The sequence below is a fragment of the Balaenoptera acutorostrata genome, chromosome 7 (assembly GCF_949987535.1).
Source record: "Balaenoptera acutorostrata chromosome 7, mBalAcu1.1, whole genome shotgun sequence".
NCBI lineage: Eukaryota > Metazoa > Chordata > Mammalia > Artiodactyla > Balaenopteridae > Balaenoptera > Balaenoptera acutorostrata.
The window spans coordinates 62,596,487-62,668,575 of NC_080070.1; the positions used below are offsets into that span (position 1 = coordinate 62,596,487).

Consider the following 72,089-nt stretch of genomic DNA (forward strand, 5'->3'; position numbering starts at 1 on the left):
TAAGGTCTAGAATAAATAAATAACTCCTACAAGTTCATAAGAACCACCCCACCCACCCTCCCAGGAATTATCTAGGAAAGTTTTAGATGCACAAATTCTATGGTCTAGAATGTCCATTCTTAGGCATTTACCCTAGAAAAACTCATGCATATCTATCGTCAGAAGGATGAATAAAGAATTATAGAATATTTATTCAACAGAATACTATATAATAGTTAAAATGGCTAAATCTCAAAACACAATGTTGAGAAAAAAATGTTGAGAGTATGTTGAAAATGAAAGAAATGTTGACACAGTATATACCCTTTTATTAAAATTTTAAAATATGCAAAACAGTATCATGTATTGTACGTAAATACTTGCATATGTCATAAAATAGAACAACTTAGTAGCAATGATAAACACAAAATTCAAGATGTTGATTACCTCTGGAGATGGGCCTCCACAGTATGTGTATTGGGTTATTTCTTAAGCTGAGCGATGCATACATAAGTGGTCATTAGCCTCTTAATCCCTTTCTGTATGTCTGAAATATTTCATGATTAATTTAATTAAAGGTAAAGAATTTTTTTTTTCAGGGAGTACTTAACATAGAGTGCTGTGAGCAGGGCAGGCCTTCTGATGAAAAGACTTCTTTAAAGACTTAGATAAGGCCCCAACTCCCTCCCAGGGCACACTCCGAACCCAGTATGGAATCCCCCCTAGTTGCGAGCATGCTCCTATCTTCCATCACAATGTTGACCCCTTTGACATAGAGCCCTGCTCCTGCTTCCTCACATCTGCCCTCAGATAAACACCCCTCTCAGTGCCCCATGCCCCCGGCCCCTACTCAGCCACTCCCAGCCCACGGCATCTTCTCATCTGGGCTGGCCTCTGCCAAAAGAAGCCCCAGACAACCCCCTCTGACTGTTCCCACTTTTCTCTGGTACATCTCAGTCTCATGGATGCTTCAAGAGCCATTTTTAAAAGCATTTCTGAAACGACCAGTAACATGGCATTAATAAAACATTCCCAGCACAGGCATTTACTGAATGTTCTCATTACTGAACCTCAGACGGTGTCTGTAGAGCAGCTTTCTTGACTCCCTGTTCATGTACACAGCTGGCTTTCCCATTTGATATTCTGCTTAAATATCTACAACTCTTTATTTAATAGTTAAGTGCAAAAATGCTCCAAGTTTTATTGCCACCATTGGAACTGCTTTCCCGTAGTCTCTGTGTACAATACCCAAAGCTGAAATAGCATTTGGTGAAGTGATGCCACAATACATCATCTTTAGATGCTTTTTGCTGCAAAATGCTCCACTCTTACTGCTGAAGGATGTTTTGGCTTTGGAAAAGTATAAATTTCCCGAATATTGTGAAGGACATTTTACAGGGAAATTTTGGATCCTAGCCCAAACTAGGTGATGTTGACACACACAATGTGCGCAGAGAAAGACAGTGTAACACAAAACTACAAATAATAATAATAATTTTAAATACTAAAAATAAAATGTTAGTGGAGAAAAATAATTCAAAATGAAGTTTAACAACTGAGAGTAACTAATCAAAGTGTTGGGACCCTGAGGAGTTAATGAACAAACCAGGTTTGGTGTCAGCAGCCCTCCCACTCTGACCTCACACTCACTTCCCTTTTCTCATCCCCAGTAAGTCCCCATCTCTCTGTGTCCCTGTGTCCTCATTCTGCCTCCTGCTGAAATGAATTAGCACAGCTGTGCCCTCCTGGCCTAGCTCTTACTGAGCAGATCTTATTACCCCAAACTGGTCCTTCCTTCTATGCTGCCATCAAAACCTACCTGTTCTGTGTCTCAGCCACAAGGGCTCTTTCCGTTTTCACAATGGAAACTTGTCTTCTCTTAAGTACTAATGGAAGGTTATGGCTCCCCATTGTCCCTTCCATGGACATATACATGAGCTCTAATCCACATAAATGAATCCTTGATGCTGAAATTTTACATGCCATAAATGGCAGCTAGAAGAGACATTTGCGGTGCTAAAGGTGCTTTTTCGGTTTCCCTAAATCACAGCCCCTGAGTAACTCTTCCCCAAAGCTGTGTAGTGGGTTGACCTTCCAGGGGCAGGCAGAGCCCTGCTTCTTTGTCTTTTTTTGTGGTTGTCATCCCAAGAAAATCCAGACTGTGGATTGTGCCATGGTCCTAAAGGACAATATGGGACATGCAGATGGAGTTGGTGTCAACACTCTGCCTTTAACTCAGATGCAGGAGAGCCAGCTCCCAGGACAGACAGCTGCAGGCACTCAGGTTTCCTGAACTCTGACCCCCTCATCAGAGGCCATACTGCATCTCACCTCCAGGTCTGCCCCTGCAGTCTACCAGCTCTGCACTTCTTGTCTGGTTTTCTCTTTGAGACGTGGTTGTCTTTGAGACACTTTGGGTCTGGTGTTCTGCTCTCCATCTCATCCACTTACACTGTATCTTGCTGCTCTGGGTGTCTATCCCACTCACATCAGCTTGTCCAGCTGATGCTTCCCACTGGCCTTCCCAAGCCCTGAAGGTAAATCTCAGCTCCCACATCAGTTCTTCTGCCTGTGTTTAGTGGTCAGGGTGAGCAAAGCCAGCCCCAGACATGGTGCAGGAAATGGTTACCTGTGATTGCATGTGTGGTATAATTTGAGGGGCCATTTTACAGAAAAGTGGTTAGGAGTCCAAACCCTAGAGTCAGACTACTTGGGTTCAAATCCCACATCCATTAGCTATTAGCTGTTTAACACTGAGAAACTTCCTTAACCTCTCCAAGCCTCACTTTGTGGGAATGATCGTGGCACCTTACCTCATAAGCTGAGAGTTAAAATTAAGTGAGACATACAAATACTGTGCCTAGCATAGTAACCGGCATGTAGAGCTAGTGCTGTAATCATTACTACAACCAGACGTTACACGACCTGTGCTTCTACTATTAGAGGTTCAGTCCTTTATCATCCCCTCCTCTGACCCATTCCACTAATGCACAGTGGACTTTTGGCGACAGCCAGAGAACTTTATTCTTGACAAGAAGGCAGTGAACTCAAGGAAACCTAAGGGTAGAAGTGGGAAAAAGCAAGAGGTATAGACAGAGAAAAAAGCCCTGAAGATGAACTTCACCTAATTCGCCTGGGATTGACCCTCCTGACTAGTGGGGGCCGGGGTCTGTTCCTGGGGATGAAAGGGAAGATCGTATATTGGATAGGTAGGTAACCATCATGGTACTTCTGTGTGGAACAGTTCCAGGAGCGTATGCACAGGGGCATTGAGCCAGGGTTGCCATTAAGTAAGACACCACGTGAAGGTGCCCTCTGGAGTCGTGTGTCAGGGTGGCCCTGAACTGACAATGTTTGCCACCCTCCTCAACATCCGTTCCACACCACTCCCCACCCCATTGTGCAAAACCCTGCTCCAGGGTGAGGAATGATTGATCGATCTAAGCCAGGGGTTCTCAATCAGGAACAATTTTGGCACCCAGGGGACACTTAGTTTTCACAACGGTGCAGGCGAAGATTGTTATTGTCACCTCATGAGCAGAGGTCAGGGATGTCGCTGAGCATCTGACAATGCACAGGACATCCCCCACGGCAAAGAATTATCCAGCCCAAAGTATCAGTAGAGCCAGGATTGAGGAACTCTCGTCTAAGTCAGCCACGGCAATCATTTCTCCTTGCCAGTGGTAAGTTCAGGGGCTCAGACCTTCTTTTGTCAAGAATGCTTAATGCACAGGGGGTAGAAAGTGGAGAAAGGGCAGAGTTTCATGTGAGAGTGGACTTGGTGAGGATCCACACTCCATAGATGGAGTGACCTTAGGATTATTAATTAGCCCCATCCCTACACCTGACTTTGGGAATTCACAGAAAACTGAAGTTCTATATCCATTTCACCTATGTCTTGAGCGGTAGGGAAACCCCTAGCTGAGATTTAAGTCACATTTCTATATATTTTAAAAGTATATTTTATTTCTAGAAAAATATATCCGTAGATAGCTCCTTATCAATTAAAAAAACAAAAAGTAACATTCCCTTTTCCTGAAGCCTGTGTAGACATAATCTTGGGATATGTTCGGTTTCAGTCTCTTTCTGCTGACTTTCCTGGGACTTGCCTCTAGTCAAGACCTCATCCCTCCACCCCTCGAAGCACTGGACTAGACCACGAGCCCCTTCATGGAGATCCTCATCTTTCCTACTTTTTTATTCCCTGTACCTAAAACTTGTACACAATGAGCATGCAATAACAATCTGTCGAATGACTGAATGGGTGAACATACAAATGAATATAATCTGCAATTTTGTTGCCAATTTATTTTGCTGTTTTTCTCCTAAGAATTCCTAAGCATCTTCACCATTTTTATACATCTACTGGTACCTGATATCAAACATTCCTCCAAAGTATCCATTTCATTTTGTTTCACCTGTCTCCTCATATTTCTATTTAGCGTTATTGTCTGACTCTTGTCCACGATAATCTTCTCAGCCTCATGAAATTCAGCAAAGCCCTTGCCAGCTTTCCATCATCTTTGTGCTAAAGCCCTAGTCTCTCCCCCCAGTGCTGGGGCTGCTTCACGCTGTCCCAGGAAGAAGAGCCTCTCCCAGAGCCGACCCCAGCCCCAGGCAGAGCGTTTGCCTATGGTGACTCCAGACACGTCTTCCCGCCCCTGCTGGGCTGCACACTGGCTTCCCATCCACAGTCATCACCAGGCTTGATCCCCCCGCAAATCCTAGGAATACTTCTCTCTCTAGTTTTTTTCTTGGATGATTTCCTCCAGCTTGTCTAGAAGCCCTTCATCCTCTCTAACAAAAGGAGAGAAAGGTGTTCTCTGCACATGCTATTTTTTTCCCCTATTGTGGATTCTCTTACAAACCTACAGAAGAAAATGGTGCCCTGTGTCCTCTCTGCTTACTTCCTGTTAAGGTCACCTTCTATCTCCTCAATATTCCATGAATAGTATTGTTTGGGGCCAGATTTACTGCTTAGCCTAAAACTGAGAGCTCATTTTAAAACTGCTTAATCAGATTTGGGTTAATAAATATGATTTTATTTTAACTTTACTTGAACATACTAAGTGCTAAAAAATCTAAGCATCAAAAACCATGTAAGTCGGACTTCCCTGGTGGCGCAGTGGTTAAGAATCAGCCTGACAATGCAGGGGACACGGGTTTAAGCCCTGGTCCAGGAAGATCCCACATGCCACGGAGCAACTAAGCCTGTGCACCACAACTACTGAGCCTGAGCTCTAGAGCCCACAAGCCACAACTACTGAGCCTACGCTCTACAGCCCACGCGCCACAACTACTGAAGCCTATGTGCCTAGAGCCCATGCTCCGCAGCAAGAGAAGCCGCGGCAATGAGAAGCCCGCGCACTGTAAGGAAGAGTAGCCGCCACTCGCCACAACTAGAGAAAGCCCGCGCACAGCAGTGAAGACCCAACACAGCCAAAAAAATAATAATTAAAAAAAAAAACAAGTAAGCGTTGAATTTAGAGAAAGTTTAATACAGTACATGATGTCACAAATAAGTAGAGAAAATGAGCCCAAGTTAAAGAAGTCATTATTTGATGCACTCTGTACATCAGGTGTGAATGGAATTTTTAAGTGTAGGTGTCTTTGTAAAAACAGTGACTTGTTCCTTATTCTCTCCTTATCTAAGGGCGGTGGGGAGAGCTTGCTCTGATAGAAGCAGAGAACTCACATAGTACAATAGAGTCTGATTTCATTTTTTTAAATATTTGCTGACAACTTCTAAGCCTCTTCCCCTTGTGCCCCACATCTGGACAGGCTTATAAGAAACCCTGGGTGCTCTTTCCTTTGGCTGTACTGAAAAATTAAACTACACAAGCTCCTGCCTGCATGTGGGAACCCTCACCCTGACCCCACTCCCTAATCTCAATAAAGACCCCAAGCCAGTCTCCTTTCTTTGCCTCTCAAGCCCTGCTCTGCCCAGAAAGCCTCATCACATAAGTGAAAAACCTTCCACACCTGTGTGCCTGTGGGCAGTGATAAATGGGACACAGATGTTGTCAATATCCTCTGATTTAAAGAAAAAACAACTTTAAAAAACACATTTCATTTTCCCTCTGAAATGCTTTACGAGCAATGCATTAGATAGTATACTAAACGCACTGAAGAAATGTTTTCCCTTCTCTTCTTTCTTTATCAAGTTTTATTATTCTTATTTCCTCTGCATCTTAGAAGCCAAGAACGGAGCAGCTCTGAAAGATGGCACTTCAGGAAATTATTTCTGTGTTTTGTAATTTCACAAGCCGTTTTGTATATGATATTCATTTCCTGCTGGTGACTAAATGGATGTCTTTAACGTCTCATTACAAATGAGAGCCCAGAGGATAAGTAGGCAAAAACTTTATCACTGATCACCGTCAGCCAGAGATTACTGAGTATTATCCATCTATGATCATGGCAAGAGATAGACGACAGGAAACAGGGGTGGATTAATTTAGAAAGTGTTATACCCCCTGCAGAGCCAGAACTTGCCTTCTGGAACAGCAACATTTATAAGAGTAGAGATAAGAGTATTTTTTTAATTATTTAATTAATTAATTAATTAATTATTTAATTTTTTTTGTCTGCGTTGAGTCTTCACTGCTGCACATGGGCTTTCTCTAGTTGCGGCGAGCAGGGGCTACTCTTCGCTGCGGTGCACCGGCTTCTCATTGTGGTGTCTTCTCTTGTTGCCGAGAAGGGGCTCTAGGTACGCGGGCTTCAGTAGTTCTGGCACATGCGCTCAGTAGTTGTGGCTTGCAGGCTCTAGAGCTCAGGCTCAGTAGTTGTGGCACACAGGCTTAGTTGCTCCACAGCATGTGAGATCTTCCCGGACCAGGGATTGAACCCTTGTCCCCTGCTTTGGCAGGTGGATTCTTAACCACTGCACCACCAGGGAAGTCCCAAGGTAAGAGTATTTGAGTAATTTTTTTAACTTATGTTAATAAGCAGTAGCTACTCTGTCTCATTCACCCCAGCATTAATATACTATACTATGTAGCACATAGTAGACACATAATAAATGCAAAAGAAAATGAATGAGTGCATTAGAACCATTAGGTATTTTTGCTGAGCATCAGTTTATTTTATATTAATATACGCTGGTGAATTAAATATTGAGATAGCTAAATCATTCTAATTTAAAGTTTTGTATGACCTGCATGATCTAAATTATGCTAACTGAACAATGCTTAGTGAAATAAAACCATAAAGAACCCTTGCATACATCTCCCTGGATACCTTGGTAAGAGTGTCTCTAGGATACATTCTCAGCATTGGATGTACTTGGTCAGGGGGTTTTCTTTAACTTTATTAGGTATTGCCAGTTTGTTCTCTGAAATGGCCATACTAATTCAAACTTCCTCAAGCTGGGTACAAAGGGTTTTCATCAATCCACATCTTTGCTAGCACTTGGGCTCATCACGGTTTTTTAATTTTTACAGTATGATGGAGTAGTTATTGTGGTTTTTATTTGTATGTTTCCTGATTTGTAGTGAGATGGAGCATCTTTTAATGTTTTATTGGTTATTCAGGTTTACTCTTCCGATCTTCTGTAAATTATCCCATACCTTCCCCCCCCCTTTTTTCAGTCGAGTTTATTATCTTCTTCCTATTGATTTGAAGGAGTTCTTATGCATCCTAGTACTAACCCTCTGTTGGGGATATGCACTGGAAATATATTCAGTGGCTTGTCTTTTCCACTTCCTTAAGATGTTTTTGATGAAGTGTTTATTTTAATAAGGTTGAGTTCATTGATCTTTTCTTTTCTTTTATTTTTTTTTTGATCCTTTCTTTTACAATCACAACAACATTGTTTATAATAATGGAAAAATGGAAACATCCTAATAATATATCACCAGGAAAATGGGAAAATGGATAAATAAATTAATATGTATTCAAACAATGAAATGCTATGCAACAGTGAAGGGATTGGAGCTACACATATTGGCATAGATCAGCCTCACAGGTGAAATGTTGAGTGAGACACACAAGTTAAAGAAGACAATAAGCAATATAAATATATATAATTTTAAAAACATTTAAAATGATTTAACATTAAAGCATAAAGAAATCTATGAGAAGACAAATTCCCAAGTCAGGTTTATCAGATAGTTCTTTGTATGTTTTTATATTTTTATACTTTGAAATAATAAGATCATGGAATGCAGTGGCTCTGATGTCTATGTCTTCCTCTAAGGAGCCAGATCAATCCTCCCCAGAAATCATGTTGAAGAAACGCAGTTGGCACTGATCTCATGCCATATTCCTAAGATTTCTAAGGGTGTGTCCTCCAGGATGAGAAGGTTGAGATTACCGACAATGCTCAGGGAAAGAGGATCATCCAAGCTATTTCACTTTTTCAGACACATGATTGATAACAGATAATGCAAATAGTTAAGTTACAATGAACCCCACAACATGATTTTTGGTGCCAAATGTACAATTGAACTTAGATTTGATTGCTCAATTCTCCAGTAAAACAAGCAGACCAAAAATCTAGGTGGAGTATGAGGAGGAGATTATGTGTCTGAAGTTTGATTTGAAGAAGATGAACAAAATTGCAGGGGATTACTTTGGCCAGCTGGCACATTGCCACAGTAGATCTTTCATGATTCCCAACCCCAGGGCACAAACACTTCTAGAAATATTATTGGTCTCAGTATTGTCAATGATCCAAGTGCCACTGCCACAACTTAAGAGCTTGAACAGGGTAGTTGCTGTCAAATGAAATGTATTGATCTTTGACACAAGATGTAGTATTGTTTTGTGTATTAATCATCCCTTTTGAAGAAGAAATATTTGACGTTTAGGGACTAGAGAGATGTCTTTGGGTGCAGAACACTTCCTTAACCAGTGGTCAACCATTTCAATGTCAAGTTCAAGGGAAACATAAGAAGGACATTAGTGAGAACAAGAAGTCTAGCTGGTGCTTCTCTGATATTTGTGAACATTTTAAACATAATCTTTCAACATCTTGAACAAGACTTAGATTAATTCCATTTACATCTACTTTACCCGTGTTCATTTTGGTAAATAAATGCTGGCATGTTTTGTGGCATGCTGGACCATGCGGTGAAAGCCCTTCATGAAGTCAATGAAGACACATCACAGGTCCATGACCATGTTGGTGGTGGCTCTGCCACATCCCCAAGATTCAGAAGTTCCTTCAGGACTTCCTCAAGGGTCAAAATTTCAAATGGGCCATAAACACTGATGACATCATTGCTTATGGCACAGATGTCCAGAAAATCATCTTAGTTGGAGAAAAATCTGACCATGTCTAGAATTTGCTCTTCATTGTGACTCTTGCTGTTCCTTGGTATTATAACTACTGATACCATCATTCTGCCAAGTAGACACAAACTGTCATTACCTACTTAAAAGCATCAGCCTGGTGCTCTCGTTCAGGTCTATGAAGTTGAATGTGCAGTAGCCAAGTATAACACCGTGCCAAGCAAGTTTGAGCTCACAGATGTTTTGCAGATTAAAGAAACATTTAATATAGATATCTCGGGCTCCCCTGGTGGCGCAGTGGTTGAGAATCCGCCTGCCAATGCAGGGTTCCAGGTTCAAGCCCTGGTCCAGGAAGATCCCACATGCCGCGGAGCAAGTAAGCCCGTGCGCCACAACTACCGAGCCCGCGAACCACAACTACTGAGCCCACGTGCCACAACTACTGAAGCCCGTGCCTAGAGCCCATGCTCCGCAACAAGAGAAACCACCACAATGAGAAGCCCACGCACCGCAACAAAGAGTAGCCCCTGCTCGCCGCAACTAGAGAAAACCTGCACGCAGTAACAAAGACACAATGCAGCCAAAAATAAATAAATAAATTTATATTAAAAAAATATATAGATGTCTCCAGCATCCTCAATATTTCTGCTGTACATAAGAACATATAAAAACAGGACAAAATTATGACAAAGGCCATTTGAGCAAGGAATATATTGAAGAGATAGTCCAGAAAGTCGAAAAACACAAAGCTGAAAGATAAGAAGCAATGAGACAGGTCATTCTCCCAAGAACTTCTTCAAACCCTTGCATTCACCATGAAAACCTTCACGGAAGTTAAAGAACATGAAGGCAAGATCAATAATGATGACAAACAGATAATTCTTGACTAGTGCAATGGAAACATCAATTAGCTAGACAAGAATCAGACTGCTGAGAAGGAAGAATAAGTACATCAAAAAAAAGAGATGGAGAAGGTCTGAAACCCCAACATTCTCAACTGTGCCAGAATGTAGGCAGCCTACTGGGAGGAATGTCTGGAAGTATCCTCAGGGTGGAGCTCCTCATCTACAGGATGATTATAGATTCCAGTTTTCCCTGGACGCTCTTGGTTTATGCCTGTTATCCTGAGATAAATATTAATAGTGCCACCTTCACATCAAAAGAGTCCCAGTTTGGAGGATAATTTATGTGGTCACTACTAATCCTGACGCACCATTAGAGAGGCTAGCCAGACCAGAGAGCAGAGAGCATATTCCACATCATCCAAAATTTGTAGGGCTTAAGTTTGTAATCAGAAATCCTGTGGCAGTGTTTTAAAAATAATGTGTGTACTTCAGTATAAATGCATGAGTGGGCATTCTGAATACTTGAATGTGGGCACACAGGAAAAGAGAATATATTGCACTTGATGGTTCTGAAAAGAAGTAGAAAATGCAGTTCACGTCCTGAAGAATGTTTTTTTTTTAATAGGCAACATATAAAATAGAAATATTTTATCATAAATGTTTTATAAAGAAGAGAAAAACAACTAAATGAAATACAACACAATGCTAACAGCAGTTGTCCTTGGAGTGGAAGATTAGAAGTGCTTGGTTTTTTCTTCTTTATACTTTCTGTAGTTCCCATTTGTTTCACAGTAAGCACATATTACTTTTATGATCAGAAAAAGATGTTTTTAAATGTTCAGAGTGACTCCAAAAAAACAAACATAACTGCAGAATACAAGATATAAAATAATTCCAAAGACTGAAAATAAAAGGATGAGCAAAAGTATACTAGGAAAGTGCAAACCAAAACTTGGGATCTAGATGTCTGGCAATGTAGACTTCAGCCCAAAAGGCATTGAACAAGACAAAGAAGGACAAGTTTTAATGCTAAAGGCCACAGTTTACAAAAAGCCATAATAAGTCTATGTACCCAAATCACGTAACAACAACCTTCAAAATTCAGAAACTACAAAGAGAAGCAAGAATAAACAAAAACTTACATAACATCATGTTATTTTGCAAGTGAACATGAAACAGTCTTAAAAATTGACCATAGGAAACCTTAATGTCTTATCAAGTAAGGATAATCAAAAATATTATCTATTAACAATGCAATAAACCAGAAGTTCATAATAAAATTTTTAAAAGCCCTTCTACTTGGAAATTTTAAAACTCAGTATTATACACTTATTGGGTCAAAGTAGAAGTACAAACTGAAATTGCTGAATTTCTAAAAAATATTGATGAAAGTGTTACATATCGGAATCTATGGGGTACAAGTAAAGCAGTGATCACAGGGAAATTGATAACATTCAATGTCAATAAAATGAAATAATAAAAATTAATCATCCAACTCAAAAAAATAGAAAAAGAACAAGAAAGTACCCTCAGGAATAAATTAATAACAGCATAAGTTAATGCTAGTAAAAAGAACAATTTAAAATGAAAAAATAAGGTTATTTCAAAAGTTTTAAAAAATAGGCAAACTGGGCTTCCCTGGTGGCGCAGTGGTTGAGAATCTGCCTGCTAATGCAGGGGACACGGGTTCGAGCCCTGGTCTGGGAAGATCCCACATGCCGCGGAGCAGCTGGGCCCGTGAGCCACAATTGCTGAGCCTGCGTGTCTGGAGCCTGTGCCCCGCAGCGGGAGGGGCCGTGATAGAGAGAGGCCCGCGCACCGTGATGAAGAGCAGTCCCCGCACCGCGATGAAGAGTGGCCCCCGCTTGCCGCAGCTGGGGAAAGCCCTCGCACGAACCGAGGACCCAACACAGCCAAAAATAAAAAATAAAAAATAAAAAAAAAAAATAGGCAAACAATTAGCTAACCTCATCAAGGACTTTAGAAACATACACCCAAAATAAGAAATTGCAAGTAGGAAGTAACAACCAAAACAGGGGAAATTTAAAATCTTAGAGATTTACTTCACAACTGTATGCCAAACAGAGAACAAATACACTGAAAACCTCGATGAAATGGATAATTTTCCAGGAAAACATAATTTAGGAAAATTAATACCAGCAAAGATTTTTTGAAAGTATATTTAACCATGTCATTCTTCTAGAAGAAATAGCAAAATAATTGGAGAATTACCCTGTCCCCATGTAAGCACTAGATCTATAAGCCATCCCAGGTGATACCTCCCAACTATTAAAGAATTGATAATGTCGATCTATTCAGAGTGCTCTAAGTAAAACTCCTCGATTCCTTTACTGAAGTGCTCACAACACTGATACCAAAACCAGATGAGGATCACACACACACACACACACACACACACACACACACACACACACACACAGAGAGAAAACCATGGACCACTCCCACTTATAGTAATGCAAAAGTCTTAAATAGGATATTAGCAAACAACATCCAACAGCAACCTTTTAAAAATATATCATGACTAAGTGAAGTTTATTCAAGAAATTAGAGGAAAGATTAATATTGAAAAATCCATTAATATAAAATTCATTATATTAAGAGATCAAGGGAGAAAAACTATAATTCTAAAGATCCCAAAGAAACTTTACTCTTTTTTTTTTTAATTCATCCCACCCCACCGCACCCCCACTTTCCCCCAGGTGTTCATACATTTGTTCTCTATAAACTCTACTCTTAAATGCAGCCTCCTGCATTTGTTGTTGTTGTTGTTGACAGTATACATAAGTGACACATGCTCATAAATTTGTTTTTCTGTCTTTTATTACAAAGGGTCTCAACCAAGAACTTGGAAGTGTAGAAGAAAAATTATTTTTCCTCCCTTACACTATTAATTCTGTTAAAATGTAAAAAAAAAAAAAACCAAAATTCATCTGTTAAAGATGCATAATGAAGTATTTAGAGGTTGTTAAAGCATATTATATTTTAAGAGTTTGAGCAAAAATTGACTGGAATCAGGCAAAGCCAAATCAAAAGTTGTTAGGAGCACTCCACAAACAGATCGGGGAGATTTTATAGAGAAAAGATGGAAGCAAAGTAAGGAAATTATTGATTGGCTACAGCTTAAAGCCTCATTGCTGCTGGTGATTGGTTGTCCTTAGGTTTCAATTTGGTAGCCTTGAGGCAATCACAGACTTAGACTTTGGTTTCCTTATGTAGACCTCCATGGCATTAGAGCCACCTCAGTCTACTGGCCTCCTTGTTTAATTAACTTAACAAGGTGAAATAATATGATGTCTGGGATTTGTTTTTAAAACTTAAGAGAGGAAGGTGGGAGATGAAAAACCCCACTCCAGGGTTTTTTTGTTTTGTTTTGTTTGCATTCTTCAGTTACCATTAACTGACCTGGCCAGTCCTCTTGGTGTTACTTGCTTCAGGATCTCTGAAGAGTAAGTGTAATTGACTCAGCCAAGCTGTAGGTCACTGGCTTAGGTGCAAAGTTTAGCTCTCCTTGGGTTTACTCTCCATTCACCCTGAATCCAAAGGGCTGGGAGCATTGATTTATAAGGCAGAAAATCTGACCACCAGGGCCTGCCCCTTGGGGACGGGGGCAGGTTTTGAAGACTAGGGCACTTCCAGAGAAGAGAAGCAGCTGAAGGGGAGCTGACACACTAATTAGCATCTTCAGTGCTGGCTTCCTGAGAGTGAGAGGAGCCGATCTTTGAAGGACCAGCTTTGCGTACTCCAATTCAATTTCGAAAATAACAATAACATCTTTTGACACATAAACTTGTCCTACGTTTCACATCTGTTTGACTACCATCTTCTTTGACTGCTCATTGTGACAAGGAGTGAATGGGGATCAGGAGTTACCATCATTCCTTTATAGCTGAGGCAAGTGGCAAAGTGATTTACGCAAGGCATAAAGCAGTTGGTTATGGGAGAAATAAGTAAGTTGTTGATTTCTGTGAATCAACTAGACTGCATCTTTGGGGAATGGTATTACATTGGAGGCAATTTTCAAGATAACTAATAATGATTTTTTAAGACCATCCCCCATTTTTAAAATTTCTTTTAAGGCTCTCCTATGGAAAATCTACACTGCCAGCACAAGTGGGTGTTGGAATAGGAAGAAATAGGTTGGAGAGTCAGAGAATATCCTCCTTACAAAAGGCCTTAAGAAGCAGTCTAAGGAGTTTAGTATGGGTGGCTTTGCTGAAATGGGGGACCAAGGAGGTAAATTTCATGAAAGAGCAGGGTGAATTAAGAAGAGAGAGACTGATGAAAGTTGAGGCATCAGCTGGGAAGTTCAGGAATAAAGGCCTGATCTTCAAAAGCAGCAGTGAAAAGGTAGAGGAGGCATAATGGCTGGCAGATACTCCAAAGTGAGGAATTATTTATTTTGATGACCCTGGCGTTAGGGGATGGAGGAGAATAAAAAAAACAAAGATGGCCTGGAAGTTTCTGATTTAGAAGACTGAACTGTAATGATGCTGTGTACAGATATGGAATAAGAAGGGGAACCACAGTGGAGGGAAGACAGCCACTCAGTCTCTGATTAGTGAGAGTAAGAAAGACACCTTGAAGGCAAAACTCTGTACATATCCTCTCTATGTGCAAAATTCTCTAATTCCTTTCTAAACATGTATTGAATTTTGGAAAAGGTAGAATTCAGGAAATTCAGACACTTTTTCACTCTTTTAAGAGGATAATTCTGGGCCCAGAAAATTAATATTGAAATGAATTTATTAATACCACAGAGAGACAGTGGGTGGGCTGAGAGTTTAAGATCTCTATAAGGTTATTTAATCATTCTTGCATTTCCTTCACATCACTGATTCTGAAAGATTTACCAGCTGTCTAAGAATCTGAGCCATAGGAAATTTAATAAAATTTATTTTACTTTAAATTATGTTTACTGTGAAATGTTTTAATTACCCATGGATAAAATTCAGCTGCTAATGGGAGGTTTGGAATACACAAATTTGACAGTCAAGTGATTACCATAGTCGACGCTATTGCTTTCAGAGAAAACAGCAATGTCATTTCATCTGGAAGCCGATGCATCATATCCCAGTGTCAGTATCTTCAACCAGTGATCATCCAAGCCAATTGTATGCTATTTCCCAAGAGAAATGGCTCTAAAGGTACACCTAGCTCTCTAATTTTGTAAACGCATATATCTTGTTGCCATTTGACCATTATGTAAAAGTTAACCCCTTAAAATTGAGGATGTATCTCTCTCTCTAACCCAGTAGTTTTCGATCTTGGCTGTACATTGGAATCACATGAAGAATTTTTAAACAAAAATCATATTGATCTCTAGCACCCACCCACTCCCTCATGCTAATTGGTCTGGAGTACGGTCTGAAGAACAAGTTTTAGATGCTCCCCAGGTGATTCTAATGTGCAGACACATTTGAAAACATCTGCTGTTTTCCTAATGATTCCTTGAAAGATAAGATTTCTTTACACTTTTTAAACAACTTCCTGAAAGTATGAAAACCTTATTAGAATATACCACTGATGTAAGGAAAAAAATGCCAGAGGGAATAAAAAGCCCAATGATACAAGGATCAATAAAGGTAGTTTTTCTAGGAAATAGGAGGGCACTCTAGGGAGAAAATTGTTATTTGGGGAAATTGTTTAAAGGCTTTTAGATGGACAAAGTCAGAACCAATGACTACTGTGTGTGGGAAATGTTGAGTATAAAAAGTGTTGGAATTGTTTGTATGGTAAAAAGATGCCTCCCTTTGGCAGAGAAGCTATTTCCCATTGGTTCTATAATCTGCTTTGTTGGCCACCAGGTTTGGTTTTCTTAAAATAAGCATTGTGTTGATTCTTCTGGCCACTGAAAAACGGTTGATTGGTTGGTTGGTTGGTTGGTTGGTTGGTTGGTTGGTTGGTTGGTTGATTTGGGGAGGAGCAAAAGAAGAAATTGGGAGATGGCCTTAGAATGCCCTTCTTATGATGCCAGTAGGCCAGATCCTAGAATCTGGAGAGAAGTAACCAGTGAGCAGCTTCTCGGGTAGGGTTTGATTGCTGGAGCTTTGAAGCAGCAATGTCAAGTATCTTTCTTTTCCATGTTGGAATTCCCCCCTTGATTGTCTGCCTAGATCTTCTGTAATGCTTTGCTAATAATTACAACTACTAGTTGTCTATCTTGTATTAGTGTGGTCTTAAAGAATGAAGAAAGAGAGCTGTGTTCATAGTGAAATGGAACAACCTGCAGTGGCAGAAATGAAACATCAAGTTAGGAAAAAAACTGTTGGATGACAGGTGACAAGCAGAAATCCTATAGGGACTTCATTGCAATTTTTTGCAATTATACAGGAAGAAATACTGAGATGTTTTATTTAGAGATGAAAGGAGTAAACAACTTCAGAAAGCTTAAGAGATTGAGAAATATATGGCTTCATATAAGACAACCTAGCTCCAGATAATTCTAAATTTATTGCATTAGAGAATTCTGGAACTGCTCAATATCCACGTTTTTCCTCCTCTTCTTGAGAACACCCCTAAACAATATTTCCTGCCCTCCTTAATATTAGGTTGGGCCATGTAATTGAGCTCCAGCTAATGGAAAGTGAGTAGAAGCAATTAAAGCACTTCCAGGCCTGACTTCTTAAACTTCTCATGTGATCTTCCATGTTCTTTCTCTTTACTCACTAAGCAGCTGAATGCAGAGCTTCCAGCATAGAAATTTGAGAATACCCTAGAGCATGACAGAGCCACCAAATAAAGGAGTCTAGGTGCCTGAATCGTCACAGGAAAAGGTGTCCATCATACACTCTTTGGACTATGAAAAAAATCAAAACATTTATTTTGTTAAGACACAGGAATTTGGGGGTTGTATGCTAGAGCAGCTAGCACCTAGTTTTACTTAACTTGAAAACATACTAAGTGACTATCCAAATCCAAAGAATCCCATTCTGTACAGTCATCCACCAAAACAAACAAACACATCCTCAATACATTTAAAAGAATTCAACTCATACAAAGTATGTTTTCTGACCACAATGGAATTAAATTAGGATATCAATAACAGAAAGAAATCTGGAGAATCACCAAATATTTGAAAACTAACTAACACTCATCTAAGAAACCCATGGGTCAAAGAAGAAATCAAAAGGCAAATTCAAAAGTATTTTGGGGCTTCCCTGGTGGCGCAGTGGTTAAGAATCAGCCTGCCGATGCAGGGGACATGGGTTCAAGCCCTGGTCCGGGAAGATCCCACATGCTGCAGAGCAACTAAACCCATGCACCACAACTATTGAGCCTGCAACCCAGAGCTGGCGAGCCACAACTACTGAAGCCCGCACGCCTAGAGCCCGTGCTCCACAACAAGAGAAGCCACCGCAATGAGAAGCCCACAACAAAGACCCAAAGCAGCCAAAAATAAATTAATTAAATAAATAATTTTTTTAAAGTATTTTGAACAGAATGAAAATGAAGACACAATATTTCCAAATTTGTGTATTAATATTAAAGCAATACTTAGGGAAATTTATGGTATATTATAGTTATTTCTTTAGTAGATCTATATCCCATCCTTTCGGTTCTGTTCCTTTCTTCCTCATTATTTTCTTTCTGTCCACGTGAGGATGGAAACTATGATTTCATCTTCTTTGTCTTATTACAATTACCATAATTTACCTACTAAATAAACATGTATCAAGAGACTACTGTTGACCTATAATACTGGCTCAGAGTAGCAGTTTGATAAATGTCTACTGAATAAATAATGAGGAAATTTTGTCTCGTTAGTATAGAGAGAGGGAAACAAAGGAAACGAAGAGACTTGGCAGCTCTATTGTCTAGATAGCTATGCTAAATCAAAACATTTCATATTCAGATTCATCCCACTTACAATCTTTTTTTTTTTTCCACTTATAATCTTGATCCTCACTTTCCTCTCTTTTAAAAGAACAAGTCATAGAATTACAAATCTAATCTGGTCACATCTAATGCACAGATCTCCAGCATCTCCAACAAGATCGTGTCCAGCCTCCTCTGAATACCTCCAGTAACCTATTCAATATACCTGTAAATTTTCTGTATTCATGATAGTACAATGCTTTGGATTTTCCTTTCTAAACTGATTTGTAATTCTGATGAAAATAGGAATGTGAACATTAGCACTGAGTCTGACTTGAAGTCCTTCCAGCTCAGGTGGTCTAATTTCTAAAACGAAGAGTAGTTTATAGAAAGGCAGAGTTATCTTCATTCAATTAGTTTAGACTTAGAAGAGCAAGGATGTATTCCCCCAAACTTCCATGTTCTTCCCTTTATAAGTTATTAGCAAACAACATATTTGGGTATATCGCCTTGAACATGTTTGTGTTTCTATCTTCTACACACTCTTGATACACAGGCTTCATGAATCTACACAACTGAAAGCAGCCCTTCTCTTTAAATGCCCTATATTACCCTTTCGAAGGTAAAGCAATACCCAATGACCATGAAAAAATAATTCTGATCACATTCCCACTCCTTTATCATTTTGATGAAGATCTACCTCTTGAGTCGAACTACACATGATTCCTATTCATTTCCCTTGACCATTTTAGTGGACTCTTTTCAGACTTCTGCAGCTACACTGTGTCTTCCTCATGACCTTAGAATTGCATATATTTTCCAAGAGCTTATGTAAGAGGATGATCGTATTCGCAGTTTTCTTTCCATTGCCTTTTGATGATTTCTTCCATTTGGACAGCATTGTTGTCTGTATTCCAGAATGTATCTTGCCAATGTCTTCAACTCTTACTGCTATATCTTGTTCTGGAGGTAAAACTTAGAGCACAAAGTTTATCATGATTTAAGTATATTTTGGAATCAAATTTTCCAAGATATATTACTTGAGTTTGGCCACAGTAATCAAATCCTGCCCTTAAACTCTTTTGTCACTATTCAATGTTTTGCATAATCTGGTGAAGTATGTTAATTTAATGTCTTCTGTGTTCCATGTCTAGTTACCTAATATTTTAAATGACATTACGTTTAGCATATAAATGCAGCTCTCTTCTTCAAAGACAGCATGTGAATCTTGCTAATTTTTATTAGAACACAGTAAACTCTGCCATTAGTATAGCACTCTAGAACTCTTAGGTAAAACCAACACCTTTCATTTAGAATGACAAGCTAATAATCACTGCCATCTGCAGGCAGTCAAAAAACTCTGGTTTATACCAACCTGTTTGATCAGAGGCAATTTCAGATGAACAAAATAATTGTATTTCCAGAGAACAAAACACTCACAGAGAAACCAGACTTGGTTATTTCCTGCCCTCAACATTGGTATTGGAACAAACAGCACCCAGAGCAAACAGAAGACTAAAATTGAGCAAAAGCAGTTGCACTGGCCACCCTGGGGTCACAGTCTTTACTGGTGAACATAGAATGGAAGGCAAGATGTGAATGGGGAATAGATGTGTCCCCTAACAGAATTCTTTTGGAGCATCATTACTCTCGGTTAACAAATCCAGTTCACTTATTTCAGCTTCCTCTGCAACTCTTTCTGAGCAAACCAGTAGTACAACTTTCTTGATAAGCCAAAATGATAACCAGTCATATGCCAAATATCTCTCTGATACCCATATTCAACTGAAGTCTGTTACCTATTATTAGAGCAGGGAATTGATGTGTTCCAATTCATTAAGTTTGCATACATAAATACAGTGTGGAGAAAATGCTACCATATATCAACTGAAAACATGTTTTGGTATAATGTTTTCAAGTATTTTTATTAAGTATTTTAAATAGTATTTTTGTTTAAGATGGTTGGATGATAGTCTAACTCTGTGTTTCTCAATGGAAGCTACTATTGGCACTCAGGAGGAAAAATTCCTCATTCTGTGCATTGCAGGATGTTTAGCATTCCTGGATGCCCTCCGCAAAGTGTCAGTAGAATTTTCCAGTCATATGACAATCAGAAATGCTCCCACATATTTCAAAATTGTCCCTAGGGCAAAAATTCTGCCCTCTTTCCCAATAAAGAATATTTTGGTAAGGTTTCTCACTAGAGTTGATGGATTTAATAAGTTATTTCCCTATTGTATGGTCAATGATTCTCTAGAGAAATTCTAAACCAAAGATAAAAAGGAAAGCTGAATCCAGGGGATAATTTGTACAGAACCATAAAAATACTCATCTCTGCTTCTACCTTTCGCTAAATGCCTAATAGAGGGTCTAAAGTTAGAAACTTTAAAATGTTAAATTGTATATGACCAAAATAATAATAATAAAAGACAATGACAAAGCAGAAACATATTTGCAGGGGTTAATAACTTTAAAGTATAAAGAATCCCTACATATCTATTGGGCATTAGAAAAAAACTAATGCCCAATAGGTAACTGGACAGAGGAAATCAGCAAGAAATTCAAAAATGAGAAAAATGGTTAATAACATAAGAAAAATATTCAAACTCATTAATAAACCAATTAGCATAAGCCACATAAATTAAAACAAAAAAAGTATTATTTATTATTATAAAGTTGAAAACTTTATTTAGATGAAAATACTCAATATTGGTGGAGGATTCAAAGGCATGAGCAAATAGAGACCAAAATTGATGTAGCCCTTATGAAGGAAATTTAGCCATAGCTATGAAAGCTTTAAAATTTTGCAATTCATTTAATCCATCAATCCAAACTTTGGGGATTTACACTAGGAATACAACTGTAGTTGTGAGCAAAGATTTGGCTACAATGTTGCTCCTTGAATCATTATTTTTATAGTAACAAAGTAAATACAACTTACATTTTCAAGAAGAGGAATATTCAATTAAAAACTATTGAGTATCTAGAAAATAAAATATTATGAACGAAAAATAATGCCTTTGAAAAATATTTAATGGTATGGAAAATAATCAGGATATTATTAAGGAAAAAAATCAGGATACAAAACAATATGTATAATATAATACCTTTTTTGGAAAATATATATATATATAAGTGCATGTATGTATATATAAGTGTATGTATAAGCATATAGAGACAGATACATATATATTTATATGGAAACATATATTTATAGAGACAGTGAAAGACGGAGAGAGAGGTGCTATGTCTCCTTTGTTGAGAGGGATTGTCTATCTTGTTTTCCTTTGCAGGGTCAAAACCTAACATGGTGCCTGGAACATAGAGTGTGTATTGAGTCTACCAAGTCAATCACATATATAAATGAATGATTAATAAAGGACTATGGGACTATGAAAACACTCACTAAAATGTTTATTCGTTATTGGGGCTGAGATTAATAATTTTTTTCTTTTTCTCTTTGCCTACCTTCTTTTCCCTGAGTTTTAGTCAATGAATAAGTACTTCTTTTATGCTTAAAAAAAAAAGTGTAAAAAGTCACAGAGAAAGACTTAATTTAGTTAGGAAGAAATTTTTAGATTTTAAAGGAAAAGATTTCTACATGTACTGTAGCAACTTTGCCTCTATTTATCATGATCAGCTGTTTCCTAGCCATGATTTGAACTAATTTAAGTGCATACTAACCTGCTGTGTTAAAAAAAAAAAGTGTTTCCCCCACACTCTCCGCCCTGTCTGCACCATAGACTTTGGAAGTAAGACAGTAAGCTTCTGAATCATCCCACCTTGCATGGGAAGCAGGGACAGTGTAAATGGGGAAACGAACCCCTGGGAACACTTAACAGAACAAGATTCTAGTGCCACTTGTAATTCTGAAATGGTGAAAACATTATAGATGAGGATGTTAGGCTCTTTGATTTTTATGTTTGTTTTGGTTCTTGTTTGAAGAGGTATGTATTTTATGTCAGCTAACTCAATTTTGTAGTTATAATTTGAGGAACAGTTTAGTTGCTTTTAAAAAGTAACATTTCTTTCTCAGTTACACTCAATTCCCTTGTCTAGAAAAGGCAATGACCTACTACGGCAAAGAAGCAAGAGTGCCACCTAGTGGCATTTTTCTAAACATGCACATGGTTCTCAGGAACTGGAAGGAACTCAAGAAAGTCAGAGAGGCAATATGGTGGAGAATGGCTCCCTGACCTAACATTCCTTACCAGTTTCAGTGCACTGAATTGCAAAGGCTCCTTCCTATCTAGGATTTTAGATTTCAGAAATTTGGCGATTTTGGTCAACATGGGAAAGATATCCTGAATTACTAATTATCACTACCATGTGTTATGAAATATAAGGTTCTTCTGGAGATCAACCACTGATCTCTCATAGCATCATTTAGAATACAGCCAAAAGCATCTGGTTGCAGGGAGCTGTTGTCCTCTCTGCATTCACTTATTCAATCGTTTAATGAACATTTAATGGGTACCTCTAATTTCCAGGAACTTCCAGGCACCAAGAAGATAGAAATGAATAAGATACATTCTCCAGCTGGGGGGAAGCTCATAATCTATCATGGGCTACTGCACTGCATGATCTGTTGTTAACTCAGCACCACCACCATCCCCTTTAATGTCTCCTCTCAGAATTCCCTTCCCTGGGATGTGGAGCTGCCTATAAGAGGAAGTTGCTGGAGATTTGGAAGGCGGAAGAGGAAGAGAAGCTGTATTCTCCACTGGCAGCTGCAGCCGGACACATGAGCAGATGAGAGACGCACAGCAGCTCCCTGGGGAGCTCTTGGGGACCACCCGTGCGGCTGCTGCGCCCTGAGGCTGTGAGAGTGCTTCTCCGAGATCCTTAAGAGTCTCAGCAGCTTCCTGGTGAGTTTCCAAGAACCATCTGCATTGTTACTTTGGGCCAGATCTTCTTCAGTGTCAGCCTCCTTCCTTCCCCTCTGCAGCGGCTTCCCGTACTTCATTACTCCCTCAGATCTTCCTACAGTCAAGTAAGCCCCTAATTCCTGTAGCAAACCCTGTATGCCCAGAAAACATGGAGTGGCTTCTGTTTTCCTGACCAAGCCCTGAGTGATTCAGACACATTGTGGGATAATCCTACAACATTGCCATAACATAATGATATAGGAATATATGAAGTTTTATGAGAACTGAGTAGCAGGAGAACATCCCAGCTTTAGAAGGATCGGGGAAGGCTTCCCAGAAGAATTGGCATCTGAGGTAAGTCTTAACTGTGAAAAGGAATTAGCCAGGTACAAAGGAAAACTTAGAGACTAAAGTATTTAGGGAAAAAAACCAGGTTTTAAAAAGACTAGCAAACCAAAATAGAACCATGTTTAAAGGAAAAGAAAAAAAGCCTCAAGGCTACAAGTTATCAAGTTTACAATTAGTGTGCTGATGGACAATAAAATGGTAGTTTTCTCACACAATTATCATTTCTGTAAAGGTACTTACAGATTTGTAGGTATCAATGTGGCAAAACGTAGTAGTGCTGTTGGGTACTTCATTCACCCCGTCCCCTCCCTTAACCAGATTGGCTCACTGAATTCCCCAGCTGCTGTGAAAGCTCTCCACTACAGCTCACAGGGGCACCCTTCTCCAGAGAATTGCCCTCAGCTGAGTATTCCCTAACCTGGAAGTGCCTGAAAGGTTTTGCTTTCCTCCAACGGCATCCCTGGGCAAGGGCTGACTGATACAGGCAGGCAAAAACCTGGCCCCATGCCTAAAGGTAGGATAACTTTGTGATGCCTTTTACTATCCCCATGGGAACAAGCTAAGAATGGACATTAGCAGAACTTCATCTTTGCTTAGCTTTTCCCACTGTCCTATCCTCTGCTTTCCTCACGTCCTGATGTGTTCTGGAGCTATACACAGTTTACAATTGCTTGAGCGGGAAAGGTGGAGCATGGGTGCAGCCAAATCATGCCAGGACTTCTTGTATGCTGTGCAAAGGGAGTTTAAACTTTATCTACTAGGACCATGGCCTTCAAATTTTTGAATGTCCACACCATCTGTAAAAAAAAATTTAGAGCATGCTGTATGTATATATTTAATTATTAATGTACTAACATGTTGTACATTTTTAAAATGGTGTACAAAAACAAATTTTAAAGGGAAAATTTAAAGTAGAAATTCTATTTTTCTTGTACCCAATAGACCACCTTGCATCCTGCTTTAGGTGACATGTGCCACTTTGGGGGCCATGGAGGCAGAGAGGAAGGTTGGCCAGCTCTGCATTTCAGATCCATGATCCCATTAGTCTTCTCATCCCTAGGCCAATGATGTGCAGCTGTCCCTCTTGGCTAGAATAGGTCTCCAATGCCTGCTCTTGGGAAAGGAGGGAGCAGAGATTGCAGGACTACTCTACTCCCTCTTCTGATGGGCATCTTGCCTAAGGTGATGCCCACCTCCCCCCCCCACCACCACCACCACCAACACACACAGTCAAGCAGCTCTTTACCAGCATTTCCAGTGATAAAACCTAAACAGTACAGATGTAGGAGATGGGGATGGAAAAATCAACCCTCCCACCCCCCCCCCCCCCACCAAAAACACACATGCACATGTCCCCTCTGGCTCTTTCATCCCTTACACCTTAATAAAGCCCTGACATCACTGCCTAAACCTTTTGGATGTGGCCATGGGGACATCCGCTAGGCCACTGAAAGCACCCTGTGTGCATTTGCTTTCCGTGCATCATGCTTCTCCTTTCTCCCCACTCCCTCCAGGTCTTACTTCCCAATGCCTCCATTTTGCTAGACTGGTACTGTTCTCTCTGGTCTTTGATCCATTTTGAGTTAATTTTTATTAGTGGTGGTGTTTAATTTTTGTAGTGGTCCAATTTCACTCTTTTGCAGTTTTCTCAGCACCACTTATTGAAGAGACTGTCCTTTACCCATTTTGTGTTCTTTGTGCCCTTGTCAAAAATTAGTAGCTCATATATACATGGGTTTATGTCTGGGCTCTTTATTCTGTTTCACTGGTCTATATGCCTGTTTTTAAAACAGTACCATACTTTCTTGATTACTTTACCTTTGTAATATAGTTTAAAATCAGAAGTGTAATGCCTCCAACTTTGTTCTTTTTTTCAAGGTTGCTTTGGTTATTCAGCATCTTTTTAGAGGTCCAAAATTTGTTAGGGTACTTTCTTTCTATTTTGTGAAAAATGCCATTGGGATTTCACTGAATCTGTAGATTGCTTTGGGTAGTGTGGATAATTTTACAATATTAATTTTTCCAATCCAAGAACATGAGATATCTTTTCATTTATTTGTGTCTTCTTCAATTTCTTTCATCAGTGTCTTATACTTTTCTGTGTACAAGAAATTTGTTTAAATTTATTCCTATGTACTTAATTGTTTTCAATGCTATTGTAAATGGGATTGCTTTCTTAATTACTCTTGCAGATTATTCATTGTTAATGTATGGAAATGCAACTGATTTCTGTATGTTGACTGTGTACTGCAACTCTACTGAATTCATTCATTAGTTCTCATAGTTTTTTAGTAGTTTTTTTACAGTTTTGTATATGTAAGATTGTGTCCTCTGCAAACACACAATTTAATTTTTTCTTTTCAATATGGATGCTTATATTGCTTTTTCTTGCCTAATTTCTATGTCTAGTACTTCCAGTACTTTGTTGAGTAGAAATGGTGAGAGTGGGCATCCCTGTCTTGTTCCTAATCTAGATGAAAGGATTTTAACTTTTCACCATTGAATATGATGTTAGCTGTGGGCTTACTGTATATGGCCTTTATTATGTTTCTATACCCAATTTGTTGAGTATTTTTATTATGAAAGGATGTTGTATTTTGTCACATGCTTTTTTTGCGTCTATTGAGATACTCATATGGTTTTTATCCTTCATTTTGTTAATGTGATGTACTGAACTGATTGATTTGAGGATGTTGAGCCATGCTTGCGTCCCAGAGATAAATCCCACTAATCATGGTGAATGATCATTTTATTGTGTTATTGAATGTGGTTTACTAATATTTTTTTGTAGATTTTTGCATCTATACCTATCAGGGATATTGGCCTGTAATTTTCTTTTCTTGTGGTGTCCTTATCTGGCTTTGGTATCAGGATAATGCTGGCCTTATAAAATTAGTTGGAGAATGTTCCCTTTTCCCCAGTTTTTGGAAGAGTTTGAGAAGGATTGGTGTTAATTCTTTAATTCTTTAAATGATTGGAAGAATTCACCAGTGAAACCATCTAGTCTTGGGCTTTTCTTTGTTGAGAGGGTTTTGAAATTAATTCAATATCCTATTTGTACTCAGTCTGCTCAGATTTTATAATTCTTCAAAATTCAGTCTTGGTAGGTTGAGTGTTTCTCAGAAGTTATCCATTTCTTCTTGAGTATCCAGTTCGATGGTGTGTGATTATTTATAATAGTCTCTCATAATCCATTGTATTTCTGCAGTATCATTTGTAATGTCTCCTCTTTCATTTCTAATTTTATTTGAGTTCTATCTCTTTTTTTCTTATTTAATCTAGCTAAAGGTTCGTCAATTGTGTTTATTTTTTTTAAAAAACAGCTCTTAGTTTTGTTGACATTTTCTGGTGTCCATTTTTTTCTACTCTGATCTTTGTTATTTCCTTCCTTCTGTTAACATTGTTAACATTAGTTTTTTCTTCTTTTTCTAATTCCTTGAGATGTAAAGTGAGCTTGTTTATCTGAGGTCTTTCCTGTTTCTTAATGTAGGTGTTTATCAGTGCAAACTTCCCTTTTAAGACTACTTTTACAGTATTCCATAGGTTTTAATATGTTGTGCTTCCATTTTCATCTGTTTCCAGATTTTTGTTGATTTTACTTTTGATAGCTTCTTTGACTCATTGGTTGTTCAGTAGCATGTTGTTTAATCTCCCATATTTGTGAACTTTCCAGGTTTCCACCTGTTATTTTCTACTTTCATAACATTTCATAACAGAAAAGATACGTGGTATGATTTCAATCTTCTTAATTCTGTTAAGACGTGTTTTGTCACCTATCACAAGCTTCAGCTGCATTAGAAATTTCTACCCATTTATATGACCCCTCCACAACTTGTGTTAATGTACCAAATTAAATCTTTATATTGTGTATCCATTAACATAATATTGTAGGAATAGTTATTTTTAACATTTTTTCTCTTAACCTATTGCTAGAGTTCACAGTGATTTACATACCACCATTGCAGTATTAGAGTATTTTGAAATTGACCATACATTCACATTTACTAGTGAATTTTATACTTTCATATATTTTTATGTTGCTATTTAGCATCCTTTTGTTTCAGCTTGAAGAACTCTCTGTAACATTTCTTGTAGGTCAGGTCTACTGATGATAAATCCCCTCAGATTTTGTTTGGGAATGTCTTTGTCTGTCCTTCATTTCTGAATAACAGCTTTGCTAGGTAAAGTATTCTTTGCTAACAGTTTTTTTCCCTTCAAGCCCTTTCAATATGTCATCCCACTCTCTCCTAGTCTGCAAGATTTCTGCAGAGAAATCTACTAATAGCCTTATTTGAATTATCTTGTATGTGATCATCTTCTTTCTCCGGATGCTTTCAAAATTCTGTCTTTGATTTTTGAGAGCTTGATTGTAATATGTCTCAGTGAAGATCTCTTTGTATATAATCTGTTTGGGGATCATTGAGTTTCATGTACCTGGATGGCCATATCACTCCCCAGATTTGGGAAGTTCAGTTATTATTTCTTTAAATAAGGTTTCTGTCCTTTTCTCCTCCTTCTGGGTTTCCCCAAATGTGGATATTATTTCACTTGTTGGTTTCCCATAATACACATAGGCTTTTTTCACTCTTTATTATTCTTATTTCTTTAATCTCTTCCAACCAGATAATATCAGGAAATATGTCTTCAAGCTCACAGATTCTCTCTTCTGCCTGGTTGAGCCTATAGTTGAAGCTCTATATTGCATTCTTCATTTCATCCATTGTATTCTTCAGCTCCAGAAATTCTGTTTGGTTCTTTTTTATGATTTCTACCTCTTTGTTGAACTTCTCACTTTGTTCATGCATTGCTTTCTCGAGTTCATTGAGTTGTCTGTATTCTCTTGAATATCACTGAGCTTCCTTAAAATAATTATTTTAAATTATTTTTCAGATGACTCATAGATCTCTATTTTTGAGATGTCAGTCCAGTAACTAGAAAATTATTGTTTTCCTTTGGTGTCATGTTTCCTCGTGTTTTTTTAAATGTTTCTGATGGTTTTGTTTTAATGTCTGTGCATTTGATAGTGCAGTTATGTCTTCCAGCATTTTCAGACCGTCTTTGGTGGGGAAAGACTTTCACCTGCAGGTGTCTACGAGGATAGCAGTTGGGTGGGATGCAGCATTTTTGGTTCTTGAATAGACACAGTGGTGTAGTCTCTATGCAGCTCCATCAGCTGAGGTCAACATTGGCCAGACTGCAGGGGTCTTTTGTGGCCAATAGTGCAGAGGTCCTATGGGTGGCAGTGGTGGGCAGAGCTATGGGGTTTTCTGAGGCAAAGGCTGTTAGGGTCTTCTTATTCTTTTTTGTCCATTGGAGGACAGGTTAGGTGAGAAAATCCTTCCAAGTGCCTGGCCTGGTGTGCCAGCACTAAGAGCAGTTTTGGAGCCAGCGTCCTGGGATCAGGTGTACACAGAACTACCACAGCCCCTTGGTCCTGTGGCACAGGTGTACTTTCTGCAGCTGTGGCACTGGTGTCTAAGGTATGGGCATATGCAGATTTCCCATGGAACCAGGACCTAAGACTGCAGTGACTCTGGCCAGGAGAGAGGGGTTGGGGATGCAGCAGCAGCATGGGCCACGGGTGACAAGGTGCAGTGGTGGTTTGGTCTGAGGAAATAGGGCACAGTAGCAACACAGCTAAAGATGGTGGGTCAAAGTCTCAACTCCGGCCCCAGATGGTAGTCAAAAGACAGCAGCAGCATGACCCTGGTAGTCGTCTATGAAAGTCACATGTTGGGACCCAGGACGCTGAGTTCAGAGCAGTGGCAGCACAGCCCTGGCAATGACATTCAGAGCCATGACCTGGGACCTGAAGGGTGGAGTTCAGGGCAGCAGCAGTGCCCCCAGCAATTACAGTCAAAGCTTGGACCCAGAGGGTCAGGCCTCAGGGCAATGCCAGCTGGTCCCAGCAATGATGAGTGAGAACCATGACCTGGGAGATGGGGCTCAGGGCAGCAGTAGCCAAGTCCCAATAATGAGGGTTCAGAGCTTTGAATTGGAATGAGGTACAGATCTCAGGGTAGCGGCAACACCATTGGCAATATTGGTTGGTTGTGACCTGGGATAGGAGTAGGGCTTACAGCAGTGGCAGCCCATTCCCAGAAATGAGGGTATAGAGCCACAGTCTGGGACCCCAGGGGCTGGGCTCAAGGCAGAAATAGGATGGCCCTGATAATGTCGCTCAAAGTGTGACTTGGGACCCAGAGGGTGAGGCTCAGGACAGCAGAGGCTGCTTTGGTAGTGATGGGACAAAGTTGTGACCTGGGGGTCAAGAATAGGAGATAGAGCAGTGGCCATTCTAGTTCCATATATGGTGAGGTGCTGTGGGATTCCAATCTTGGAGAATAGGGCACAGCAGCAACTGGTGCCCCAAAAGGCAGATCTCATTTCAGGGACAGCTCCAGCCTTGGAGAGTAAATGCAGTGGGGGCAGCTCTGTCAGCTGGGATCAGCATTGGTGTAGACTGTGGGAGATCTGTAGCAAAGGCTGCAAACCATCCATCATGATGAGACTTGCTGGGGTTCTCCTGCTCTCCTTTTCCCCATGGGATAAAATTCCCCTGAGAAGATCCCTCCTGGTGCCAAGCTGCTCTTGACTGGGGTGATATGTTTTCCTGTACTTTTTTATGCAGCCATCCTTGATTTTTGAGCTCTGCAGTTTTTGCTCCTTCTTCTTTATAGTCCGGACCTTTCCCTGAACTATTTTCTTTGGTTTATTTATTGTTCTTTCATGGGGGAGATAATCATTGGAACCTCTTAACTCTTCATCTTGCTGGCGTCACCTCTTTGTCTTTAACTACTGACAGTTTAACTACAGTGTGTCTCAGTGTTGACCTTTTTTATTTCATCTTATTTGATACTCTCTGGGCTTCCTGGATCTGGATGTCTGTTTCTTTCTGCCAGTTAGGGAAGTTTTCAGCCACTATTTCCTGTAAGCTTTCTGCCCCTTTCTAGCTCTTATCCTCTGGGACCCCTGTAATGTGATTATTGTTCTGCTTGATGGTGTCCCATAAGTTCCACAAGCTATCTTCACTCTTTTTTACCCTTTTGTTCTTTTTGCTCCTCTGATTGAATGAATCCTACTGCCCTGTCTTTGAGTTCACTGATTTCCTTTCACTTCATCTAGTCAGTTTTTGAACCCCTCTATCAAATTTTTCAGTTCAGTTATTGTATTTCTCAGCTAGGTGATTTGTGTTTGTTACTTTTTATATTTTCTCTTTGTTGAGATAGAAAATTCTCACTTTGTTCATGCATTGTTCTCCTGGCCTTTGTGAACATCTTTATGATCATTATTTTGAACTCTTTATCAGGCAAATTACTTATCTCTGTTTCATTAAGATCTGTTTCTAGAATTTTATCTTGTTCTTTTGTTTGAAACATATTTCTCTGTTCCTTCATATTCTTTGACTCTGTGTTGGTTTCTATGCATTAGATAAAACAGCCACCTCTCCTAGTCTTGACAGAGAGTCCTCATGTAGAAGATAACCCTTATCAATCAGCCCAGCCTGAGTTCTTTGTTGCCTCTCAAATCTTTGTGATTGTCCAAAGACTACCTTCTTTGTTCTTAGTGGCTCCCAGTAGCTGGCGGTATGTCAATACCTGTCAGTGTCCCAAACGGGAGGATTTCAATCAGCACCTAGATTCAGGCTGATTGGAAGTCAGACTTTCAGGCAGCAACTTTTAAAGTATGCAAATATACCTCTTTCTGGGGAAGACTAGGTCTGTGTGCTCCCTTTGCATTGAGCCCTGGGGATATAGCTGGGTTAAGAACTATTTCTTTGTTTGCTACAGTCCCATGGAACCCACAAATGCAAGACCCACCATCCACCAGTGCCAGGCAATCAAGGAATGCATCCTCTGGCAGGTGCAAAAGCCAGGGCACCAGAAGTATGCACAAGCTCTTTTCAAGGAGATACCAGAGGGAGAGCATGAGATGGCCTCCCACATTATAGACCCCTAGATGTGTGCTATATTAGGAGCCTGATCTTCAGGCTGCAGCTTTCTTAAAAGATACTGCTTTCAGGAAAAGACTGGCAGGTGAGTGTTATGTCTGCTAGCTCTCTGTGCTGAGCCCTGGTGGGGACAGCCTTGATGAGTCCTAATGGACCCCTAAGAACAGCTTCTTTCTTTGCTATAGTCTTGTGTGCCTCATGGACACAAGTCCCATTGGCTTTCAGAGCTAGGTGCTTTGGAGCCTATCCCTCAGCTAGAAGTCTTAAAAGTTGGGCCACGAGATGTTGGGTTCAAAACCTTCATTCCTCAGAAAGAGCTGGGAGTTGTGAGTTCCCTCCCAACTGTATGTCACTGTGCTGGACATGGGGTTTATGGCAAGAGGATGTCTCAGCGTTTCCTATCCATTTCAATGTGGGTTTATTTTCTTGTTCACCCAAAGTATAGGAGTTGCTAGTTTCTGGATCTCTTTCAGAGGGAATTGTTCCTTGTGTGGCTGTAGATTCGGTGTGTCTGTGGAAGGTGAATCCAGGAGACTTTTAGGTCCCCATCTTGGACTGGAACTGCCAAAAACAAGAGATATTTAAACTAATAATTAAAAATCTAAAATTCTGGATTCTCTTTCAAAGAGAATGCCAATGTTCCCCATGGCACTGGGGGCAGGGGCGAGGGGAAGGATCTAAGGAGTAACTGTGCTCCATACACAGGCCTGGGCTTGCTTTGCCATCAGCCATAGCAATCCGCTCCCTGACCAGGCTGGCTTCACCATTTACACCTGCCTGGCCCCTCTCAGCTCTTTTCTTCAGTTCTATTGTGATATAATTGACATACAACATTGTGTATGTTTGATATTTACAGCACAATGACTTGACATACATATATTGTGAAATGATTACCACAATAAGTTAACATCCATCACCTTATATAGTTACAAAGAAAACAAATATTTCCTTGTGATGAAAATTTCCAGGTTCTACTCTCTTAGCAACTTTCCTCCTCAGCTGTTGAGTACGTAGTTTCTGGTTGGGTGATGGTATATGACTTATCACATGTTACAATATGACAAAGATGTTTACAAGGTTATCACCTGGGGGTTGTGGTTATAATCTTTGAACAGAAAAATGCTAGACTACACACACACACACACACACACACACACACACACACAATTCAGCTGTTAAAACTGACAGGAAAATCCCCCCCCAAAATCTTGTGGAACATATTCGGCTAAATATCATCTTGCCCCACCTTGTGGTCATTTGAGAGCCACACAACCCAGACCACCCCGTGCCAAATACAGCAGAACGTGGCTTCGTCTGGGGATAAGGTAATAGGATTTATATAATGTTGTGTTCAATGTGTTTTAGCAAAAATCCCAGATCAGTAGTTCATGAAATTTGATCTGATCAATTGATGCATAGCCCCAGAAACCCTGCCACTGTACCCAATAATGAATCATTCTTTTCAACTGTGTTTTCTTCTCACTCCAGTAACAACAGACCAACACAAATCCAGGGTTCTTCCCTAACCCTCCACTTTCAAACCTCCTACTCCAGAACTTCTAACATTCTCACTAAAACCTCTGCTGGTGAGCAGAACCCCATAATGTATAAAAGGTGATGGTCACTGTAATGGGGTCTCACCAATTTTCTATGGTTCATCTATCCCCAAATAAAAATTGCCTTGTTAATATAGAGGTCTTTTCTGTGGCATCCATTATAATCAACAGATTATTGCATTGGCCACAATTGACCATCTTCTGTTTCAGTGTTTGGGCTGCTCCTGTGTTCTATTTCTTCATCCATAAAATGGGATGACAACAATAGTGGGTACCTCTCAGGGTTGTTATAGAGACCTAGCATGGTTTTAGATCAGGGTTAGGCTCACAGTGAGTCACCAGTACAGGTTAGCTCGTGTTATGGGTAAAAAGTATTTTAGCTGGATTAGAATAAACTGAGATGAGGCAGGGCTCGCTAGAGTGGGTGATCATATAAATGATGGTTTGTGTAGATTTGATTGCTCAAAAGGCAAATAAAATCAGATTGGGGTTGTCCACACTCCTTCTTACCTTTGAGTATGAGAGATCTTAACCTTTTAAGAACACACTCTGTACAGGTACGTTTAGGATGGCGGATCAAAGAGGAGGAAGATAGAAGGTTCAGGAAAAAATACATATATAGCTCATACTGGCCTGAACAAGAACCATATGCTGTTAGCAAGTTAAAACTGTTCGCTTATTACCTATCACAAACTGTGGAGCTTCTGTGCTTGGATTTATTCCGTGAAATGAATGTGTCATTTCTCCAATTTGGCATAAAAGTTTGTCTGCATTACCACATTTGAGAAAAATCATAAAATGTCTGAAGAGAAAATCATGTGTCTTGGCTGTCACCTTGTGGTCTTATGTATTATATTAGCCCTCAGAAATCAAATATTTTATACTGCAACAACCAATTTCTAAAATACACTAATAATTTGAGTATGGCTTTTTTCCTAGCATTACTGAAAATTCTCCAAGTTGCAAAGAGGACTATAAATTAATTTTTGGCATCCATTTACTGGCTAGCTAGGGCCTGAGATCAGGTAAGAACTCACATAAGATCTAGATCACATAAAATCTAAATTGAACTAAGTAATGTGTGCTTATTTGTGTTCATTACAAATTTTTTGAAAAATTTTTTTACAAGAAGTTCTCTTATGCTTAAATTAGTAGGTATGTTAAATAACTTCTGAACTACCCGTTAAATGGAATATATAATCCCATTTAAAATAGAGAATTAGAGAAAAATCTCAGAATTATATTCTTTCCATGCTCATAATTATTTTCTATACTCTAATCCTTTGAAAGGTAACACAGAGTAGGGTTAAGTTCAAAGCCCCTAAAATTCTTGAACCTGGGATCAAATACCCCACTCTGATTACTTATCAGCTATGTGAACTGGGGCATGTAACCTAACACCTCTGCCCCACACTCCGCATCTATAGAATGTGGATGAGCTCAATAGCATACACCTCACAGGATTATAGCTTTGAGAGCAGTCTTGGGCATTCAGGAAGGGTGACCTTTGGTTCTGGGTAACCAAAATTAGGACGGCATGAGTTAAATTAACTTTATTGCTAGAAATCAGCCTTCCCCCCTGAAAGCGTTCCCCACTTCCACCAGCTCTCTCACTCCTGCCTTCTCCCGGCCACATGGTGATGTTTTGGCTGCTGCTGATCCTTGAGGGGCAGTTTTCTGCTGGAGCCTCTGGGGGAGGGCCCTCAAAATGACTGGTGAGCAGGGCGCCAGAATTGCTACCCACCAGGGTTTGCTGTATGCCTCCCGTTCTTTCCTTTTCAAAGAGGAGTATATGTTTTGTTGTTGTTATTCTATTCCTCTTCTATTGTATATTGAACAGGTAGGGAGCAGGTAAATTTTCTAGTAAGTTTATGAAGAGGAGCCACCTTGTACATCAGCCCATCACCCAGAAATCCTCAACTCTGGGCATATGGCCATGACAAGACGGAATTCTTGGGTTGTCACTCTTGAAAATCACTCTTGATGATTGTACTTTGTGTGTATGAAAGATAGTGAACTATTTGGTGACTGAAGGGTGGATTTGGGGAGTCATTAGTACTGTTCTCCAAATACATATTTCATTTCCCTTTCTGGTACATGCAACCTTGAAGTTAGGAGTCGTCAAGTGACTTGCTTTGGCCCATAAAATGTGAGGAAAAGTGATGTATCTCTGCAGGTGGAAGCTCTAAGTCACGGTACATGAGTCACGACTGTCTTCATCCCCTGCCTTGCTGGTCTTGGAAGTATGTGTCAAGATTGTGTCTCCATCAGCTGAGTCCCAGAGTGATTATAACCCCCTCAACAGTGAGCAGAGCCCCCCCAGAGACCCAGGTGAACATACAGTTTGAGCAAGAAATAACTTTTGTTGTGGTAATGCACTGAAGATTTGGGATTGTTTTCTCATCATCTAACCTAGCCCTTTACAGAAAATGATTAGCGTCACTGGCCTCGCCTGGGAGGTAACCCATCTCTCCCTGCTCCTGCTCCCAACTCAACTCTAGAGAAGCCCCTTTCCCCCAGTTCCTAATTCACAGCAGAGACCCGGGCTGTAGTTTCATGCTGGTATTGGGAGGATAGTCAGGAAAGAACACCACAAAGACTCTAGAGCCAATCTGTCTGGCTAACTTGGGGCTCCACCACTTAGTAATTAGCCGAATGATTTGGGCAAGTGACTTAACCTGTGTAAAATAGACGTAATAGTGCTTACCTGTGCCAGCTACTATGCCTGTGTAAGAAACCATCTCAAAATGTAATGGTGTCCAACAACCATTTATTAGGCTCATGGATTGATGAGTCAGGAATTTGGATGGAGCACAGCAGGGATGGCTTATCTCTGCTCCCCATGAAGGGGGCCTCAGCTGGAAGGCTCAGACTAGGAGCTGGAATCATCTGGGGGTTCACTCACCCCACCCCTGGTGATTGACATTGACTGAGACCATGGCTGGGGCTGTCAGCCCTCTTACACATGGCCTCTCTGTGTGGCCCGGGCTTCCTTACGACACACATCGAGAGAGAGAAAACAGAGGCCGAGTCGCCTTTTGTGACCTAGCCTCAGAGGTCACTTTCTAGTAGATTCTACCAGTCAAGGCAATCATAAAATTCTTCCCAGGCTCAAGAAGAGGGGAAACACACTCCTCCAAGGGCACAGCAAGTCTCTGGCAGTCTGTGAGACCAGAAATACTGCTGCGGCCACTTTTAGAAAATACAATCTGCCACACTTCCTCAGAATGAGGGTTAACTCACTAAATGAGCTAATGCAATAAAGTACTAGAACAGTTGGTAGGTACGTGCTTGACGTTGTGATTTATCCACTGCACAGGTTTGGAGCCATATGGAACTGCCTCCCTGTGGCCGGCTTTTCCGCCCCATGGGGACCCACTCCAAGAATCTGTTATCTCAGACTCAAGACCAAACTAAGGCAACCCCAAGGCAGGAGGAATCAAGGAGCAGGCTCTGAGGCTTCAACAAGGTATTCACACAATGGTCTGACACCAGCAGGCCCAAGGTTAGTTCCTGTTTCTGTTTTCCTTGTAAAGGATTTAAGAAGCTTGGAGGCCTTATTTAACTAAGATCATATTCTTGCATAGGTACAACTGTGCTTTTACAGCTAAAGATCTGCAAGAAAATGTTAAAACTATTGAAAACAGTGGTAGGATTGAGGTGTTTCTAATTTTTCTTTTTTTTTAATGGAAATATATCTTTCTATCAAAACTATAAAGTAAGTTTTTTACAGTATTAAGGTGAAAAAAATCTTTTAAATTGAAGCATGGTTGATTTACAATATTGTTAGTGTCAGGTGTACAGCAAAGTGATTCAATTATATATATGTATGTACATACTCATATATATATATTCGTTTCAGATTCTTTTCCATTATAGGTTATTACAAGATATTGAATATAGTTCCCTGTGCTATACAGTAAATCCTTATTATTTATTTTCTATATAGTGGTGTATATCTGTTAATACCTAATTTATCCCTTCCCCTCCCCCTTTTTCCTCTGGTAACCCTAAGTCTGTTTTCTATGTCTGTGAGTCTTTCTGTTTTGTAAATAAATTCATTTGTATTACTTTAAAGATTCCACATATAAGTGATATCACACAGTGTTTATCTTTCTCTGTCTGACTTACTTCACTCAGTATGATAATCTCTAGGTCCATCCACGTTGCTGCAAATATCACTATTTCATTAAGAAAAACAAACAAACAAACAAACAACTCTTAAAGGGCACATCATCCACTAAGGTGTGCGAATGAGGTTGAAAAGGCAGGACAAGATCAGCTAAGAATCTTTTCGTTTCTGCTGAAGGGATTGGATTATCTGTTGGTAACAGAGCTGTGTGGATGAGAAACCACATGCCTCCTTAGCACTGGGTCATCAATATCAGAAAAGTCCAGGAAAGCAGGCTTGGCCTGTATGTAGCTGCTGAGTCATGTGCACATGTCCCAGTGGCTACAGTTTCTTCAACTACTTTAGTTGCAGAAGAAAAGGCTCACTTTATACCATGTGCCTAGCACGTTATGTAGGTCTCACAGGCAGTTTGTGATCTAGCGAGTTGCTGCAGTCATGGTTGACCTGCAGGACTGAGTTATCTCTACTGTCAAACTTTTGGGTGGTATCTAAAACTACACCAGATCACAGAGTCACTAAAGTTAAAAATCTGAAGCCCAAGCACATACCCTCAAAAACTGGCAGTTTGTGGTTTACGGCATACCTTAATCTTGCAGTGCACCCTGGGTAATCACTATCAGCTAAGTCTCCCAAGCATTTCTGGTGTCACTTAGCTTGGCTGGGTGAGGCTGCCCCATGAATGGACATGCCTGGCATCAAATCATGCCGGGTTTAAGCAATTCAAGCACCTACAAGTACAAGACTATCATTAAGAGTCACCCAATATTAATTAATGACATTTCCTCGGCTTTCTAGAGACTTTTAAAAATTTATTTTATTGAAGTATTTACAATATTGTGTTAATTTCTGCTGTACAGCAAAGTGATTCAGTTATACATATACATATTAGTACATTATTCTTCATATTCTTTTTCATTCTGCTTTATCACAGGATATTGAAGATAGTTCCCTTGTTTATCCATTCTATATATAATAGTTTGCATCTGCTAATCCCAAACTCCCAGTGCATCCCTCCCCTACCTCCCACCTCCCTCCCCCTTGGCAACCACAAGTCTGTTCTCTATGTCTGTGAGTCTGTTTCTGTTTCATAGATAAGTTCATTTGTGTCATATTTTAGATTCCACATGTAAGTGATGTCATATGGTATTTGTCTTTCTGACTTCATTTAGTATGATAACCTCCAGGTCCATCCATGTTGCTGGAAATGGCATTATTTCATTCTTTTTTTATGGCTGAGTAATATTCCATTGTATATAAGTACCACATCTTCTTTATCCATTCCTCTGTTGATGGACACTTAGGTTGTTTTCATGTCTTGGCTTTTGTGAATAGTGCTGCTTTGAACATTGGGGTGCATGTACCTTTTCAAATTAGAGTTTTGTCTGGGTATATGCCCAGGAGTGGATTGCTGGGTCATATCGTAGTTCTATTTTTAGTTTTTCAAGGACCCTCCATACTGTTCTCCATAGTGGCTGCACCAATTTACATTCCCACCAACAGTGTAGGAGGATTCCCTTTTCTCCACACCCTCTCCAGAATTTGTTTGTAGACTTTTTAACGATGACCATTCTGACCAGTGTGAGGTGGTACCGTATTGTAGTTTTTATTTGCATTTCTCTAATAACTAGCGACGTTGAGTACCTTTCCATGTGCCTGTTGGCCATCTCTATGTCTTGTTTGGAGAAATGTCTATTTAGGTCTTCTGCCCATTATTCAGTTGGGTTTTTTTGTTGTTGTTGAGTTGTATGAGCTGCTTATTTTGGAAATTAAACCCTTGTCCATCACATCATTTGAGAATGTTTTCTCCCATTCCGTAGGTTGTCTGTTTTATGGTTTCCTTTGAGCAAAAGTTTGCACATTTGATTAGGTCCTATTTGTTTACTTTTGCTTTTATTTCTATTGCTTTGGGAGACTGACCTAAGATAACATTGGTACGATTTATGTCAGAGAATGTTTAGACTTTTTAAAAATAAGTGAAGGCCAACAGGTAGGCTTAAACAGTCCCCAACTTCCAACTTACCAGCTAAATTCCTGGCCTACTCACTCTTCCCATGGAGCATTCTTTTATTTACCTGTACATCAGCAGTTTCCTCTTCAAAAATTTGTAATAACTAAATTCATCTTTAAAATATATTTCAAAATCCTGTCCCTAAATAACCAATGAGCAGTCAAATGAAAATCTACCTGTTCATTGAATGTTTCCTTGTTATATATTCTCTTCTTCCAACTAGTTTTGGAATGCTTTTTCCTTTTATCAGAAATGCCTGGCTCTAGAACAGGGCTTGGCAAAGTATGGCCAATGGGCCAAATCCAGCCCACTGCCTGTTTTTATAAAGTTTTAATACAACACAGCCATGCCCATATGTTTGCATATGGCCTTGCCCATTAGTTTCCATACTGTCTGTGGCTGCTTTTGCACCATAATGGCAGAGCTAAACAGTTCCAAGAGAGGTCTGCAAAGCCGAAAATATTTACTGTCTAGCTCTGAAAAAGTTTGCTTACTCGTGATTTACAACGATAGTTCCAGAAGAGACACTGGCTCAACAGAAAAAAATATAAATTACTATCCGTGGATGAAAAATGTTGCCTGCCATATCAATAAGCAAAGGCTACTGCAGCCATCAAGCCATGAGCCACCTGCCACTGTGTACCCTGAAGGGATTCAGGATGGAGAAAAGTAGGATACTGGCCCTAGACAGTTAAGATGCATATCAAAGGAATGATTTCAATTAGCCCAAACTGTTGCATCTTCCTAGACAGAGAAATGCACTAAATTCATTAACTTGAGATGTTTGGTTTTAACAGTAATCTTTTGATGTTCCGGACTACCTGGTCTTTGTTGCAAAAACTCCTATATATCCTGGCTCCTCCCTTACCTCTGTGGACCAGTCCCTCAGAACAATGAGAGGCTGTCTTCTGGGCTTAAGTAAGTTTTATCTGGCAGATTTTCTGATGACTTAATTCTCAACTTTTAGGCTGTGCAGTTTTCAGTCAACATATCTTACAAAATAGAGCTGTCAAAGTCTTACAAAGAACTTACCTCTCCCGAGTGTAACTAGACAGCTGTTAGGAATGCAGAAAGAACTAAGGGAGGAAGTCAGAGGAGGACCACACGCAGATGAGGCAAGGCCTGGAAGGAGACGCGAAAGTCCTCTACAGTAGCTTTGCCAGGAGAGGGCGTGTGAGGCTTCCCAAACATCAGACTGTTTCCCCTTTCCTAGCTCACTCTCTTATTGTGATACAGTGAAAGCTGTTCAGTTTCTAGCTACCTCTGATGAGGGGGCTGTATAAATATAAATGACTATAGCAATGTTTCAGATTTAAGACTTTTATTTTTTTACACCCAAGCAAGCCTGGGCAGTTGACCCTTCCTGCCCCCAAGCCTCCTACCCTTCACAATGAGAAGAAGTGTTTACTTTCACTCCACGGCTCGGGGAGTACCTAAGCTTTGGCAGCGGCCTTGTAGTGGGTCAGAGTGCGGGCGGAAGGGTCAGTGGCGCTAGTCCACCTGGGCATCCAGTAATGAGGCAGCCAGTCGGCGCGGCCCGGGTAGTGGCGTTCAAAGATCTGACGGTAGTAATAGGCTTCTTTCGTTTTGGGAGTATTGACGGCAAATTTTTGGGCTGCGCTTGCCATCACCGCATCATCAACCTGCAAGAATAACAAGATAGAAGCGAAATGGTTTTTTAACCAGCATGGAAATACTTGTATTTAATCTGGCTTCACAAAAACAAAAAACAAACAAAAAAAGAAAAGGCATGACTGTATATTGTGTGAGAGACTCTTTGGCTCACTTAGAAAATGCTAAAATACCCTAATATACATAGCTGCAGTGACCTTTAAGGAATATTCACATGCGTATTTCTTCTAAGTGGTGGCTCTAAGTGTTTGATTCATTTGTGCTTAATAATGTCTGGCACCCAACAAGTGCCCAAAAATGTGTAAGATGAAAGTCAGGGGGCTTCCCTGGTGGTGCAGTGGTTAAGAATCCGCCTGCCAATGCAGGGGACACGGGTTCGAGCCCTGGTCCGGGAAGATCCCACATACCGCGAAGCAACTAAGCCAGTGCGCCACTACTACTGAGCCCACACTCTAGAGCCCACGTACCACAACTACTGAGCCCACGTGCTACAACAACTGAAGCCCGCACGCCTAGAGCCCATGCTCTGCAACAAGAGAAGCCACCGCAATGAGAAGCCCGTGCACCGCAACGAAGAATAGCCCCCACTCGCCGCAACTAGAGAAAGCCCACGTGCAGCCACGAAGACCCAATGCAGCCAAAAATAAATAAAATAGATAAATTCTAAAAAAAAAAAAAAGTCAGTGATGACTGGTAAGTCTCCTCTCTCTATTCTAGATGCCACTTTATTCTTACAGAATTCTTTAAAAGAAGTATTGTTTATAGGGCATCTCTCCTGCAGACACAAACATTTAAATTAAATACAAAATGAACAGTGATTACTACTCTGCATCCAAGTTATCCTATTCCAGAAAATACTTTTAAAGACATGATACCTGATGGTCAATGTATTCCTGTAAAATCCTAAACCAGGAATTCTTAACTGAGGTTATTCCATCACTGAAGGCTTCTTTTGGTCGCCAGAGAATCTCTTTAGGTATCAGATTGGAGTCCTCAAACGTCTCTCTCAGAAGATGTTTTTCTATCCCGTTCTGACATGAAAACAAAAGGAGTGTCAGTGAAAGTTCTAAATATAACCAGTATCAATGGTTTTTTGACAGTTTTTATCTTGATTCACCCACCTTGGGGATTCTCATATCTGGTGGCAGAGACAAGTAATAGGAAGAAAATCGATGATCCAGGAAGGGGACTCTCAGTTCAAGGCTTAAAAAGGAAAAGAAGAAAATCTAAATCAAAATGGATATTTAGTGCCTGTCTGTTTAGATTCAGACTTAGTTTCCTAGGAATTCACTTAGCCTCTAAGTAAGGTTAAGATTATAAAGTCATTTTTATAATCCTAAGTAACTGCCCTACGCTAATGCATGAATACAAAAATCTTCATTCAGAGTGCATATTACATCATCTAGGGAGTGAAACAAACTACTGGAGAATAATTACTTTTACTTTCCCTTCTGTAAACTATTAAATTATCTCAAAAATCAGAAAAAGAATGAGTGACCTGATCATTAAGAACGTACTTTGGGGGCTTCCCTGGTGGCGCAGTGGTTGAGAATCTGCCTGCCAGCGCAGGGGACACGGGTTCGAGCCCTGGTCTGGGAAGATCCCACATGCCGCGGAGCAACTAAGCCCGTGAGCCACAACTACTGAGCCTGCGCGTCTGGAGCCTGTGCTCCGCAACGGGAGAGGCCGCGACGGTGAGAGGCCCGCGCACCGCGATGAAGAGTGGTCCCCGCTCGCCGCAACTGGAGAAAGCCCTCGCACAGAAACGAAGACCCAACACAGCCATAAATTAATTAATTGATTAATTGGAAAAAAAAAAAAAAAAAAGAATTGCTCTCTAGCTTTAAAAAAAAAAAAAAAAAAAAAAAAAAAGAACGTACTTTGCCTGGACTTTTCTGACTCACAGTTTTTTCTAGGTGAGACCATCTCTCGTCCTATTAAAAACTGTAATGCTAATCTGTGGTTATTACCCTATCTGCTTGTCCTCACCAGAGTCCCCAGGATTCAAGAAACGGATGATGTGGCCTTTGATGAAACACTGTGGAACACTGGTTTCTACTGAATGTAAGTTATTCATCAGTTAGTAGTAAAAACGTTTGAATTCAGTTCATTCCCCAACCTCATATTATTTTCTAATCTAAATGTGATTTGGTAGAAGCAACTAAAAGAGTTGATATTGGTTGTTTATCGTGTACAGTAAGAGTCTTCAATTCTCCAACATGACCAGCTTTAAAAAGTGAAAACTTTAGCCAACCAGAAATGATACCAAAGAAATCTGTTTTATAGGCTAATCAAATCTCTTGCATCTTCACTTCCCTCTCCCCACACACGGTCCCCACAGCATCAAACTGGCATGGCAGGCGCTCAATGCTCGCAACATGAAAGTGTATAATCTTTATTTCTCTTAAAAAAAAACTAAAAAAAAAGCTGCAAGTGCCTTCCATCTCAGTTGCCCAGAAGTGGGCAAGATGTTGTGCTTTCAAGATGGGAACTCCATCTCAAACCGCCTATCCATGTCCTCTCACCATGACAACAGCACTCTGATTCAGCCTAATCCCTTTGCACTAACAGACAAGCTTCATTTTCTCTATAGAAGGCATACTTTGCAACATATACTAACTGGAAAGAAAGAAATCGACCACTGAGCCTTTTGTTTTTTGAGGTTATCTTTACAATCGCTTCCTAAAATACCACGTTTACCCATGGGCAGCAGTAGTTCGATCTGCTCGGAGAACATCAAACAAATACAGTTCCTTCAGAAGCCGCTCACTCTCCTCCTCGGCCTTCTCAGGGGAAGGAGCCTATTTTGCAAACAGAGCTGAAGTTACAAATACACCCACAAGCTTTGCTTCTGGCACATGAAACAGTTTTTATATCTTACTCGTACACGTAACTCCAATTCTAAAGGTGGGTAAGACAAAAAGCCAAACAGAGCTTAGGGAAGGGAGTAAATGCTTGATAAAATGTACGGTCCCTCACACCAAGACTGCTAGTGCTAGAACAAATAAAATGACATGCTGTACAACAGACATAAGACCATAGGCGACTAAGAGCAGAAACATGATTCTTAGGCTTAACTAGTTTAAAACAAGATATTATCGGACACTATTAAGACTTCTTTCTCCCCCCAAAAATACAGACACTATCAGATTTCCTGATATGCCTCACAAGATATTCAACGTGTTACTGTTATACCAAAAAAGAAGATAGAAAATAGGTAAATAATAATTCATACTTTTCTTCCCCTAGGATCAATATCCTTCCATTTGAGAATGCTTACCTTGTGAAAATATATGTAACCCTGTGTAAGTTCATCTGAACCTTCTCCAGAGAAGATCACTACGCTATCCGTGTTCTTCCGAATGTACTTTGAAATTAAGTACATACCTTAAAAAAGAGACAGGAATTATTGTTAATGTCCACATAACCCTCTACCAAAAATGCCTTTTATTTGATTTCTGGAAATGACTGCAAGCTTTGCTATTAGACTAGACTCTCTGTTAATATAAAGTAGTTTGCAAAAGAATGACCTTATATCTACAATATCTTTAAATGTACCTATCTTTTTATGTACTTAATCCAAAAGTTGTATTGTTGTGATGAAATACCCCAAAACCCTTCCACAATTTTATATATAGGTTTTAAAATGTTACTGCTTTCAGACCAAGAATGTCTATCTGAAAATTTTGCTAAACAATGTTAAAAATGCTAAAAAATTTTGCTGAACAGTGACTCAAATATCTTAAATGTGATAACTTTCACACCAGTATCACTATAAAAAAATTAAGTTAGGGCCTTGGTAGCTTAATTTTTAAGCTTTTTTAAGCTTCAGGGCTTTTTTTCTGATACTTACTCTCCATTCAGCATATTTCAAATACAGTTAAGAATATTGCATCATTAAAAGATGCTGGTTGGTTCTTGCTCCACATCCCTGTAAACCAGTATCTATTCTTAACTGTTTTTTCATTATCACCTCCCTAGGGATACTTTTTAGATCTTTTTCCCTAATCTCCTTCACCAATGAAGTATCAGTACCAGAAATACCGTATTTCTGTTGATGTACCATGGCCCTTTGGAAGGCCAGAAACCACTGTAATGCCTAAGATTTTTTTGCCCTTCAAGAACTAATTTTTGCTTCCTTGGGAAAGACAGCACCTCTGTACTATTACTGCAAAGTTTAGAGCATGAGGGTGCAGACCCTAAACTTTGCAATGGAGTCCTGTCAGATTCTGCATCCCTTAAGAGAGGCATATCTCAGCCAGTAGCATATTAGAGGCTCAGCAAAATTAGATCAGTCTGATTTGGAGTATACTTCTAATCTCAGTGTGTATCCACAGGGTAAACTAGTTATTTCTTGCTGCACAATAAGTTATTGATTGATAAGTCGTATGATGGAATATTTACCAAAATATATCTAAAATGAGCATTCCTTACAGAAATTAGTTACAATGTAGACCTATTTCCCTATACAGCCCAAGAAACTTTTATACAGAGAAACTGGGGGAAAGGTGGTGCAAAAAATATGTATCTACTTTTTGGAAAAATATAAATGGTGATACCATAAATGTGGAAGTTTAACTATGTACTTATTGTTCCTCTCCAAAAGAGATTTCAGGAATTCTTAAATGGCCTTGTCTTCAACAATTCCTGACACAGGAATTTTACCTGTGTTCATTCTTGAGTACTGTTTTTTAAACAACTGCTTGAAACAGGATTGTTTAATCCTTACACCTTTTCAGTATTAAAAGTATTTTGGGATCATAAAATACCTTACCTACTGAAGCACGGACTGTTGTAATATCGTAAGTTTCCAAGGAAAATATGACTTCATCCAGGACCTGAATGCCTTCCTCAGAGTTAAAGAGGACTTCGTGGTGTTCGCTCCCAATATGATTTGCCACCTGATTATACAAAGAAATACCCACAGGTTTGTGTTTTAAAGAAAAGGACTACTCTTGAAAATGAAGCAGGACTGTAGTTCACAACACATTATGAATTAACAAGGGCGTTAAACAAACAAGACAAACTAAGCGGAAATGATTCCGTAGGCCACCACAATAAGGGGAAATGATTCTCTAGGCCACTGCCTAGAGCCCCACCTAGTCAGGCTCCCTTGCCTCTCTGTGTCTGCCCTCCACTGACCACCGAGAGGTAGAGCTCCCATCCACTCTTCCCACTCCAAGACTTCACCCTAACAAGCATGCCCCCCACTCCCCCTCACACTGATTTTACCTCCTTTTGGCCCCCCTGCAATGCCTAATTTTACATCCAGGATGTTATTCCTAAATTAAATGGCCCCTCCCCTCATTCTGTTTTCTTTGGCTATTGTGGATTCATTTAGCAGTGGTCAACTTGCTTTGGGACCACTTGCTTGCTCCTTCTCATCCATTCTATGCAAGTTTCTCCAAAGCAGGAACAAGGTCTCCCGCACACTGAATGTGTACAAGGTCCCCTCTGCCCACAGTACTTTATAAAATAAAAAAAATGAAAAGTAAAAAGAATAGCTAACATCCTCTAAGTACTCACTACACGCTAGGTTCTATCCTACACACTTATATTAAGTATTATGTAATTTTCACCTCAAAACTATCCCATAGTAGATACTATTACTTCCATTGCGTAAGTGAGGAATTGTGTGGTAGAACTAGGATTTGAAACCAACAGTCAGGCTCTAAAGCCTGCAGCCTGAACCACTATACCATGCCCTAACTCTCAAAAGGGCGGAATTATCATAGGGTCTTTGTGAGGACTGCATGGGCCGTGATAGATAAAAGTACCCAGAATACAGTGTACAACACAGTTGATATTCAACAGGCATTTCACTCCATTTTAATATATTTAATTCAAAACAATTACCTAAGTCAATGCAGCAGCAAAGTATAGAACCATCAATTACTAACAAGTCTGTCTTAACTACATAACAGGCAAAGACAGTGTCTTACCTTTCTAGCAGCTAGTAAATCGGGACTGTCTTCCATGCCAATCGCAAATGTCTGGAGAGGATACTGTACTTGGGCCTCTTTTAGCTGCTTCAACAGGATGGCAGCAACCAAACTGGAATCCAAGCCACCTATGAGCAAGACAGGAAGTGTACTGGTTATGGGCCTTACATAAGAGAGGGACAGATATGATTTACATTCCTATTAAGCACTAAGATTATAGAGTTTTACCATTTAAAATCCCTAAGTTTTATAAATTGAAAATCAACTTGAATAAGAAAAATCTAACATTTAACCTGTGATAATGGTAACAGTATTTGAATTGGTTAAAAACCACTACACACATTCTAGGACTCAACTCAAGATGGTAGAGTAGGAGGACATGGAATATTCTAAAGAATGTTTAGTAGCTCACTCGTGCCAATATAATTATAGTATCACTTTAAGTTGCTACATTATTATGAATATTGAAAGCAACTTACAGAAAACTTTTTCATCCTATACTGGAGGAAAGATTAAATCATATAGTAAGTATTTTATAGTCAAAACCTCCAGGATAGCTATAAATCATTTAACTTAAATATGCACCAAATACAATTAGGTTTTTAAACTGACTTCACCTGATAAAAGGCAGCCAATCCTTCTGTCCGTCATCAAACGTTTCTTAATGGCATTGTCAAAAAGGATTCGGAGATTGTTCTTCACAGTTTCTATCTCAAAACCTATTAACACATAAAGGAAATTAAATAGCTGCAGAAAGCCCGGGCTGAATTATTTACTGAAATGGGTACACAATCATCTGCCTCTATCACGATGGCATTTGCTCAACAGTGAAGTTGGCCAAATTGCAATGTGTCACCTCCAAATTAAAAAGGAAACAGATTTTCGAACTTACATCATTCCAGTGATGTGAGAGTACAGTTTTCCTTTTGGGGAGAGGTGGGGAACAGGTGGGTGGGCTTCTGCTTTCTTACCTGGGAAGAGTTTCTCCACGCTGTCATACAGGGCATGCAGAGGCTCATCTCTACAGTGATGATATTTAACCATTTCCACCGATGCTACTTTGCCATTTGGCTTTAAATCCAAAACTTCATAGTGTCCTGGGAGAAAAGGCTCCACTTTTAAAAAAGGAGTCATGGAGTGCTTCAAGTTAATGAGACCTACATATTCAAAAAGATCAATTTATTCAAATGAGGACAATACTTCACAGTAACTTTCATGATTAGTTAATATCCTCTAAATTCCTATTTATTTTCCCTCTTTAATACAAATATGTGTCCATTACATAAGCAAAACTGGAAAAATATAATCACTCAAGACCCTACCATCTACTTACTAGAAAGGTAATAGTGGTACAGAGATGCACAGAAAAATTACACTGATTTCTAGTAATTCAAGGCAATAGGAAAATCTTCAGTGTTCAATTTCTTCTCCCTAGCTGGAATTTCTGATTTTAAAAAATCTATTTTCTTCACTAAAGCAAACAAATATAAGAAAAGATACATTTATTAGGCAAAGAGAAGGACTTGAAACAATTTTATGAAACTTAATTTTATGATATCCTTAATTTTATCATAATTTTATGATATGACAAGTAGTCACTTGTCATCACTGAGGTATCCTAAGAAAATAGTTATGGTTCCCAGTCCTTTAACAAGCAAAATGATCCATTACGTACTTTAAACTCAGATATTAAGAAGTCAGACATCTATCCCTTACGTAGCTATTATATACTGTGTGAGTTAAACATTATAATTTAAATTTCCTCAATAAGTTCTCACAGGAAGTAACCAACTTGACATCACCATGATCTGTGATTAAAAAAGAAAAATCAGTGGTTTATTATAAACAGTAACAGCCTATCTACACAGAATACTTATTATGATTTATAATTTGAGTTTGTTGACCCAGGAATCTACTGTGTAGTGTGGAATTCAAACAGCAGACAAGCCCCAGATCCTATCACCAGCTAGCAGACCTCAAGCTAGCCACACAGCCCCTGTAGGGGATGAGGAGCAGTTACAAGATTTTAAGCAGGGAGCACCATGACCAAATGAGTTTTTGATAGGCTATTCTAAAAGCACTGAGAAAGGAAAACTGTTGCAGTACAGTATTCTAGATGAGATCATGTTGTTTAGAAAAGGGCAGTGTTAAGGATGTAAAAAAATCACAAGTCAAGAAATTTCAGAGGGTAAATTGGATGTGAGACCATAATTCCATATCAAGGTTTCGGAGACAGTGCAAGTATGGAGTCTACTTTTCCCTTGTGTTCTCTTTGCTGGGCTTCCCTAACAGCACTTTAGGTAAATAACGTATATACTTCTTTGCCATACGATCACAGTAAGTGAGAAAGGATTTAAGGAATGAGGCAAAAAGGCAGACAGGCAGGTAGACCAGATTTTAGGATGTCATTCTATCTAGCTAGGAGATAAAAGATGAATGCCTTCCTCAACTTTATTGTCAAAAAATGCTAAATATGATTTACAAGTATTTTATTCCATTCTGTGGGTTGTCTTTTCACTTTCTTGATGGTGTCCTTTGAAGTACAAGAATGTTTAATTCTGATGAAATCCAATTTATTTTTTTGTTGCTTGTGCTTTTGGGGTCATATCTAAGAAATCTTTGCAAAATCCAAGGTCATGAAGATTTAGCCATATGTTTTCTTCTAAGAGATTTATAGTTTTAGTGTTTACATTTAGGAGTTTGACCCACTTTAATTTTTATGTATGGTGTGAGGTAAAGGTTTAACTTCATTTTTTTGCATGTGTACGTCCAGTTGTCCCAGCACCATTTGTTGAAAAGACTATTCTTTGCCCATTGAATGGTCTTGGAACCCTTGATGAAAATCTGTTGACTGCAGATGTATGGATTCACTTCTGGACTCTTAGTTCTATTCCACTGGTCTATATGTCTGTCCTGCCAGTACCATACTGTCCTGATTACCCTTATTTTGTAGTACGTTTTGAAGTCAGGAAGTGAGAATCCTCCTACTTTATTCTTTCTCAAGATTGTTTTGGCTATTGTGAGTCCTTTGCCATTCCCTATGAATTTCAGAGTCAGCTTGTCAATTTTTACGAAGTAGTCATCTGGGATTCTGACAGAGGTCATGCTGAATCTGTAGATCCATTGGGGGAGTCTGTGCCAACTTAACAATGTTAAGTCTTCGATCCATGATCATTGTATGCTTTCCAATTTATTTAGATCTTCTTTCATTTCTTTCAACAATGCTTTATAGTTTTCAGCATACAGTTTTGCACTGCTTTTGTTAGATTTATTCTCAAGTATTTTATTCTTTTTGATGCTATTTGTAAACACAGAGTAAACCATGTGACCCAGCAAGTCCACTCCTAGGTATACACTGAAGAGAAATGAAAACACAAAAACTTGTACACAAATATGTAGAGAAGCATTATTCATAAGAGCCAATTGTCCATCAACTGACAAAAGAATTAACAGTGGATAAACAGAATGTGGTATATCCATGTAATGGAGTATCTTTTGACCATAAAAAGTAAATACTGATACATGTTACAACATAGGCAGACCTCAGAAACATTATGCCAAGTGATAGAAGCCAGTAACAAAAGACCACATATGATATGACTCCGTTCATATGGAATGCCCAGAATAGGGAAACCCACATAGACTTAAAGCAGATTGGCGGTTGGCTGGGACTGGGGGGAGAGGGGGTAGAGGAGGTAGTTGGAGACAGGAAGTTTAATGGCTGATGGATATGGAGTGATGGGGAGTGACAGCTCAAGAGTACAAGGTTTATTTTTATTTTTTTGGCCGCATTGCGAGACTTGTGGGATCTCAGTTCCCCTGACCAGGAATCGAACCGGGGCCCTCAGCAGTGAAAGTGCAGAATCCTAACCACTGGACCGCCAGGGATTTCCCTACGGGGTTTATTTTTGAGGTGATAAAAAATTTCTAAAATTGACCGAAGCACTGGTTGCAGATATCTATGAACATACTAAAAATCACTGAATTGTACACTTTAAATGGAAGAATTGTATGGCATGTAAATTATACACCAATAAAGCTGTTTAAAAAATGCTAAATTAAAATGAGTCTGTGTGATAGCCATGGCACAGTACCACAGTGCAATAACTGCAGGGCCGGCCAACCCTACCATTACAATGTGACATAGGAAAACTTGAAAATACATATGGGATCAAACCAGACGCAGAGCCTATCAGCACAACAAAAATTGAATGACTTTACTACAGATTTATCTTCTAAGGTTTAAAGAATTTAAGTGCTAAAAGGAGAGTCCAACTCCTTGGCTTTATAAAGAAAAGCTCAGAAAGTCCATGACTCACATAGTCACTTGTAAAAAATCTGGGTTGCCCCATTTGTAAATATGCATTGGATTAGATTTATAAATACTATTTAAAAGAAAACACAGAATCAGGACAATAATGAAAATCTACAGTAAAATTCCATCATTACCTTTAGCTTCTGAACACACGGCCAAAAATCCATCTTCTGTCACGGCTTTAAACAAAGGTCTGACTCCATAGGTATCTCTGCCCAAGAATACTTTCTTATTGGCAGTATCCAGTAAAATAAATGCAAATACCCCATCCAACATACAAACTGTTTGCTCAATTCCTCCTTTGTCATAAAGATGAAGGATTATCTCACCATCCACTTTGGTCTGGTATTCAAATTCAAAATGGTGTTGCAGCTTAAGGAAACAATAGCAAAACAAAAATGTTAGAATCCTTGTGCATTCACTAATTTTTTTTTATTGCAAAGTTGCTTCAGTATTTTTGTGCTTTATAATTTCATGCATGTTAGTGATTTAAAAGAATTATGGCATAAAAATATAGCCTGTTTGAACTCAGAATCATACAAATTCTTTATAACATAAAGCTAAGCCTGTGAAAATTTTAGTTGCACTCTGATAACCAGAATACAGACGCAATGTACCTCTGTATTGCGTGGAGGGACGGAAATGTATATTATGTACATACTGTGTATGTAATACACGTGTATTTACATAAATATGTAAGTTAAGCAAATAGATTGCCAGGTGTCATGGACACTAAAAATGTGTCTTCTTCAACTGTGAGATTTTGGTTTGGGAATATAGTATCAGCTGAGCTTCTTCCAGTTCAGCCTCACAGACTTCCTATGAAAATAGAAAGCGAAAGGACAAACACATTTGGCACTATTCCCTGACAAATAAATGATTCCATCACAATGGTGGAGACAAATGGTCCAACACAGAGCTGCTGGTCCTGGGGAGGACTATAGCATCCCATCCTTCCACCACTGCAGAGGCATTAAAGCTACTTCTCAGTGATGGACAAAATGACGCTGGAGCTTAATTCATCCATATCCCCCAGTGGAACAGCAAAGAGACCATCATTACCACTCTATGTAGAGAGGGTTCAATTAGTTAGGCCCAAACTCCATGGCTCTCCCTCACCACTGGCAAACTGTGAGGGTGAAAACTTCTTGGTATGTTCCTCTTTCTTTGTACTTACTCCTATTTTTGGCTGATAATAGAGAGGAGGTTCACATAAACAAAATCAAGTTGAAATGCTGGGTACATTTGAACATTTAAAACATGTTTTTAAATTTCAAAAAGTAAGTCTCTATGTTTATATGTGTATGACCCGTAAAGCATGCTTCACAACCATGCTCACTCTATAAATTTGTGAACCTTTTGTCTATAAGCACGGAACTGTCCAAAAATGGGCTTTGGCCGCTTCCAATAACTACAAAGCCACCTCCTGGTCACCTCTCCTTGCTCTGAGAGACTGTCAGTGATGATCTCTGTCACTAGGAGGTAGGGTTTGGAAGGGGTCTTCTGCTGACCCTTCTGGCTTAAGTACCTGCAGGATAAATGAGCCTAAAGCATTCGATGATTTCAGCAAGCAACAGCTTCCAAATCTATACTCCACCACCATATCACCATCATGGCTCTTTGGCCTAAAGCTTACAGGTAACTTACTGGTTAATGATTCACGTGTATACTTCCCACCCGCCTGAAGCCACACTTAGCTTAAAGCCTCCATATTCTGCCATCACGCAGAAATCACACTGCCATTTGACTTGCTGGCTGTAGGCCTCTGATGCCCCCTGCAGGGAGGGGGCCTCCTCTTTGCCCAACCTTCACTCGTATTCCTCCTCTCCTTGACCAGTCTCCCTCCACTCCCACCTGCTGGCTGGATTTTAGTAGTAAATTCTATTTTCACCAAAAAAGGGGGACCTTTGAAGCTTATGTTGCAGAATTCTTTATATAAGCCTGAAATGTCAATTCTACTCTTCAGACAGATTTTAGCTGCTCACACTAGATAACCTGAATGATTGGTAGAAGCAATGGAACTTCTCTGCTTCTGAAAATACAACATATTTGGCTAATTTAGAAAAGAAATATTTTCAAAATATTTAACTATTTAACAAAATACACAAAAGCAGCTATGTTGTTCAAGTAAAACATGGCATTTCCTACCTAATTTAAGGTGAAAGTCAGGCTACTACTGCCATAATACAAACTTAGCATTCTCACGTATATGGTACCAACTTGGCTTAATAAGTAAGTTTTAACTGCCCCCTCCTCTGTTCCCACTAGCTTGAAACTCCCTTACCTTTCCTGTTCCACTTCACCTCCAAGCACCTATAAAAATGATGTCTGATGTACAGTAGGCCCTTATTAAATATATGAAAGGAATATGCTGAATAACTATAACGACTCTTCAAATGAAAAGCCTATTCTTGAGTGTTCCTATAAGCGGACAACAAACAAAGACTAAAGCTATTATTCAGAGATAAAAATGGCCAGAGGGTGACTAGAATATAAATCCCTACTCATGAATGATAGGCATATATCAAGAAGTCTCAAAAAGTACCGAGAAAAATCACAACCAAATGTATGACCCTTGAATGAAATCTGGCTCAAAACCAAAAACAGCTATAAATATATTCTTGGAACACTTGGGAAATTTTAATATGAACTGGATATTAGAGGGTATTATGGATTCTTAGGTAAAATAATAGTATTGGTGTTAGGTAGAAGAATGCCCTTATTCTTAGCAGACAAATGCTTACATATTTAGGAGTAAAGTATTATAATATCTGCAGTATACCTAAAATGATTAAGCCCAAAATTGAATGTGTGTGTATACAGACAGAGAGATAAAGCAAAAAAGGCAAAACATTAACAATTATTCCATCCAGATGCTCAATGTTCTGTGCTTTTTTGTAAATTTGAAATTTTCAAAATTAAAAGTTGGGGAGGAGAGTGACAGAAACATAACTCGCAAATTTTAGATTAAAAAAATTTCTTATGAAACACTAGCCAAACAATTCCAGATTGCAAGGCTCTTAGTAAATGTGGCTTCCTCGGGTTAGAATTTCCAAACCTTCACTACTCTCATCCTAAAAGTATGCTTTCACCAGATTAAAAAGCTGTTCCAATTTTAGTGCTGCCGGAAGTCTTACTTCTTGCACTCCACTGCATCTGGCTCCCTGTCTATCCTTTGCCTGACTAATTATGCAACAGCAACATCTTAAGGGCAGCATTAAATATAAGCTACAAATGTGATCACCCACAAACTATTAAATTCTATCCCTGCCTTAAAATCTTCAAATCTCATTGCTCTTAGAATTATATTCTAACTCCTTACCAAGTCCCCCTTGCTCTGGTCCTCCCCAATCCCACCTGGCCCTTGTTCACTTATGACAATCCCAGGGTTCTATTCCCTCTGCACGAAAGTGCTCTTCCCAGCCCTGCAAGCTAATCCTTGTCCATTCAAGTCTGAGTTCAAGTGTCAATTCCTCAAGAGGCTTTCTCTGACCACCTATACTGAAACTGGATCTCCCATATCCATGAGCTCCATATTCATTTTTTCAGAATGTCTAGTATATGTACAATGATTTTTTTTTGTCTGCTCCCTAATGGAATAAACTCCTCTAGCATGCAGACCTACCTCTCATATTTACTACTGTATCCCCAGTGCCTAACACAGCCTCTAATTAACATTCAAATTCATAATAGGAAAAAAAAAGATTCTAAGAGTTAAAAACCTGAAATGTAATCCTCTTTTTATCTTTTTTTTTTTTTTTTTTTGGTGACCAAGTCATTTCACCTCTTTGTGCATCGGTGCCCTGTCTCTCTATATATAATTGGAGCAAATGAGAATGAACATGGAAAGTGTTTGAAAGCAAAAAGCATTATACAAAATAAAATTATTATAACCAACTAGCTCTGAGGCTTAATCACATCCAGATAGCTTCTGGTTTTATTCTGTTTACCTTCTTGTGGTTGTAGATTTCACCGTTGTAACACAGCCACAAGTAAGGATATTTCTTCACTCGAATTGGCTGCATTCCAAACAGCTGGTCAACCACTGCCAACCGGTGAAATCCAAAGCAGCAGTTGGTATATCCATTGACATTCTCAAAACGAAATGCATCTGGACCTCTGTGTGCAATCTTCATAGCACTCAGACACTGAACAGAAAGGCAGTCGTCACTGCCAAATAGGGCCCAAATGCCACACATGGTGCAATGGAGCTATGGGCTCTCTATGCAGAGAAAAACAGACAAATTAAATATTCAATATCCAATCCAAGTCTGTATTCAATCTTGATTCCCAAAACTTGCATAAGCCACTTCAAAGACTGAAATATAAATAATCTTATCTACAGCAATTTTCCAGTAGGTTGGCAGGCACACAGGGACAGAGAATGATTTAATTTACTTACAAGTATTCAGGAAAGATGGATGACCTTTACATCCAGCCGGCTATAGCAGCTTAGCCCCCAGTCAAAGCCTGCATCCCTCTCACATTAGGATTTGGTCAGCTAGAGCTAGCAGTGTTCAGGCCACATTCTGTTTTGTATCCAAGGTTTACACCCAAGATACAGATACACATGCAGGCTGACTCCATCCTTGCCAGAGATCCCATCCCCATTCTCTCCATCCCAGAATCCCAAAAGCCCTGAAAAATCCAAGAGATGCTCCAGATTACTACAGTCACCTCTTGTGTCTCCTTGACAATTAAATGCCTCTTTTTACCTGTACTAATAGATGTATAGTGGGTAGGAAAGATGATCATACATACTGCCTAAGTGTACATTAACATACACAGCTATTATAAACATTTCACTACTTCTAGCTTACCTCCAAGTGACTTATTCAAACACGATCAGAGAAATTCTAAAAAGAAAAGAGAAAGCAATATTATCTGATATCCTAGTTTAATAACAACAAAAAAATTTAAGTTGACAGAGTTACAAAATGTTCACCATCAAAATGTCCTAAAAGACTCTCAACGCTACCTTGGTGAGTAAGAAAGCAAAGTAGGTGGGACATACACAGTAGTATCTCAGAAAAACAATTTGGCTCTTCCCTGTAGGCCAAGAAGCAAATAAGTACTTCCTACAAATCTTAATTACTTTGCAATTCAAATTCAATTCTCAACTGTGAAATAAAGAGCAGTTTTAGTTGAATGCTGTCAGCTCAAAACAGTTACTTTACCTAAATATCTATAACTTGCAAACTACTTTGGTATTTTTTTAAATGCAAATTTCCAGCAAATGCCTAGATAAAAGGTATCAAGAAAAAATATAAATATTCAAGTTACATCAATCACTTGGAATAATCCTCTAAAGACATTTCATTTGTATTTAAATGAACCAAAGCCTTATTTGGAGCTTTTATGAGACCAGATCAAATTAATGGAAAATGGTATTAACTAAAACAACTTGGAAATGAAGTATCACATGTCCTATGCAGCCCCTCCCATGCATTTGGCCAAATAGCCCATAATCAGATACAGGAACATCTCTGAGATATTGTCAGTTTGGTTCCAGACCACCGCAATAAAGCAAGTCACATGAATTTTTTGGTTTCCCAGTGCATATAAAAGTTATGTTTACACTATACTGTAGTCTATTAGGTGTGCAATAGCATGATGCCTAGCAATGTACATACTTTAATTAAAAAATACTTTATTGCTAAAAAATGCTAACCATCATCTGAGTCTTCAGCAAGTAGTAATCTTTTTGCAGTGGCAACATCAAAGATCACTGATCACAGATCGCTAAAGTTTCAAGTTACAAAAATGTGACAGACAGGAAGTGAGCAAATGCTGTTGGAAAAATGACACCTATGCAGAGTTGTCACAAACCTCCAATTTGTTTAAAAAAAAAAAAAGCAGTACCTGCAAAGCTAGGTATGCTTGGATTTACTTCAAGATTTACTGGGAAAATTCACTGAGGTTTAAGTGAGACGACTATTGATAAGCCATCTAACTTTGACTCTATACCAATGAAAAATGGGCTGGGAAAGTGCTCTGAAATCATGTGCGGTGATTAGTCAGTCATTTACCTAAGTCTTCCTAATGCTGCTTAGTGAATCCCATTAAGCATGCTACAGAAACACAGTAAGCACTAAATTGGAGGGGAAACAGGGGCGACAAACGATTGCAAAGCACACTTATTTCTCCAGCAGGAAAAGCAAATTAAAACTATCACTTATTATTTTTATTGGAAACAGTCTTACTTGCAAACATCCTACTTGGCAACGCTTTTTCCTACTGCTGTTACCTGTTCCCAGTAATTTTCCACATTTCCTCATAAACGCCTAGAGCAGTGCTGTCCAATTGAAATGTGAGCCACATGTGTAATGTTAAATATACTAGTAGCACCATTAAAAAAGTAAAAAGACAAAAGCATAATAAAAATTTTTTTTAAAAAGTAAAGAGAAAAAAGTGAAATTTCAAATAGATTTTAACACAATGTCCTGAAAATAGTATTACGTCAACACGTAATCAGTACAAAAATATTAACAAGATATTTTACATTGCTTTTCTCTATTAAATCATCAACACTTTAAGCATATTTCAATTCGGATTAGCCAGCACTTCACGTTCTCAATAGTCACATGTGGCTAGTGGTTACTGAATTGGGCAGTGTTGTTTCAGAGCACTTACTCTCTTAAACCAATGCTTAAAAGCAAAGTGATATGGTGAAGTTTAAGATTTCAGCAACTAACTCCTGCACAGGTTCAAGACCTAAATTACTTTTTTTTTTTAATAGATCTTTACTGGAGTATAATTGCTTCACAATACTGTTAGTTTCTGTTGCACAACAAAGCGAATCAGCCATGTGCAGACACACGTCCCCATATCCCCTCCCTCTTGAGCCTCCCTCCCATCCTCCCAATCCCACCCCTCTAGGCCATCGCAAAGCACCGGGCTGATTTCCCTATGCTATGCTGCTGCTTCCCACCAGCCAACTATTTTACATTCCGTAGTGTATATGTCGATACTACTCTCACTTCGCCCCATCTTTGCCCAACCCCCCATGTCCTCAAGTCCATTTTTTATGTCTACCTCTACTATTTACCATAGCCAGGACGTGGAACCAACCTAAATGTCCATCGACAGATGAATGGATAAAGATGTGGCACATAGATACAGTGGAATATTACTCAGCCATAAATTACTTTTAATTAATCTTATAATAATGAGATCAATCAATGAAAAAGTTGAGTTACTAGTGCTTTTAAATTATTTATCAAGCACCCCGGGCAATAGATGGTAAAGAAATAATGTAGGCCACAGGCTGAGGAAAAACACTGTCCCTTCATTCAAAATAATAACATTAATCTGAAACTGGCCCTATAAAACAGATATCCATTGAGAAAAGGCATGCCCGTTTCTTTTGCCTTTTCCCATACCGCGCCGCCTGTCGTGCCCAGATCTCTTCTGGGCAGGATTTGCTCAGCAAGTCACTTGTTGAGTCTTGCAGTCTACACAGATGGGGGTAGGGGTAACTAGGTGAAGGGGTGGAGGTTGCCGGAGGTGAGGGGGTATCCTCCGAGCCCTTAACAGACAGCCCTGCAGACCCTCCCTCCCGGACCAGGACCTAGCGACCGCGTCGCCCCATGACTCGCGACTGCACTCGGGCCACATGCACCCTCCAGCCCATCCGAGCGGATCCCCTGAAATGCGAAAAATTCCGCAGGCTTCGACACAATATAATACAAAATAATGAAATTTAAAATGGCCAACTTAAACCGCCGCCGCCTTCTCTCCAGAGCGGCAGGGCCTTGGTTCTGCGGGTCACGCGGTCCCCCCTCCGGGGCCACAGCGGAGGTCTTTGCTCGGCAGCAGCCGCAGCTGCAGCGGACGCCGGGATCCGCGTCTGCCCTCCCGTCGGGCGGGCCAGGCTGCCGCGCATCCTCCTCCCTCTCCCGGGGCAGCCCCGCGGCACGCTGGGAGGGCGCCGCGGCCCCCGGCTGCCCGGCCTACCTGGGATCCAGCGGGGTGAGCGGCCGGGCGAGCGTCAGGTGAGCAGGCTGCGACTTGCGGGCTGGGGACCGCCCCTCACCTCTCACTTTATAACCGCCTGGCTCCTGTAATGCGTGCGGGAAGTTTCATCACGTCTGGCAGGACCAACCAGCGCGCAGAGGCGTGGCCCGCAGGGCGTGAAGGCGCTAGCCCGGCCAGGACTGGATGCGAAGCGAGGGAGGCGGAGGAACTGCTCTGTTTCTTGCTTCTTAAAGTGTTAGTGCACCTGCTGAAGGAGAGCCTCAGAGGTCTGGCCAGGTGCCCCATTGACACCTAGGATTACCTTACCTGCTGTTCTGACAATTCATTAATCTTCCGCACTTGTTTTGTTCTTAGGGAATCCATCAGCAACTGATTGCCATATCCCCTCTGCAGATCTCCCTCATGTCTTTAATTGTGAAGTCTTTAGAAGTGCTTTATCCTCCTTACTACTAAGAGAGCATCTTAGCTGTGGATACGCATATATTTGCTAAATTAATAAATAGTGAGGCAGATGGGAATACCTGGATGGGTCTCCACCTTTTATTTTATTTTTTATTTATTTTTTGGGGGCATGAAACTCCTACATCTTTATTTTTTTAACATCTTTATTGAAGTATAATTGCTTTGCAATGGTGTGTTAGTTTCTGCTTTATAACAAAGTGAATCAGCTATACATATACATATATCCCCACATCTCCTCCCTCTTGCGTCTCCCTCCCACCCTCCCTATCCCACCCCTCTAGTCCACTTTTTATTAAATGCAAATTAGATTTCACTATGTTCTTCTACCTCAGACGGAGTTAAATTTCTCCTTCCTCTGGACTTACAGCACAGTGTGATTGTACTTTGTGATGGATCATCATCAGACTTCTGATGTGGTTGTATTGGCGCTCAACCAGACGGTCACCTTGTTGGTTGTGTCGACCTCTTCACCTTTTGGGTCTCAGGATCGGCTCAGTGGATTCATGTATTCAGTTCAATTCAATTACTCATTACTTTTGGTCGTTGACAAATTTCACTTTCAGGAAAGGACTGAGTTCCATTCCAGTCTGAATTTTATGACTACTCATATGACCATGAGATATGTCCTATAACCTCTTTACATTTACATCTTTAAAATAAGCAAATTAGGGACTTCCCTGGTGGCACAGTGGTTAAGAATCCGCCTGCCAGTGCAGGGGACACGGGTTCGAGCCCTGGTCCGGGAAGACCCCACATGCTGCGGAGCAACTAAGCCCATGGGCCACAACTACTGAAGCCTGCGCGCCTAAAGCCCATGCTCCGCAGCGAGAAGCCAGCACAATGAGAAGCCCACTCAGTGCAACAAAAGAGTAGCCCCGCAATTAGAGAAAGCCCGCACGCAGCAACGAAGACCCAACACAGCCAAAAATAAATAAAGAAAGAAATTAATTAATTTAAAATAAATAAATAAAATAAGCACGTTAGAGACTACTGGGGGCCCTTCCAGTCCTGAAAAATTTTTTTTAATTTATTTATTATTTTATTTATTTATTTTTGGCTGTGTTGAGTCTTCGTTGCTGCATGTGGGCTTTCTCTAGTTGTGGCGATCGGGGGGCTACTCTTCGTTGTGGTGCACGGGCTTCTCATTGCAGTGGCTTCTCTTGTTGCAGAACACGGGCTCTAGGTGCGCGGGCTTCAGTAGTTGCAGCACATGGGCTCAATAGTTGTGGCTCGCGGGCTCTAGGGCACAGGCTCAGTAGCTGTGGCGCAAGGGTTTAGTTGCTTCACGGCATGTGGGATCTTCCTGGACCAGGGCTCGAACCCGTGTCCCCTGCGTTGGCAGGCGGATTCTCAACCACTGCGCCACCAGGGAAGCCCCCCTCCCCAGTCCTGAAATTTTAAGTACTAAAGTGATGAGAGTTCTGTAGAGCCATAGCACCCAAGGAGGGAAATTATTTTTTTTTCATCCCCACAATATCAACTATCTCATCAAAACTCAAAATAGCATTGCAATCTGGATGTTTTTACATGAGACCCAGTTAGAAGTATATTATCCATATTTACACACCTAATACGTGTGGATCCAGATGTGAAACCAAGTTTGTCTAGATCCACAGGCCATTTTCTTTTCATCACATTCTGCCTGTGGAATAGAATGACAAGAAGATCCGTGTTGTACTGGAGACACTGCCAGAAGAGAAAAGGGTTGATATAGCCTCTCTTATTTTTACAAAACATGAATGATCTCCATTCAGGACAAAATATATTTTCTTTTCCAGATTTCATCCCCATTCATATATTGGAGAATTACCCTGAAATTAGACTTTTTTCCTATTTATTGTCTGCACTGAGAGCTTGAAAGAGGAGACGCTCCATCTTAAAGGCACTGATGAACTGGTACCAGTACTGCCCTCAAATTTATTATGCAGAACTGGGTAAGCCATGTCCTCATTAAAAGATGCTTAAGGCCTAATGTTTCTTTATAAAATCTAAGTCACGTTGATACCTAAAACCAAAATATATCAGTGACCCCTAAACATTTTTACAAAGATTCCTTTTAGAATTTTTTTAAAAAAGGTTTTCTTGACCTGCCCCCACAAGAAGACAGTGTGTTTTAGTGTCCCTTTGATAGAGAAAATATACCAAGATAAAAATAAACAAGGCCCCATGACTTCATAACACTCTAAAATAAATTTGTATTTTATTAGTCACATTAGCGCCAAAATAAATTGAGAAATAGTAAAATTACATGTGCAAGACATACTGAGATCAGACTACAGTTAATGCTTGTAGAGGATACAGGTTTGATATCCTCATGTAATACATTCCCAGCCAGTTCAGTAATTGCCAAGAATACAAATTCCCTAAGCACAGAGCATGCAGTGGACACTTGAGTAGTTGCCAGACGAGAGCAAAGATGATAGAGGACTAAGTTCTAAGGTTCTTTATTGCCCTAAAGTTTTCAGCATCAAATAGACTTTGCTATGTCCTATTCTATATACTCTCTCAAACCTGAGGACAAGCTGGTAAAGTAGGTTTTCTACCCACATTTTACAAATGTAAAACTAAGACTCAGAAATTGAGGGATTTAGCCAAATACACACTGTTTGAATGAAATCATAAAGAATTAAATCATAATAGTATAAATCCCATTTCCCTTCCCACCCTGTCTAGGTAGTGGGAGATAGATACTTGATACCCTATCTGGTGTGGTTGGTGGTACTGGGTATCCCTCCCTTGTCCCTTCAGAGCCACTTTCAGGTTTGTGCCCTGGCTTCCCGGCCCTCCTCTTTCACTGGGGGTGGTCAAAGGGAGACACTTCAAGGAGCCGCAGAGGGTGGGAGGGAGAAGTCTCAGGGCATTTCCTTTCCTGGCTCACCTACTACAAAGCTCCTCTCCTGTCAGCTGACCCTCTTTGTTCTTCCTTCTCTGCAGATTCCAGGAACTGCTTCCTCCTCACCCCCTTCAGGCCTAGCCCTAAGGTGCTGAGGCTGTCCTAAACCCTGCCCACGCTTCTCTCATTAGCCCTAATTGCAGTGTGCCATCTGCTTATCTGAACCTGACCCGACACATCGGTCTAAGATATAACTGAGTTCGTGGTGGATTAAACTAGAGTGGAAAACAATTCCTATCCTCTCCTAATTATCCAACACAAATGGAAACTAAATTATGTTGGCCTAATTTCCTACATCTTACCTCACCCCTCCTGCAACCTCACTCTAAAAGCCACCTGGGAGCATTTAAAACTCTTTGAACTTAGTCCCTGAACAATCAGAATAAAATCCTCCTCTGTCAAGTAAAACCTGTAGGCTAGTTCCCCATCCAAAAAATGTAATTGGCAACACAAGATTATATTTGTTAAGCCCTGAGAGCATTAATTAAAATCAAGTCTTTACATTTCTTTTAAATATCAACTAAGCTGGTTTTTCTCAATTTTTTTTTTGTAGGTGGATCCATTTTCTAGAATTTAAAAAATATATAGTTGTTAGACAATCACATGATGGTAGCTATTCTTGGGTATTCATCGACTAAGAAAAAGTACATTATAATAAAAAGCTTCATTGATGTTAATAACACCTTAAAATAAATACTTGTTGAATTACTAAATGGTGAGTTGGAGTGGAATAAGTGAGAAGAGTAGAATGTTCTCCAGTCGCTATAACAGATTTGATGAAGCTTTCTTTGTGGTCCTCAGGAAAATGAATCTTTCCTTCCTGTGGCTCCCACTTCACTTATAGCTGATGTTCCAGCCTTTTAATATTGGTAACTGAGTTGAAGTATGAGTCTCCTACCTAGCTGTGAACTCCTAATAGTCCCATCAAAGCATGTTAACGATGCTAGGTTAGGAAACTAGAATACTGAGGTCTAGTCCCAGATACACAAATAGTTTATGATATGTCTCTTGATCTTCTTGCGTTTCCACATCTGTAAAATAATGTGGCTGAAATAAACAAACTTTGGTGTTTCTTCTAGACTTACAATTCTAACCGTTGAAACTAAATAGATGAGAGCTATTTACAGCATTCCAATGTAGGAGTACAGATCAGTGTGTTAATTTCTCATCTAAGAAACCCTTATATTTACATTGCAAATAAGATTTCCCCTCATTTAAAGGTAATTGAGAATCAGAGACAGGACAGGACTTAGGATCCCACAGTCATCCAGGAGTATATCCAGGATCTGAGCCCAGATGGATCTGAATCCAGAGTCCCTTCTCCACCACCCACATGGCCTCTTATCTGGGAGACTGATCTATCTAAGAGGATTGTCCTTTTTATTCCAGGGCACAACTGAGATCCAGATTGTGCTATATTAAAATACAGCATATTTCTAAGTATAATCTTTTCTCTAGTCTTCACTTGCATTTTTTTATTGGAAGCTAACAAAGGACCAGAGGCACTTTTAAAATTATTTTAACTGAGCTATTAAGAATGTAGAGTTCATCCTGTTCCTGTTTTGAAAAGACCCTGGTGTCAGTATCCTCATCTTCCCCCATTCCCACTTACCCATCCCCACTCTGTCACTGATACTTTACCAAAGTTTATTATGTAAAATTAATATGCCCTGTCTGCAGGGTCCACAACCAGAGAACAGCTCTAGCTGAGAATATTAGTTAAAACAAGAGTTTCACATGAAAACTATTACTTAGTATGTAATAGTTATAAATAAGAATGTCTTTTTTAATGTCAAAAAATTGAGCAGTCTCGGGCTTCCCTGGTGGCACAGTGGTTGAGAATCTGCCTGCCAATGCAGGGGACATGGGTTCGAGCCCTGGTCTGGGAAGATCCCACATGCCGCGGAGCAACAAGGCCCGTGAGCCACAATTACTGAGCCTGCACGTCTGGAGCCTGTACTCTGCAACAAGAGAGGCCGCGATAATGAGAGGCCCGCGCACCGCGATGAAGAGTGGCCCCCACTTGCCGCAACCAGAGAAAGCCCTCGCACAGAAACGAAGACCCAACACAGCCATAAATAAATAAATAAATAAATAAATAAATAAATAAATAAATAAATAAGCAGTCTCACATGACAATAGTTGTACATCAGTCTCCCATTGATCGAGAAGAATAAGTGAGAAGCCACTTAAAACTCAGTAAAGACTTTGGAATTCATTTAGTTTTCTTCAGCACAAGAGCATCCACATATATCCTGAAATATAATTCTTCACGTGCGTTCATGATGCCTCTGATACGCAAGATGGGCAAGGACAATTATAGAGTGATATTGTAAATAGAATGGAAAGGACAATGGAGGTAACAAGGGCCACGAGAGGTTTCTAAGTGAAGTGAAATCAGATCAACTTTTTCAATAGCTAACCTTGACAGCCCTGGGGAGAGCCAACTGCAATGGGATGCCCGGCAGCAGGAGGTCAATTAGAAAGCAGAGGAGGATGTCAGCAGCGCTGGGATGCAGAGACAGATAGATGTGGAGACAGTGGGTATGAGGGTGAGGGAGAGGGAAAATCCATAACAGTCTAAACTTGGGGAATAGACTGAAGGAGAAACCATGATAGGAAATAACAGGAAATATCAGAGGAGGAGATATTAGAATAGGGACATCTGTAGGGTAGGGAAGGGGTTGGAATGAGGGGCAACATTGTGTTTACTTTAGTATCTATTAAGATAGAAATGCCTGAGCTACACCCATTAGGCAGTTGGATGGATGTACCAGTTTAAAACTAGGGAGATCTAAGTTAGAGTTTTAGACGAAAATAAAACATAGTAGTTACAACAGCTTTAGAATCAGATAGACAATGAGTTCAATCAAGGCTCTGCCATTTGCTAACTTCATGGGACTGGGCAAGATTCAGAGCCTTACTGAGCATAAGCTTCCCCATTTGAAAATGAGGCTGGTAATACTCAGAGGAGTTTTTGGTGTGGATGGAATGACACAAGGCAGATAAGGAGGTTAGCAAACTGCCTGGCACATAATAGTAAATTCTCAGTAAATGTTAGATGCCATTATTATTATATAGGTTACTGAACAATGAATAGAGGTAAAAATTGAAACCAAAGGATTGGAAGTGATAACTGTGGGAATACACGAGAGAGAATAATCAAAGGCAAGGTCTTGAAGATGCCAACTCTGGATGGGAAGGCAGAGCAGGAGCAGGCAAAACAGACTGAGAAGGTGTAGAGGAAGGAGAAAGGAGGATCAGGAGAGAGCGAGCGGTGGCCTGGAAGCCGATGGAAGAGTTGCAACAAGTAGGAGGATGGATCAGAATCATCGTATTAAGCAGTTATGGAGCAGAAAATTAACCATTAGATCTCATAGCAAGGATGTCACTGTTGACCTGAACAAACAGTACTTGGAAGAAAGAAAGGGTAGAGGCAGTACCCTGAGACAGCAACCAGCTTTCCTAGAAGTCAGCTTAATTACTAAAAATAGATATATAATTATAGAAGAATATACTCCAGCTTAAAAACAAGAAGGGGGGCTTCCCTGGTGGCGCAGTGGTTGAGAGTCTGCCTGCCAATGCAGGGGACGCGGGTTCGAGCCCTGGCCTGGGAAGATCCCACATGCCGCGGAGCGGCTGGGCCCGTGAGCCACAACTGCTGAGCCTGCGCGTCTGGAGCCTGTGCTCCGCGGCGAGAGAGGCCGCGGCGGTGGGAGGCCCGCGCATCGCGATGAAGAGTGGCCCCCGCTTGCCACAACTGGAGAAAGCCCTCGCACAGAAACGAAGACCCAACACAGCCAAAATCAATCAATCAATCAATCAATCAAAAAAAAAAAAAAAAAAAACATACGCATCTGATTCAAGATCCTCATTAAAAAAAAAAAAAAAAAAAGAAAAGCCATCTTCCTGTTTAAAAAAAAAAAAAAAAAAAAAAAAAAAAAAAAAAACAAGAAGGGGCCAATTAGCAGAATTAACACAACTGAAATGGTTCTCTCCAGGAACTTTCCCCTCAGTGTGTGATCATGCTATTATTTCTCCCATCTTAAAAACAACAACAAATCTTGACTCTATAACTCTACTTCTTCCTGTGTCCACTGCTCCATCTCTCTTTTTAACCTTTGCAGCAAAACTCTTCCAATGGTTGAAATTCCCCATCTCCAATTTTCTTCTACATTCACTCCAAAAGGACTTCGCTCCCACATTCCACCAAAATTACTATTGTCAGAGTCACCAGTAACCCTCACATTGTAAAATCCAATGGTCATTTCTCAGTCTTCACCTTAGTTGATCTATTAGCAACATGTGATAGTTTATCATTTTCTGCTCTTTAAGCGCTTAGCTTTCAGGATGCATATTCTCTTGATTTTCCTCTTTTTTCACTAGCCACTCTGTCTCCTTTGCTGGTTCCTTATCATCATCTTGATTTCTTAATACTGGAGAGTCTTACAGCTCAGTGCTTGGGCTGCCTTATTGTTATTATTTTTAATCTACACTCATTATTCACTCAGTAATCTAATCTAGTATCATGGCTTTAAAAATATTTACATGCTGGTTCCCAAATTTATATCGTAAGCCTAGATCTCTCCAGAAATTCCAGAATACTACATCCATCTTCATTTTAGCATTCCACTTGAAATCTTTTTAAAACTGTAAATTTTAAAAATGTATATCAACTAAATCAATGCTTGTTAACCCTTTCAAGTACGTGGAGCCCTTCCTAATTTAAAAATTAAACCATTCATGTGAGTAGCTGTAATTGGATATCCATTGACAGCAAAATTTATAATGAAAGAATTTTCTATGACTTTAGTCACACTTGAAGTTTATATTTCATTAATCATTACATTCACTTGAAAAACATTTTTAAAGATGTTATCAATTATGTTATTTTCAATCTATGGACAATGAGATAGCAGCATCCACATTAACCAATTCATTGCTATATAATTCCCAAACTCTCCAGGATCTATGCCCCACAAGTTGAAAAACACAACTGGGTTACCAGTTAATTCATATGCATATCCAAATGTTTATGTCTTCAAGGCAGAGCCCACTATTTAAATTTTATATAGGTTGACACTTACCCTAGATGACTGATTCCTTGTTTCTCTTCATTTCAATCCATTACTTATAGGGATTCTCTTTTCAAGCATTACAAGTCAGAATGGGAAAAACAGAAAGCCTCATGTTTAACCCTCTAGTCCTCAGTCTTCTCTCATAAATTCCTAAAAGTACCACCAGCATCTGTTCACATCCTAAATACAGTTCAAAGGTCAAATAGCAGAGAATAAAATTTGAGAATACCCAATACACCATTAAAATGCTATGGTTTTGCCTCGTGTTATTTTGACTAAATATTAAAATTCAATTCCCTTTGTGTAAAACAATAAAAGAACGATTAATATGGTCCTTAAAATACACTTCTTAGAAAAATTAAGATGGCTGTAAGATGTAGGATGGAATTGTAGTATGGAGAGACTAAAAGCAAGGGGACTAGTTAGGAGGTGACAGATGATGGAAGTAGCAGTAGGGATGTCCAGATACCTCTGGGCTAAGTACTATAGGACTTGGAGCCAAAAGTATAGGGAGAATGAAGGAGCGGAAGGATTCTAGGATGACTCCCAACTGTTTGTATTTGTGTGCGTGGTGATAATATTAACAATATGTGAAAGACAAGAAGAGGAGATTTGAGAGAATTAGGTTCAGTTTTGTTCTTGTTAAAGTCAAAGTTTCTGGAGGCATCTAGGTGATGATTCAATAGAAAGTTGAACATAAGGATCAAGTTCATCAGTGTATCAACAGCACGCATCAAAATCATCTACCAAGATTTTTATTCAGTAGCAATGAACAGGAACAAAGGGCACCTCTATTTAAAACAATTTTTACTGATGTCTCTGAAGTGCCCCAAAGGTGTGAAGCCCTGGTCTCAGGTTCAAGACAGAAATTGAGGTTGGCAATATATTGGGTAGCATATGGTAAGTTTAAAACAATAGTTTGCAGTCATATCTAGGACCAAATCTCAGATCTTTCAAGATATGATTTGAACAAGGAATGCAACTTTTGTGATCAAAACAGGAATACTATTAAGAGCCTTTCAGTGTTGTTGTAAGAATTAAATGAGATAAAAAATATAAAGAAATAAAAACAGTTCCCAACACATAATTGCTCAAAAAATGGTACATTTGGAGAATGGAATTAATTATCCTGAAAGGACAAAAGAGGTGGGAATTAAAGGTCAGGCCTTGGGAATGCCAACATTTTAGGTGTAAGGAGAGAATGATCAAGCAAATACACTATGAAAATATCAGCAAGAGGCCAGAGAAGATCCATGGAGAGCACTGAACTAGAGGCAATGGAGGAAATTGTTTCAATAGTCATGGGATAGGCCAATAGCATCAATTTCAGGAGTAAGGAAGACTAAAACTACAAGTGTATCACTGGACTGGAAGATGAGGAACTCATTGGGGACGGAACAATAAAACACACTCACAAGAGTGAGTCCTCTTGCCTGTATCCTTAGGGATGGCACCTGAGGTTGATTTCTAAACAGGCTTGTGACCAGACATTGGTTTCAGTTTCTGGTTGATGTCTTCTCCAAGGGCCACCATATCCTACCTCTGAAATATTGCTGCTTTTGTCTTGAGTGGATCTTTCATGCAAGGTGGTTGTCAGAGCACCTAAAGGGACAGAGAACTTGAACTTTATCAAGCTAACAGAAGAGACTGAATACACTATTTTATGCCTTCTTGTACACATGGCAGAATGTGACCTAAAGATAGCTTTCATTAAAATCCAGCTCAAGATTTTTCAGCAACTATAATTTTCTATCAAGAATTAACCATTCATTAGGGTGATCTTCAGCCTTTGCCTCCTGTGTACTCCCTCCTTCTTTTCTGTGGTGCAGTTTTGTTAAGCAACGAAGTCTGATTATAAATCCTGAGCTTGAGTTTCATTTTACACAACAGTTTGGTGTAGTTTTTTGGGATGTGAAACAAAGACCTTGAGAATGGCAGAGGTGAAGTACAGGGCAGGGAAGTGTGAGTTCAGGGTAGGACTTTTTGGTGCCTTACTTTAGGTTCTTTCCTAAGTCCCTTCTGCATGCTCCCTCAGCAATACTATGGGTAAGCTCTATTCTCGAAGTGTTTTCTGTTCAAAAAGACTTTGTTTTGGGGGGAGGATTATAAACTGAATCTGTCTGTCTAGTTACGCTTCCTACTTCTTATATCTTTCCTATATCATCCCTTCAAAATGGATGGCTTGTTTGTTGATGTTTACCTAGCTCAATTTTCTATCAGTCTCCCTCAATCCAAGGTTTAAGAAGGGTGTCTCACCCCTGCCAGGTGCATGTAAGATCATTGTTATCTTTGGGCTATAGCAGCAATTCTCAAAATATAGTCTTCAATGAGAGCAAAACTATTTTCTTAGTAATACTAAGATGTAATCTGACTCTTTCACTCAGTCTGTCATGAATGTACAGAGTATGAAACATTTATTGATATAGTTTCAGATTCCATATTACAACCAACCTTTAAGAAACTACCACTTGTCAAGTTTGGTGTAGTATCAAAGAATATCCACAATTATCTCAAAAGGCTGCTAAAATACTCCTCTCTTTTCCAGCTACACATCTGCATGAGGCCAGATTCTCTTCATATACTTATGCCAAACAATATATCACAACAGACTGAAAAGAGAGGCAGAGTGAGAATCCAACTGTCTTCTAAACCAGACACGAAAGAGATTTGTAAAATATATAAACAATGTCACTCTTATCACTAATTCTTTGGAGGGGAAAATAAAAGTATTTCTCATAAAAATTATTTATGTTAACATATAAAGTTTTAATTGTCACTTTTAAATGAATCAAGAATAAATATTTTTTAAATTTCTCCATTTAAATTATTTATACCATAAATATTGATATATAAGTTCCACCAAAAAAAAGAACTCTCTCTTGGGTCCTCAATAATTTTCTGAGTGTAAAGGCATCCTAAGATTAAAAAAAGAAGTTTAAGAAACATCGGTCTATAGAATTTGTTCTTTTTAAATGGAGCTCCCCCCTAAAATCTAAAAACATGTGGCATCTTTAGCCTACAGGCTAGAGAGAATACACCCTGCGACATCTCCATCAGACTGAGTGAAGACCTCAAGGAAGCTTCTAAGCTCCTCATGGAGACTCAGGACAAATCATATCAGGACTCAGCTACGTACTAACAAACCACCAAGCCAATACCCCAGCAGAATCACCCTCCTTCTCTGCTTCTAATCACACCCCCTCCATCAAGGGTCTCTGGAAGTGATAGTCAATCATGATACCCCTAGAAGGACTCATAAATATATAGGTATTCACGTGTGGATTACAATCTACGAAGGGGGAAGTCGATCATGAAGAAAAGCAGCTTCCGAAATAAACAGCACTTCTTGTCATATATCCTAGAAGATAAGATCTCCAGGTTTCCTTCCTTGGTCCACTGCTCTCTGGAACAAACACTGTGACTCTTTCATAGAATGTTTATGTTTTACTCCCTTGGACAAATACTGTGATTATTTTTAAATCTTTAATATTTTATTGGACAAATAGCATAACTTTGTTTAATTGTAGGTAGTCCCCTTTAACTAGCCCTTTTCAGGTTTGTCAACTTGGGACCATAATCTCTGCCCTCCACCAGTCTTCCCTCCACCCCAACCTCCCATATCTCAAAATCCAGTTGTATCACCAGGACCAGGATTTCCACTGACAGTTGTGCATGTTGTGATAGACCATAGACTTAAGCTAGAAAGAAAAGAAAATGAAATATAATCAGGATGGTAGATGGGAAGACTACGGAAGGGTGGAAACTAACGTGGTCTCAATTAGTTGGCTGAGTAGAGGCAGTGCGTTAGAGGGTGCTTGTCATATCATAATCATCATAGATTTGTAGAGATTTATATGAATTTGTATAGATGTATGTATGTAAAATTATAACAGTTTTCTGGCATATGGCAATTCATTAGGTTACTGTGAAATATAGAGGAAAGGGAGAAAGAAAGGGAGAAATCTACCCTCAGATGCTCTGAGCCTTCCCTCTGCTCCTCGCACTCATGCTTGTCTTGATATTTCAGTGCTGTTGAGGACATTACCTCATTTCTGCAAAGATGGGCCAGGTTTCCAAAAGGGGTAGGGCCTCTGTTGCAGCTGTCAGGCCAACTCTACTCTAAACCATAGGCTGAGAAGGAAAGGAGTCTGGGGAGAAAAGCAAGAGTTGGGAAGAAGGATAAGGAGAGGGGAGAAAAGCCTGTAGCTATATCTTTGGGTCAAACTTTCAGAACACATTTGCAAATCAGAATAATAAAAATCCAGGGCTAATCTGGATCTTATTTCCCAAAGATCTGCCACGCCGGCTACTTGGAGATTGCCTGGCTTGCTGCTCTATAAAATAGGGAGCTTCCACATTTGTTTACATCTCTTTGGGGAGGAATTATCTTGTTGTTACTTGACTTCCAGTCTTACGCCCCCCCCCCATACTTTAACTGTATATTGTTTGATTCATTTCTCTTCTTTTTCCCAGATGATGTCAAACACAATACCTGAAAGAAACATTTTGCTCCAGACATATTTGTTGAATTAATGATGGGTAGGATAATTTGGAATCACTCTTCAGCAGGTTTTCTAAAGCCTTCTTTTTGATCCCCAGGGAAATCCCTCCTTCCCCTGTGTACCCCAGACCAAAAGAATTTTTAAATTCTGAATTAAAAACTCTGGGTGAAGTCCAGGTATGGATAAGTTTGAAGACTTCCTCCAGATGATTCTGGTGTGCAGGCAGTGTTATGAATTTCTAGGACCCATTTCAGATAAAGAAAATATTTTTATTCATCATTGTACCCAGCAGTACCAGCCCAATGTCCAAAATTAAGAAGATTCTCACTTATTTGTTCCATTCAATCCCTTCAATGTTTCATTAGCCTTTGATTGAAGATCAATTTTCCATTACTAGGGATGGAAAATACTAGGCTAGGAGAAGACTCCTCAGTCTCATCCCAATTATATAACAATTTTATGATGTGACCAGTAGATCTAGTATGGCCTCTTGCTTTTTTCACATTTGTGAAGTAATGGGCTAGGCTA

General features: G+C 39.7%; 1 protein-coding gene and 1 long non-coding RNA gene across 3 annotated transcripts; one reads left to right on the forward strand and one right to left on the reverse strand.

Annotated features, from left to right (window-relative positions):
• The first annotated feature begins 22,620 nt into the window (after positions 1-22,620).
• LOC130708596 (uncharacterized) lies at positions 22,621-45,170 on the forward strand. Its single transcript, XR_009008856.1, has 4 exons — positions 22,621-22,765; positions 35,940-36,125; positions 42,385-42,456; positions 43,642-45,170. It is a non-coding gene; the product is annotated as an uncharacterized LOC130708596 (long non-coding RNA).
• On the reverse strand, positions 40,063-58,757 carry ASNS (asparagine synthetase (glutamine-hydrolyzing)). Of its 2 annotated transcripts, none has more exons than XM_007164794.3 (13): positions 58,606-58,757; positions 55,470-55,505; positions 54,600-54,797; positions 50,784-51,021; positions 47,306-47,491; positions 46,952-47,053; positions 46,335-46,462; positions 45,167-45,293; positions 43,673-43,779; positions 43,093-43,193; positions 41,514-41,595; positions 41,268-41,423; positions 40,063-40,403 (listed from the first exon to the last, which is right to left on the reverse strand). In XM_007164794.3, the coding sequence occupies exons 3-13, from the start codon at positions 54,783-54,785 to the stop codon at positions 40,194-40,196; spliced, it is 1,623 nt and encodes a 540-aa protein (XP_007164856.1). In that variant the 5' UTR covers positions 54,786-54,797; positions 55,470-55,505; positions 58,606-58,757; the 3' UTR covers positions 40,063-40,193. The 2 variants fall into 2 exon arrangements, with proteins under 2 accessions (XP_007164856.1, XP_007164855.1); XM_007164793.3 differs by having other exon boundaries at positions 54,600-54,871.
• Between the last annotated feature and the right edge of the window lie 13,332 nt (positions 58,758-72,089).

What these genes read in the sequence shown, in the direction of transcription:
- ASNS (XM_007164793.3), bottom strand. Translation starts at nt 54,848, where the DNA reads ATGTGTGGCATTTGGGCCCTATTTGGCAGTGACGACTGCCTTTCTGTT. An exon ending in CGTGTGTTCAGAAGCTAAAG is followed by an intron (nt 47,492 to 50,783) that starts GTAATGATGGAA and finishes TTGAATATGTAG; the next exon opens with GTCTCATTAACTTGAAGCAC. An exon ending in GTTACATATATTTTCACAAG is followed by an intron (nt 43,194 to 43,672) that starts GTAAGCATTCTC and finishes TTTGCAAAATAG; the next exon opens with GCTCCTTCCCCTGAGAAGGC.